Below are 60,948 nucleotides of genomic sequence, written 5' to 3'. Positions count from 1 at the left end.
TGGTATCTTGAATTTTGCTCCCATACCCTGGTCATTACCGTCCTGTTACTGACTTTGTAAGTTAACAAATGTCCTTCTTTTTGGGGTCACTGGGATTCCAAGTTCCAGGTCCACCTGGTCCAGGTGAGGGGAACCTGTGGTTTCTGACTTGTCTGAAGGATGAGAGGCAAAAAGAAGAAACAGATGACTTTCGTACTTGGATGGGATGGGGCTGGGAAAGACTTGGTTTCTGGGAATCACCCTTTTTGGGGCCTTAGCGTTTTCCCGAATACAATTGCAAATCGGGTTTATAATCTAATCCTTTGGGTGAGGGAAGGTACACAGACAGGAAGAAGCAATCATATCCTTTTTCTAAAAAATATTTGACTTAAGATAAACTTCCTTGCCTCCTTTTGGCCTTTCCTCTGAGTCAATATCAATGAGAGGATTTTTATAACGTGTACACAGGAACGAAAAACTTGTTTCTTTAAAACAAAACAACATCAAAATCTAAATGAGTTGTTTTGAGTGGGTATATTGGTTGTATAAAAGCCAAATTTGTGATAAGACTAAAGAACATCCTTTCAACACAAAAAAGAGTTTATGCACGGTAGACCCCAAAGACGGATAAAGGATTCCAATTTACATGGTTTACATGATTTGGGAACATGCAAATTTGATTCATTATACACAGTTTCAGAGTCTCACATAGGAACAAGGGAGGAAATGATTTTCACACTTGTTTTCCTAGGAATCATTTATGCCAGTGGGTCTCAGACTTCAGCATGTATCAGAATGACGAGGCGGATTTATCACCACACAAGTTGCTACCTCTACCCCTGGAGCTCCAGATTCAGTGAGTCTGTCTGGGGTGCCCCTTTGGAATTGGGAATTTCAGCACAAGCATTGGGGATGCTCCTGGTCCGGGACTTCACTTTGGGAATCACCACTCTATGCTCTGCCCCACATTCTACCTCGTAACAACTTTCCAACTGACAAATAAATGCAATTGGACTTGGCCATAACTGGTCTGCTTATGCTGCAGCAGAACATCTTCCAGCAAAATAAACACTCGTTATTGCCTAATAGGATAAACTAGGGCAGGGTCATGTTCTGAATCTTTTTGAGCATATCTAAGCTTCTTATAAAAAGGAAATGTTGGTACAAGACATTTCTAATTATTAGTCTTGGAGGCTAAAGATTTTGTTCAGGTGAGAAAAAAACATATATACATGTATGGGTCTTTACAATTTTTTGCGTTGGTGTGCCTGCTATTCAAAAGGGTCTGAAACATATTTGTTTTATATTATAGAGTGGATCTAAGGATTCCTATCTGTTCTTTCTTTCAGGTTCTGGTTTTAATTTGGTGTTGATTTTTGCTGGCTAGGGTTTCCCTCTGAATCCATGGGTTGCCATGGTGCCATTTTGGCTTTTTAAATGTTGTTGTTGTTTTTGGGCCGAAGGCCCCACTGAAATGAGTTCCTACACGCAGAACTCAGGAGTTTGGGAGCAGGTCCAGGGAAGCCAACGTTTGTGTGCCACGTGAGGGAGGTGCGGGGGGTGTAAGGGGGAGCCGAAGATACTGTAGCTCGGCTTGTGGGATTGAACAGAGTGGGCAAGGGCGAAAGGATCCATGTGGCTGCTGGGGAGCAGAGAGCTCTCTAAAAGGGATCCCACTCCAGCCCTTGGAAGACCCACCAAGAAGGTGGGGAGGTTGAAACCTTGCCGCGGTGCCAGGTTTTCATAATTATGTATTGTGACACTACAAGCTGCTCCAGTTTCTGGAGTCAAACAATACATTGGGACATTAACAGTGGCTATTGTATTTTTGTTTTTAAAGTATGAAGCTAAGACACAATCCAGCAGCAACACAGAGGACCAGAGACATACAACAACAACATACAAATCTTCCTCTCTGGATTAAATTCTGAAATGAATTCAGGATGTTAATGGTGATTAGTGTGTTCATTAAAAAAAAAAAAAAGCAAACAACTAAGGGGCGCCTGGCTAGCTCCAACAGAGGAGCCAGCAACTCTTGATCTTTGGGTCATGAGTTCGAGCCTCTCGTTGGGTGTAGAGATTACTTAAATTAAAATTTAGAAAAAAATTAAAGCAAGACACACTAATGGTAACCCCTCCCCAAGGAAAACAAAACCCCAACCACAAGGAAGTAAAGTCATGTTTCTCTCCACACCCCTCCCCCCAGCACCATTCTATTGCCTGGGTGTGGCCACCCCAAAACTGTATGGCCTGTGGCCTTGTAGCTATTCCTACAGCAGGACTGAAAAGCACAGCATGTGTTGATCTTAGAAGAGAAGAATATTAATGATTGAAATCCTAGTGGTATCTTCAACCAAGCTGTTTCCCTGTAGTTTTGTATTCTGACTATTTTTGCTCAAAGCGGTGGTGGCTAAGAGTCAGTGTTTAAAATCCTTTACACTAAATCGTGGCTGTGCATATATCAGTTTTTGCTTTGAGAAATGTAAAAATGTACATTTCCCCCGTAGATGGTTCTAGCATGAAAATCCCTTGCTGCACTTAAAAAACTGTGCCTTTGAAGATAATTGGAAAGCAGAGAAACTGGAAGAGTTTACCAGTAGGTGGGGTTGAAACCTGCAGTTTTTCTGCCCTTTTTTTCTTCTCTTCTCTTCTCTTCTCTTCTCTTCTCTTCTCTTCTCTTCTCTTCTCTTCTCCTTTTTTCTTTTCTTTCTTTCTTTCTTTCTTTCTTTCTTTCTTTCTTTCTTTCTAAAGGCATATGAAAAGGAATCTTAGATAAGTTTTTCAACTTACCTCATTGGGGAAAAAAAAGGCTTTTGGATTGCCTGGGCAGGTTCCGTGTAAAAACTATCAAGGACCCAGAGAAGGAGAGACAACTGCTCCGCATATCAAACTTGTCCTCCTGCTGCTCTGGGTGAGCTCAATGGGCCCTAGGATGTTCAAACTGAAGATACAGCCAACAAATGGATTTATTTCTGTGTCGACTGTCTTCCTTAAGAGAATTGCATTTTATTGGGCTCTCCACTGTTGTTTTGTTTTCGCTTTTTTGGTTTTTGGGGTTTTGTTTGTTTTTGTGACCAACAGCACTTCACCTCTGTTCTTAAGGCAAATTGCGTGGATAACCAAGGTGCAAGCAAATTTCTCTGGCGCTTTTGAAAGACGCCCCAAATCCACCCACTTCCTTCTCCCCCAGGGAATTCACTGGTTCAGTTTTAGCTGGACCTGGAAACCCGGGAGGTGCCTCAAGTCCGATCAAAGAAATGCCGGCTGACAATTCACGAAATGTTAATGCATCTGGCTTTGGAGACCAAATAGATTTAAAATGCCCTTTGCCAGTAAGCTGTGGACTACACTTAAGTGAATTTCGTGATGGAAGCAGCCCTCACAGGTATGGCTTGTCCCCGGCGCCTAAAGATCATGCAAAACGCCAGGGAAGACCCTTTTCAATTGGCGAGTTTACAGTTTCCAAGGGGAGGAGGACAGGGGAGGAGTAACCACGACCTTTCAGGTGTGTCTTCCAATCGCGATAGCCGGTTTTGGCTGTGAATTGAGCCCCCCCACCCCCACCCCCGCACTTCCCCCTTCCGTTAATTAAATAAACCTCGGAGCACTTTGCGGCACACGACTCGGCCCTTGGGGATCTCTTCCAGCGTTGCTCCCAGTCTTAAAATCCTCCACTCCCAGAGGCTGAACAGCTGGCGACATGAATTTCCAGCTCCTAAGGGTGAGGAGCGAGGTGTTGGGTGGAGGGCAGACCGGCAGGGAGGAGAGGCTGCGGGAGGATGCCCGCTGGGTAGGGAGCGGGGTGCAGGGTGGCTCGGGGCGCTGCCCACTCCTGGCCCCGGAAGCCCAGTCCAGCTCAGCCGGCGCCTGGCCGCAGTGGGCCTCCTGGTCGCCTGGAGGCGATCAGAGAAATGCCTTAAGGCCGCCGGGCTTAGTTGGCCTGGAGGTTTATGGTGCTCCAGAACGCCGAGCCCACAAGGCCTCCGGGAACGCTGGGCTGGAGCCTTAGAGCTCCTGCCTGCACTCGGAGCGGTTAGGCTGCGCTCCGAAGGGCCCTGGGACACTGAAGTGACAGGCACTTTGCAGCCAAGCGTGGCCTCTGGAGGGCGGCGGTCCCCTGGGGCAGGAGGGTGGGGGGGCGGCGAGAGCCAGGCTTGTCTCTAACAGGTCTCCAAGAGAGCCGCTAGGGAGGTGGCCTTGAATAGCAGGCATGATTGTGGCTTTGAGGTAGTTGGACGACCCAAAATTCACCTTCGCTTGCTGAGAATTGGGGCTGCGGTTGTCAGGTTGGAGGCTACACCCCACGACCTCTGCGCATGGCGAGCGCTCTTCAAACGACTAGACCCGGGACAGAGCTGGACCCGACCTCCCACCCCCACCCGGAGCCTGGCTCCTGCAGGCTCCCCCGGCCCCGCGTCTCTCTGTCCCTTTGTAAAAGCACATTTTGCGGGGACGCGCCACAGGCCTGGAGCCGCGCGCGCCCCGAAGTGAGCGGTGAATGGAGCTGGGGTGGACCCTGGGTCAAGCAAGAAGCCTCTGTGCGTGTGCGGCGGCCGCTTCGCACACTATCAAAACAATCTGCTATTTTTATATTATTGCTGTTATTTTGGAGTGGCTGTGAAATGATGCAGGTGGCGCCCCAGGGCGTGCACCTTAGTAGGCTCAGACAGTTGGATACTCTTGGTGCCAAGTGCCTGTCCAGTGGGGTGACGGTGCGAAGGGAGACCGGGGGACAGCGTAGGGCGCGGGAAGGGGCACCCTCCTCAATTGCAGCAGGCCTCGGCTTTTGGGCTCTGCTTAACTGGGCGGGCCGCTGCTCTGCCAGCGCTCACGCCGCTCCAAGGGGTTGGGACAGACACCTTGCGCGCAGCGCCGCGGCCCCGGGGGCGCTCGGGGGCCTCCACCTGCAGCTCCCGCGCCCCCTCCCTGGGGCGGGAGAAGAAGTCGCAGACCAACCCCAATCCAGCTCTACCTGCCCGGCCGCCTTCCTTGGTTTGCGGGGGTGGGAAGCTGGAGGCGGCGGGGGCCTCCCGCCTGTGCCTCTATGCAGACGCCTCGTCGTCTCCCGACTCGGGGGTCTTGGGCCATCGGAGCGGCCTGGGGGCTCGGGTCGGGCCTTCCGAGCGCGTGTGAGCGCAGGCTCCCTAGGGGGCGACAGAAGGGAGCAGCTGACCCCCCCCCATATCTCCGATTTTGCATGGGGTGCTGCGAGACTGGCCCCCGGGAACCCCTGGTTCTGCTTACAGTTAGGCGGCCGCGAAGCCTCGGAGGGTCCTGACGGGGCACCCTTCCCGGAGCGGGGGCTGCCCAGGGGCGCGGCCACCCTGGCCCGGGTCTTCCCGCGGCGAGGGGCGGGGGCTTTGGGGGGAGGTCAGTCCCGGGTGCGCGAGCCGTTCGCCCCCCCGCCCCCCCCCCCCCGCTTTCCTCCGGGACAAGAAAAGTAGAGCCCCAGGAAGGGCTGAGGCTTCCAGCACGCTGACCCGGGCGCGCGCGGGCCTGGGTGCCGGCCCCCGGCCGAGGATGCGCGTGTTCGAGCCGCGTCTCTACGGCGGGGAAGCCCGCGGGGGTGTTTGCGCCGCCTTCCAGCGGGGGTGCGGAAGCCGCGCTCTAGCTTGAACGCGCGCCCCTGGGGGAGGCAGCGGCGCCGGGCTCCGGGGCGCTGCCTTGGGAATGAATGGCCCTTGCCAAGCGGTTCGGAACCTCTAGGCCCCTGGGGCTCCCCTGGGGCAGACGCGGGCGGCGAGCTGTCAGGGCCCATCGGCTCCACTTGCCTCTCCCCGGGGCTGGGAGGAATCTGTCCTTTCGGGTTACTTCGGCCACAACGGCCGCGGGAAGCAAGGGCGGGCCCGGGTCTGGGATGGGGGTGGGAGGTCGGCCCGTTCCTGCCCTGCCCAGGTTCCAAACCTGCCTGGGGGGAAGTTGGCGGCGTGGACGAGACACCGTGTTCAAGTCTCCCCCCGCCCCGCCCCCAAGCGGGGTTTTGGAGTCAACCCGGGTCTGGAAGGCCCAGCGTGGAGGAGCGCCTCCGCACCACCGCGCTGGGAGCCCGGAGCGCCCCCAAGGAGGCGCGCAGCCTCCCTCTCGGGAGTCTCTGGGACCCCAACCTTCCGCGCCCTTCTATGCCCCTGGCGGATTACTGCGTTGCATAGGTGCCCCCAACCGCCACCCCTCCCCAATACCAGGAGCGTTGCTTTTGCGGTTCTTTTATCCCCAGGCCTCATCAGTGTTCTGGAAGCGAGGTGTCCGGGAATGTGTGCACTGTCCTTTCTAGGACTTCGTGCAAAGCCCCGAAAAGCCCCCAGTGTTTGCACTTCCAGGTTCTGTTCTCACATTTGGTAGGAATGACACCTCGGATCTGTCCGGTCTAAGGCAAAGAGAGAGAGAACGTTTCACTTGGAGGACGCCCGTTTTTATTTCAGTTCTTTTATTTTAGGCCCATCCGGGTCTAAAGAAATGGCAAAGCTCAAACAAACCCGAGAAGGAGCAGGAAGGTGGTGCGTGCAAATCATTCTGTGGATGGGGAGTGATCCACTCCAGGCCGGAGTCACTGTAGGGACAGGTATTAATCACTGCAGAATCGGATTCGGAAGCGGATCGAAACGGTCCCCTTCTCGGATTCTCTCAGAATGTTTAAATTCAGATCCAGGAGCCAGATGGGACGTCCCAGTAAAATTCGCCCTTGAAAATGAGCGACTTTCCCCTTGCAGTGGAAAAGGTCAATTCCAGTCATTGGGCCGATGGATTTCGTTTCTTTAGAAATTGTTTAATATTGCGCATTGCATTCGAGTTTGGGTGGCCAATAGATATTGGGGCTAGAGGCAGCGTTTACGCGGAAGTTTCGTTTTCAGCCTGTGTCTGCAGAACCAGGGTACTCCCCCCTCCCGCGGGATCCCTCTCCGGCCCCTCCCTCCTCTCCCACCTCCTCGCTTCCCCCGCGCGTGGCGCTTGGGCTGCATTCGGCCCCGCGCCTCCTCTCCAGGGTGAGCAGGCGTCTGGGCGTCGGGCCGGTCGGAGGCAGCTGCCGAGCGGGCGCGGGGCCGGGCGAGGCCAGGCGGGGCCAGGCGGGGCCGGGCTGGGCGAGGGCGCGCGGGGGACCCCCGGCCGCAGGCAGCGGCGGAGCGGCAGCTTCGGGCGACGGGGCCAGACGCGGGAGCCCCAGACTCGGCGGCTGGCGGAGGCCCGGCCGCTCCGCGGCGCGCGGGGGGCCGCCTCCCCAGGAGGCCTTCCCTCCGCCAGCCCCTCGGAGGAATGGGCCGGCGCTCGGACCCGGGCGAGGCTGGGGAGGGGAGGCGTCTGCGGAGGGATTGGGGCTCGCGCCGCAGGATCCCAGCCTTCAGAGCTGAAGTCTCCGTGAGTGGGTGGGATGGGGGCATTTTGGGAGATGCGGGGGACCCCCCGCTGTTGAGCTACCCGAACGCGGGGTCTCTTAGGTCCAGGTGACCACGTCTTTTGGAGGATGGGGGAAGGCGCGCTCGGAAAAAGCGGGGGAGGGGAGGCGCGCGGGGGGCTCCTAGGGATTTGGAGCCCGGGCCCCAGCCCCGGCGGCCTCGGGTGTCGGGGCTGGGTGACGAGGGCGCGCCGGGGCACCCCGACCTCGCGGGTGCCGGCTGTCAGCGGCGGCCGCCCACGCGCTCCGCTCCTCGCCCCCCGCAGCGCCGTGGTGCGCGCGGCGCCCCGCCGAGGTGCAGGGCGGAGCTAGGCTGGGACTGGCTGGGGGCAGCCCCGCCCGGCGCCCGGGCCTCGGTGCCGGCCCCCGGGGAGGAGTTATGATAATTTCCTTCTCATTAAGGCGCCCGGGTCCCCCGGCTATTGCCGGGACGCACAGTGCGGGCGCGGCTCCCCGGGTCCCCGGCAGCGGCTGGTCCACGCGCGGCGCCAGCATCTCCGCTCGCGGAGCCGCCGATGCGCGTCCGGTGACCGCGACAGCGAGGCCCTCGCGTGGCGGGGGCGGCGGCAGGCGCCTGGCCACCGTGACCCCCATTTTGGATTTACCGCTCGGGGGGTGGGGGGAGCCTGGATTTAACTGGCGGCTGTTTTGGGGGACGCCGGACGCCATGTTGTGGAAAATAACCGATAATGTCAAGTACGAAGAGGACTGCGAGGTGAGCGGGGCGCAGGGGCGCAGCCTGGGCCCGCCCGAGGGCAGCCGGGGAGGCGGGGGCCCCGGGTCGGGACGGAGGCGCGGGGGCCGCCTGCGGGCTCCCGCCTGCGCCCCGCGAGGGGACGGGGTCCCCCGCTCCGGACGCCCCCCGGGTCCTCGGGGCCCCTTCCTGAATCCGGCCTTCCCCTGACCCTCCACCCTCGGGAGCAGGGCCTGGGAGGAGGCCGGCAGATGCACCCGCCAAGCTTACCGGTCGGTTCCTCGCGAAGCAAAGCAGCCCTCCGCCCCCCTTTCTCGGAAGGGCGCCCCGTCTGCGAGCCTCAGACGCGGCTTTTACGCACGACGTCTCCGTCCTAAGGGGTCGGACGCGGCGACCTGCCGGCGACACCTTTGCGGCGTCCTCCGAGGCGGGCTTGTCACCTGCCCCGCTAAGTCCTAGGGGAAGCCAGAAAAAAAAAAAAAAAAAGAAAAAAGAAAAAAAGAAAACCCGAAGTTTGGCTTTTAGGAGAAGTGGGGGCTGGGGAGCGCTGGCGGGGGGGCCCCCGAGGCCAGACGGGGCCGCAAGCGCTCGGAGTGCTCCAGCCAGTCGGACAGGTTGAGCTAGAGTTTCGGAGTGGGAGGGAGGGAGGCGGCGAGCGGGAAGAGGAAGACGCGGGCGGCGGGAGGCGTGCGCCGGGGCGCGGGCGGAGCGGGGCCGGGGCCGGGGCCGGGGCCGGGGCCGGGGGCCGCGGGAGCTCCGGGGGCTGCCCTGCCGGCCGGCCGCGCGGGCACTTCCGCTAGGGGGCGACGGTGCCATGTGGCTCCCGGTTCCCTGCTACCCCTGTGACCCCCTGGAGCCCGGGGAGACCGGTCTTTTAAGAATCAAGTCGGACCGGCCTGGGGGCGAGGGACGTGCGCAGGCAAGGCTGCCCAGTAGTCGGGGTCCTCCATCCCCCCGCCCCGGGACCCCGATTGGTGGGGACACGGGCCGAGGCCGGGCAGGGCGGCCTCCCTCGCGGTCTCTCCGGGTCGGGACGCAGCCAGCAGGGAGGGCGGCCCAGGCCGCGGCGCGCGCCTTCCAAGTTGCCCGGGCGGCGCCGGGTGGCGGGCCTGCTGGGGAGCGTCGCTCGCCCGGAGGTCTTTGTCCCGAGGGCGTGGAAGGGGAGGGCCCCCGGGGCGTGGAAGATGCGCACTTCCCGCTTTGTGCGCTTTATCCGCGCTTGCAGCGGCGCCGCGGCCTTCCGTCTGGCGCCACCATGTGCGGGCTGGTGAGCGAGCGGCCTCCGCCCGGAGGTCCCCGCCTGCCGCTCTCCTCGCCGGCCCCGGACCTGGGCTCGTCCTGGCCCAAGGCCTGGGGTTCGGACTTGGCGCTCCGGGCCGCCTCGGGCATCGCAGCGCCCCGGCCTTCGCCGCCGGCCGTGGAGGACGCGTTCCCCCAGGTTCTTCGAAGTCTCTCTTTGCTTCCTCCGCCGACTCGCGGTTTGCAACGAACCCCCCACCCCGGGGCACTTTGTCCCCGGGTGCGCTGCGGCCGGAGGGCAGGTCCCGCGGGCTGGGTCCCGGCTGGTGCGGTGGGTCGTCCCCTCCCCCGCGAGGGCGCACGGCGCAGCGCAGCCCCTGCGGCCAGTTCGCTGTAGCGGGGTTTCGCACTAGCGGGGGTCTCTGCTTCTCTCTCCCAGGATCGCCACGACGCGAGCAGCAATGGGAACCCGCGCCTCCCCCACCTCTCCTCCGCCGGGCAGCACCTCTACAGCCCCGCGCCACCCCTCTCGCATACTGGAGTCGCCGAATACCAGCCCCCGCCCTACTTTCCACCGCCCTACCAGCAGCTGGCCTACTCGCAGTCGGCCGACCCCTACTCGCATCTGGGCGAAGCTTACGCCGCTGCCATCAACCCCCTGCACCAGCCGGCGCCCACCGGCAGCCAGCAGCAGGCCTGGCCGGGCCGCCAGGGCCAGGAGGGGGCTGGCCTGCCCTCGCACCACGGGCGCCCCGCCGGCCTGCTCCCCCACCTCTCCGGGCTGGAGGGTGGTGCCATGAGTGCCCGCAGGGATGCCTACCGCCGCTCGGACCTGCTGTTACCCCACGCGCACGCCCTGGATGCCGCGGGCCTGGCCGAGAACCTGGGACTCCACGACATGGCTCACCAGATGGAGGAGGTGCAGGTGAGCGGCGCCTGGGCTCTTGCCCCTCCTGCCCGGACCTGGTCGCCCCCTAGCTTCTCCTACCCCTCGCCCAGGCTCCCCGAACTCAAGGGAAACTTTGTCTTTTCTTCCCTAGAATGTTGACGACCAGCACTTGCTCCTGCACGACCAGACTGTTATTCGCAAAGGTACGTAGTGAGAGCAAACTTTCCTCCTTCCCGGGCCTCACATAACCCGGTGAAGTGAGGGCATGTGGCGGCTGGCTTGGGACATTGGTGGTGGGGAAGCGACTGACCCCGGCTGGAGAAAGGTAGGTTTTGGGGAGTAGAAAGAGATCTTTTTTTCTGAACTAAATGAGAAAGGGTGATGGTAAAAAAAAAAAAAAAAAAAAAAAAAAACAAAACAAAACAAAAAAACTCTTTAAGAACTATCATAAGAGATTAATTCGGATTTGTTACTCCAGATAATTCTCTCCAGGAATATGATCCTTTGACTTGGATGGTGTTTAATAGTGTTAGTCTTCCAGAGTGAGAACGCGGTGATTTAATTTTGGGGAAGAAAAAAACACACCCTTGCCTTAGTTGGGTGGTCGATTGGGTGACAGTTGTTGAATGAATGGATGTGATTCTGTTTCAAATATGCATATGCTGAAGATCCTTAATTCTGACCTGCTAGAAAAGGTTTTGAAACTGTTCGGCCTACCAAATAACAATACAGCGTAGAAAGGATCAGGGTGGGATAATCTGCCAGAGGTCGGGTTTATGCAGGGTAGTGGGGGAGGGGATTTAGAAAATGGGATCGCTTGGTGAGTGTCTGATGAAATTAAGTTGCAACTGACCGGATTACAGGTGCAGCTGTTTTGGAAATCAAGTAATATTAGATAAAAGGTAGTTAGGGTGGGTCGTCCGCCACTAGGAAACTAAACTGCTTGAAATCAGTTGGGAAATGGATTTTGAAGAAAAACTCAAAAGTAAACTGGATTTCCCAGGAAGCTTGTAACACAACAGGTTCGTTTGTATTTTTTAATTTACCGTGATCAGTTGCGCTGAAAGGTTTCGGCAAAGGATCTGAATGTGTCCCGTGATGTTGGTTGTTCCGTTGTTGAGTGAGGAAGAAAAAAAAAAATCCCCATTTATTTAGGATTGAAGCAGTCTTTCGAAAACAAATGTTCTAATTAAACAGATTTTAACAGTGGCTCGAAAATGAAAACCCTCCATGCTTGGGGTCGTGACTAATTAGCTCTGCAAGGTGTTAACTTGTGAATTTCAGATTCGATTATCTTTGAAGAATATGACAAAAAAAAATCTGCTTGCAATTTACATAGCCCAACGTGCAGCGTTCTTTGCTTACAGAGCTCTTGGGGCTTCGGTGAGTGGTTTGAAAAGATCCCTTTTTCCTAAACGGCAGCTCTCTGTGATTGCCACTTTTGCTCTTCATTCACAGGTCCTATTTCAATGACCAAGAACCCCCTGAGTCTCCCTTGTCAGAAGGAACTGGTGGGGGCTGTGATGAATCCCAGCGAGGTCTTCTGCTCCGTCCCTGGAAGATTGTCCCTCCTCAGCTCTACGTCTAAATACAAAGTGACAGTCGCTGAGGTCCAGAGGCGATTGTCCCCGCCTGAGTGCTTAAATGCCTCATTACTGGGAGGTGTTCTCAGAAGGTACATGGGGACACACTCCGGCCACGGTGGTTGGGTGGTGGAAGGTGAATAACATAAAAACCCCGGAGGTATTTTTAACATTTATGTAACTTTTATTCTTAACACTGAATTCTAATCGGCTTAGAGTTTTAGTACATTCCTTCTGTTTTAGAAAGTGCCAGATGTAGAAGGAAGTGCTAAAACAGCGCTCACAAATTATCATTTGCTTAGAATTTGATTCCGTGTGTAGGGTGGTGGCATCCCTATTAGGGGTAGAGGAGCTCCATGGGTTTTGTTCCCCAAGGGAGTTTTTTGGGGGGCTATTAGCTACAGTTTTTTTTAATAAGTGAAAATATATCTGCCCCAGAACAATTTGCAATGTTGTATGATGGGGGGTGGGGTGGGGTGGGGAGAAAGGTGTTGGTGATAAGATGTCTGAACTTTCCGGGCATTAATCACAGGACTCCCTGTATCACTTGATTATGATCAACATCGTGGAGATTTGATAGCAGCACTTTAGGACTGTAGGATTTTAAGAGGGTGGTTTCCTGGGAAGAGCTACAGTTCACTTTCTTTTGCCCAGAGCCAAATCTAAAAATGGAGGCCGGTCCTTGCGGGAGAAGTTGGACAAAATTGGGTTGAATCTCCCAGCCGGGAGGCGGAAAGCTGCTCATGTCACCCTCCTGACGTCCTTAGTAGAAGGTCAGTGGAGTTTTGCTTTTGTTTTACGGTGTTTTTATTTGTTTGTGCCATGTTGTTTGTGTCGTTACTGCTTTCCCCGAAGAAAGGCTTAAAAGAAAATGGCTCTGGCTCTGTCACAAATAGACGTGAAGTTGAGTTGTCCTGAGCTCATTGTCCTGAATCACAGTAATTTTATCAAATGAGTTAACATTTAAGCATCGGACTGCTTAAGTATCCTGTTCTGGGTTCTCCAGAAAAATCATTGTTAAAAAAGAAACTGGTTTCCCTAACCTAAGAACCCCTACTGTTAGGGTGTTGGGACGTTTCCTCGAAGTGAACCGATTTTTGAAAGCTGCATGGATCAGCTCGTACACCTTTAAAAAACTGGTTCTGCCTTGGTGGGAAGAGGCACCATTTCTAGCTTGGGTCGCCGGGGGATCTATCAGGATTGTGGTCAGTAAAGAGAAAAGCCCTTGTGGACGGTGGGAAGAAGCCAATTCACAAGCCCTTTGTTCATTTCCCGCATGGAGGAAAAAAAAAATTAGTGGGGCCCCTCTCCCCCGTCCTAAAATAGTAGGATGTAACATTTTGGTTTACTGAATGGGCCTGTACCCCCAATCTGGAAGGGAGCCAAGAATGCAATTACAGCCTTTAAAAATAAGTGGGGGCAGGGAGGGGGGGTGTCAGGGAAAAGTGAAATAATTTTTTTTTTTTTTTTTCAAAAACCAGTTCATTGTTGCTGGGCCCGGGGAAATGGAGTGGGACACGGAGAGGCTTACCCTGAAGCCTGGAGCAGCCCCTCGCCCAATCAGCGGGGCGCTGGGCTCTCTTCGGGCCCCCAGGGGAGCCAATGGGGGGTGGTCGCCTGGTGGCCAGGCCATCTTTTGAACACTTTCTGTCCCCGGTCTAATGGTGCTCCTGCGTGCTGAAAGAGACTTGGCAAAGTCCTCCTCTACCTTTTTACGAGTGTCTTTGGGGGTCAGGGCGAGGAGAAAGGAGCTGCCTGTTAGCTGCCTGTTGGAGCACAGCTGCCCCGCATGGAGAATGGTGGGTTCTGCGTGCGTGGCGCATAAATGTGGCTCCGCGAGGTTTTCTTTCTTTCTGGCCGGGGCTTGAGGTGCTTGAATAAGAAAGTGTGTGTCAGAACAATGGTTCTCAGATTCTGATTTAGTTGTAAGGCTGGGAGGCAAGTGGAGGGGTGGTGGGGGGGCGGGGGTGCCACTATCTGGGTTTCTGGAAAGCTCCTGCCAGCCTTGGCACCGCGGAGCCAGGACCGGGCATCTCGGGCGGGGATGAGTCCCGTTGGTTTTTCTCTCCCTCTGTCATCCATCCCCCAGTGATTTGGACAAAAGAGGGTGGGTAGTCCAGATTTGGGAGTTGGACTCTTGAACATTTCTAGTGGAGACGCAGCCCTGCCTTTCTTTGTGAAAAGAAACCTCGCAGGGACTTGCCTACTTCAGCAACGGGGCACTCTAGTTTTAAAAAGAAGGTTATCCATCAAAGACTTTGTCACTTTTTTTAAAAAAATGTTTTATTTATTTATTAATGAGACAGAGAGAGAGTGGCAGAGACATAGGCAGAGGGAGAAACAGGCTCCCTGCTGGGTGGGGTGGAGCAGGGAGCCCAATGTGGGACTCAATCCCAGGACCCCCGGATCAGAACCTGAGCCAAAGGCAAACGCTCAACCACTGAGGCACCCAGGTGCCCCTGTCAGTTTCTTAAATAAGTGACCATGTGGCTTTTGTCCAGTGTGCTCGACTTTAAAATTTTCCCTACTTCTCCACAATGATAGCTTGTGTTATTGAGAGGAAGCATGAGTGTGTCTCAAGGATCTAATTTTGAGGGTCCAAGGCTGGTTAGCATTATTCCAGGGCACTGAAAATTTTTGGTCCCCCACCCCCCCCAAACACACTGGGTGTTTTCCTCTGTGCCTTGTCCCATAGGACCAAACCCACTGAAATACCTGGGAAGTTAGTTCTATTTGCCCACTGGATTGTTTTTCTTGTGTGTGATTTCATTTTATTTACTTACTTTTTAAAAAGATTTTATTTGAGAGAAGGAGCCAGGGAGCAGGGCCAGAGAGAGGGAGAAGCAGACCCCTTGCTGAGCGGGGAGCCGGATGTGGGTTTGATCTCATTCTGGGCGGGCCTCCGAGATCATGAGCTGAGCTTGAAGGCAGGCTCCTAACCTACTGAGCCATCCAGATGTCCTGTATGTGATTTCATTTTAAAATGCCAAGTCACTAGTGGACCATCCGGCTTAGAAAAGGAGGAAGGGGAGGTTTACCGGGGTGGGGTGGCCACAGACCTCCTCTAAATCTGCTGCCACTGCTGATTATCCTAGGTGAGGCTGTTCATTTGGCTCGGGATTTTGCATATGTCTGTGAAGCAGAATTTCCTAGTAAACCAGTGGCCGAATATCTCACGAGACCTCATCTTGGAGGGCGGAATGAGATGACCTCTAGGAAGAACATGCTGTTGGCTGCACAGTGAGTATCCAGACTTGGCTTTTTTTTTTTTTTTTAAGATTTTATTTATTTATTTATGAGAGACACAGAAAGAGGCAGAGAGGGAGAAGCAGGCTCCATACAGGGACTTGAACCCGGGACCCCAGGATCACACCCTGGGCCGAAGGCGGCGCTAAACCGCTGAGCCACCCAGGCTGCCCCCAGACTTGACTTTGATGGCTGGGTGCTCTGATCTTGAACTTGATGGTGGAGGTGGGGGATGCCCTGTACAGAAATGCTTCTCAAGAAAGAAATGCTCAGTAAGCAAAGGTGTTCAGCTAAAGGAACTGGCAAGGGGGGCTTTCTTTGAATATATTGCTCAGTAATGAGTGGTTTTGGAGCTGCTCAGTTATTTGGCTAAAAATAGTTAAACTACCCTTTCAGTCACCGTGTTTCCTGATCTTACAGGAATGTGTTGAGAACAATTTTGTTTTGTCACATCCAGTCAAGATTGGGTGCCTTCTGCCTCCTAATAACAAGACCTTTTTATTGTTGTTGTTTTTTTAAATGTAACGATCCGGTTGGATTTGTGGGCAAACTGTCTCCAACCGGACTTAATGCAGCTGCAAGATTTCTCATAGAGAGCCCACAGTAAATTGGTTTTAAAATTATGGTAAACGAGGCAGAGGTAGTCCAGTTAGGAAAAGTAGCAAAAGGATGCAGAGTGAACTGGCTGGTAGAAACAGTGACTTTCAGGGAGCTGGGGCTTCTCAGGGTTCTTGAAGAAATTGGTGTCTGGGTCCCCAGGCTGTCCCCAAAATAAATGGCTATGCATTGTAACCACCTGGACCCACCTCTAGCACTAGTCCTGGTGACCTTGGCCCTTTGACTGGGGTTAATCCTGTTCTCTTTTCTAATTGCTCTGAGGATTAAAGAAGATAGTGCTTGCAAAGAGTTTAGCTCAGGGCCTAGCACATAATAGGTGCTAAGTGCAGCAGTTGCTTTGGCGTGTGCAGGCCTGGGGTTCTGATTGCCTCCTGGGTGGCAGCCTCGGGGTGATTTGGCTTTGTCCTCTTTACCTGTCAAGAGCTAGACTGAGCTCACAGATATGTGTGTTGACTGTCCTCACAGGCAGGTGTGTAAAGAATTCACAGACCTTCTCAATCAAGACCGAACCCCCAACGGGAACAACCGGCCCACCCCGGTCTTGGAGACGAACATACAGAACTGCTTGTCTCATTTCAGCCTGATTACCCACGGGTTTGGCAGCCAGGCCATCTGTGCCGCTGTGTCTGCTGTGCAGAACTACATAAAAGAAGCCCTGATAGTCATAGACAAATCCTATATGAATCCCGGAGACCAGAGTCCAGCTGATTCCAGCAAAACCCTGGAGAAAATGGAGAAGCACAGAAAATGAAGTACGGGCGTGAGGCCGAGGGCTGAAGAGTGTCGAAGGAAATGGACTCCACAGTCATTCTCCACCCGGACAGACTGGGAACCCCTTTTGCCGGGGGACAGTTTGTTACCCGCCTTCCCATTAAAAAGGCCTCCACTCGTTTCTGGATCCTTTACGTGCCCTCCTGGATTCCTTAGTGTTACTTCTCTAGCGCTGAAGTGTGTGTGTCTCCTTAAGTCTGGACAAGTTATCGGAAGGTGACAAGTACTGGTTCTTTATTCATTAAGCTTATTTTATTCTTTTGAACCCCATTCTTTTCTCTGAAAGTGGTGCTACAAGTTTTAGAACCTTTTAAATAAATTCCCTGGGCTCACGAGAAAACCCACACACGTAGCTGTTGAAATGTCACATTGATGCGATTCAGATCAACAGTAACTTTGCAGTGTTAAGGTGATGGCTGGCTTTTTGTCTCCACTAAATATTTATCTAAAAATATTTATCTGGCTTCTTCAGACACCAAATCCTACAGAGATGGTAGGAAGCAAAGATTCTCTCCACTTAGCAACTAGTTTAATAGGAGGTATTTGACACGCTTTTAAAGCCCTTGTTGAAAGGGGGCTTTTGGGTTTTACAAAACTTGTAGAAATGAAGCCTGCTGAGGATTTCGTGTTTTCTCTCTTTTTTTTTTAATTCTGAGAGTTAACTCATCAATGGAGAGACTGAAATGTCCTGTTCCTTTAAGGTACTGAAGCTTTATTTGCATAATTTATTTCACATCTTGGTATTTCGAGTAAACTTGAAAAGGGGAGGCATAAAGGGTTTTTTTTTTTTGTTCGTTGTTCTTTTGTTTTTGCTGCCCATCCCGTAGGAGGCTCTGTGTGTTGAGAAACAGTGCGTCGAGTGTACAGGTTTTATTTATGGATAATTTAATGGGGTCTGTAAATACGGGTGCACTTCTTATGACTTTTTTGACAAATGGGTTTCAATTTTAATATTGACTTTTAAAGGTGACGGGGTAATCTGAAACACTTCTTTAGGTTTTATTCCTCTGTACACAGGGTATGACAAAATTAAGAGGATCCTGAGTTGGGTCTTAACACCGCCGATGGCTATTTAAATGACAACCCTCTGGTCGTGAAGCAGTAATGTTGTGTCTCGTCCCCCCATCATGCAGGACCGGCAGACGGGGGTGGGGTGGCGTGTGCTGTACCTGTGTGGGGGTGAAATGGAGGCTTGGAAATGGCTGTAAACGGTCCCCGAGTAATTGTGTCTACGATGCCTGTATAATAAAAAAGTATTCTTCATAGAAGCTGCGAAAGTCGGGTTACAATTTTTTTTTTTTTTTAAGTCCTATGGACGGTGGGACAGTGGGGAGAACTAAATTAAGGTTTGGCTTCAGCTTAGATCGTGGGACTGCGCGGGCAAGGTGGGTGCCAGGGGGAGCCAGAAGTTTCATTTTGTCCCTTGTGAGACCGCTCCTCTGCACTGGGCCTTGCACTCCCTGGGGGACCCTCAGCTTCTTGCAGTCCCCCCCAACTCTGGCCACTGGGGCTGTCAGGACCGGTTCTTCTAAGAGAGAGGGTCCATGGTTTGGGAGTAAACCTCTCGCGTAAAGCTTTACCCTCTTGAGAAACACTACATGGCCAGCTTGCCACCGCAGCATTTTGAGAATGGAAACGGGGTGTGATGGTAGGTAGTCCTCGGGCAGACATTTCGTCAGGAGGAGTTTTGCATTCAGTCAGATGCAAGCTTTGCAAACTTCTCAGTGTTTTCAGTGCCCTGAGATCCTCCCATCTTTGGAACCTGACAAGGCGTGCGTCTGTCCGAAGCACCCTCACCGTTTTGCCGGCCTGGTGTGTCGGACCTTGGGTCTCTGCAAGTCTACTCGGGGAGCAGAAGAGTCTGGCTGGGCCGGTGTACTTGCTGGATGTTTGTGAGGATCTCAGATGTACTCCCCGGGTCCTTGGTTCCAAGTTGAAGTGGCCTGGCATATCCTCCAGGAAGTGATATGTTTATAGTTTGGCACGAGAGGCTAGGCTTCAAAGGGAAGTGGGAGCGAAAGGATTTTCCACGTTGGACGAGGGCCGTTTCTTCAACTCCAGCCTCATAATCCTTGATTTATAACTCTACCAAAAGCTCAGCAATTCCTGACTTTGTGCTGGCATTGGATGTGAAGTAATTTAAACTCTGCCAACCTAATACTTTGCTCTTGGCAGCTTGTCCTTGGCCACTGAACGTTCCTATTAAGTCGGATTTATCTGGTTGATATGTCAAGTTCACAATTGCTTCGCTTTAGAGGAGTGAAAAGAGGTCTTAGGTTGGCAGTTATTTCTCAATCAAGATGTGAGATGCTGGGTGCTAAAAGGAAGTTATGGGGGCAAAGGGCTGACGGAAAAAGGACTGTTTTCTTATCAGCATCTTAACCTGCTTTTGGACCAGATTCTGGCTTTTAGGAGCTGTGCCCAATCGCAATGCAGACAATGTTCTGGAAATGCCCCAAAGTCAACCAAGGATTGAAGTGAGTCATAAGCAGGGCTTGTGCTCAATTGTCCTTTATCCTCGTTCCCACCGAAGCCCACGGATGGCCACTGGGTCCCCAGGGTCCGGGGCACAATACTAACAGGCTTTTCTTCCCAACACTGCGTTGCTGATAGGCGAAACAGCCGAGTCGCCTTGGCAGATCCCTTAAGAGAAATTGCTACCTCGGCTTTTCCCTCCTGGCCCTGTTTGTGAGAAGGGTTCCCCATCCTTGGAGCCCCTCACTTCCCATGGTAGGTAGATGGTTGCCTCTCATGGGCCCGGGGTGGTTGCGTTGCCAGCCTTGCGATGGTGAGGATCTCCCTTCTCCTTTCCCCTTCGCCCTGTAGTTTGCACACTGGCTGACAAATTGCGCTCCCCTTTCTGAAGGTACAGGACGCCTCGAAGTCTGCCCTCTGGGAAAAGAAATGAAGACACTTCTTTTTTCTTCCCGGTCGCCCTGCAGGAAAGCCATCATTGTCTGAAGGCACGTTCCGTCCAGTGCTCCCTGTAGGAGCCTGTTGACTGGACACCTGCCCATCCAGGTACCTGGCGCCTTGGTGCCCTCCCGCCTCGCAGATGGCACATATAGAAGTGCTGTGGAAGGTCAGAGAGAGGGCGTTTTCAATAGCACTTCATGGTTGTCTTCTCTTCCATGTGTGCAGTTTTCAGTTGTGGGTTAGCAAAGGGATGGATGAGTCTGTTTCTCATTTGAGACGATTCCATAACGATGGCCATCAGTTTTTTCTTCTTGGGGGGTCTTAGCGCCGGGGTAAATTCTGAGGCCTTTAAGTTCCTGTATTTGAATGTTAAAAAACAAAACAAGATAGGGTCATGGATGGGTGAAAGGCAGAAACTCCTTGAGGCTTGGCAGCAGTGGGGATTCTGGGGCCCGTTGCCTGGTTTCCTGGGGGGCGGCGGGGAGGCATTCATTACCAGCTGTTGTGAATTCCTGCAGAGGTTCTCGGACTTCTGAGGACTTGCGAACACTTCTCCAGTCTTCCTCTCGCCCGGGGGGGTTAGGGAGGCAGAATGGGGTGGCAAGGTGGCAGCTGCAGTTGTTCCTTTGCAAGCAGGTGGAGAGCCTGGGAAGTATAGCTACTTTTGGTCACAGGAGGAAAGAAGAACAGTCTAGGGCTCCTTTAAATGTGTTTTCCAGGTGAGGGAGCTTTCTGTTATCCCTGGCACGGTAGTGATTCTTAGCAAATGTCTCCTCTAGCCACCTGAGCTCAGTGGGCGGTGAGGGTTTTTTCCTTCACTGGGAGATAAGGTTTAGCTTTTGAAATTTCGATGCTGCAATGCACAGGTGTGCTCTTCCCAGGCGTAGCTGTTGCTCCTTGACGTGATAACTGCCGACTTGCCTTCCAAGATCCCGATTACCCTGGATTTCTCTTCTGATCGACAGTCTTCATTTGCTTCTCTGAAACCCACAGGCCACCACGTAGGGAGGCTTGGTGACGCTCGCAGCCATCGAGATCTGCCCCCCTCCTGGTTCTGCTAACCCAGGCTGCCACCATGCCCAAGGCCCACTGATGCAGGGCGTTAACCGCCCCTTGAAAGTCTTTGTCTGCTGGTAACATGGAGCATAATCTTCTGAGAAACTTGACCTCGTGATTTTTAAAAATCACCATTGCGTTGGAGCTGATAGTTTCTGGAATGCTCAGTTATTTTTGGCACCGTCATAAACGCTGTGATTTCCCTGCCTCTTTGGGATAACATCTTGATGTGGGAGATGGGTGGAAGGAGAGCGTGGAAATTAGAGTCAAAAGGCCTAATTCCAGGGACCTGTTCAAGGAACAGCTTGGTGAAGAGAGTTCCAATGTCAAGTCTCCGTTGGTTTTTTTTTTTTTTTTTTTTTTTTACTTATGACGCACAAAATGTTCCTTGTTGTTTCTCAACGTTTTCCAAGGAAGGATCCTGATCGTGAGGAAGGACTCTCCCAGGTGGGTGTCAGAGTTAGATGAATCGGAGGCATCTAGCCTCCGGCACTTGCTGAGACTGGAAGGCATTTGGGACTCCACGGGTGATCTAGGTTGAAACGGTGCCTCTCCAAAAGGTATATCCATGTCTTCACCCTCTTACTTCAGAATGTGGCCTCATTTGGACATAGGATTGTTGAATCAAAGTGAGAGCCTACTGGAGTGCCCTGGACCTTAATCCCAGTATGGCTTGTATCCTCCTAAAAAGGCAGACCACTGTCACGTGAAGGGGAGTGCCCAGTGCCCACCGGGGCAGAGATTGCAGAGATGTGGCTGCAAGCCAAGGAAGGCCAAGGATGGCCGGCCACCACCAGCAGCAGAAGAGGCAAATACTCTCCCCTGCAGATTTCAGAGGAGCACGGCCCGGCTGACCCCTCGATTTTTGGACTTCCCGCCTTCCAGAACTGTGAGATGATAAACTGCCCAGTTTGGGGCCTGAGCAGGCGAACACAGCAGTGAAGGAGTTCTGACTGTTAGTCTCCCCCAACTGATCATTCTACACGTGGGTGTCCGAGCCGCTGTTTCGGTGAACTGGGTGCCTCTGGGTATCCCCACATTGATGCCTGGGAAGTAGTGGCTGTTAAACCTGGCAGGTCACCAGAGATAGTGCGAGGATTCCCAGTGCCCTGCTGCTGCCTCTGACACACTGAATCAAACTGGGGCTAGGATCTAAGAACTTGGAATTTTATTTTATTTTATTATATTTTATTTTTTAATTTTAGAGCCAGAGAGCACAAGCGAGCTGGGGGAGGGAAGAGAATCCCAAAACAGACTTCACTCTGAGCAGAGAGCCCAATGCAGGGCTCCATCCCAGGACCCTGAGGTCATGACCTGAGCTGAAACCAAGAGCTGGCCGCTTAAAGAGGTACCGCCAAGAACCTACGTTTTATCAGAAACCAGCTTTTCTTGGTGACCTTGGTGTGGGCCGAGTTGAGGAACCACTGCCATCTAGTATCTTGTAGCTCTAAAATTGAGTCCTATCCCTTCTGGAAGGGAGGGGAGGGGACATGACTTGCCCTGTGTCCCCAGGGTCTTCTTCAGGGTCTGGGTGCCTGCTCTTGGGCTTCTGCTGCACCCGGTGATCACAAAGCACTGGGGTCACTGGTAACATTGTCTGGCTTCTGCAGTTGGCTGCGTCTACAAGGGCAGGGACTGTGTCCGTGTCCATCTCAACCACATAACTAACTAACTAGCTCAATGCCCAGGACAGGGCATTTGCTCAAAAGGCATCTGTGTTGAATCCAGGGGACCAAGCTGGGCAAAAGTGGGGTGTCTGCGGTGGTCCCTGCAAACAGTCCTCTTCTGGGGCCTCTTCGTTGTTCTAGGCCACGTGGGTATCCAGAGCTGACCTGCCACAAAGGAGGTCATCCTCTGCTCTCCTGAGAACAGCAGCACACATTGGGGAAAGTTCCTCTTCAGGAAGATGTGTACCTGGGTTAAGTAGGCAACCCCTCCTCCTCCCCACTTCCCTTTTTCAGGGTCTGAAATCCATCTTGCTATGTTGAGGGTTTTGACATCATCATTCTTGGATACTGGCAGGTGTTTCTTCTTGCTCCCCCTCCCAGCCAGGCTGGGGTTGACGAGAGGTGACTTTGACCTGGTCTGGGTTTAAATAGATATTCGTGGAGGAGGGGGACGACTAGATTGGTGGGGCTACTTGGAGGCAGGGAGGCCAGTCAGTCCGGAGGCTGGGATGTGGGATGAAACGGAGACTGGGTGGTGGAGGGGAGGGAGGGAGCTTGGGTGCCCATGTGCTTTACTGGTGGAGCTGACAAGACTCCAAGCCGGATTGCACGAGGGCACTTCATCCCTTTTCAAGCAGCTGTAACTATAAACCAGACACTATACAGAGTAGCTTTGGCAGTCCTCCTGGATCCTGGGGACGACAGAGGGAGGGTCTGAGGATTTAGGTCTGTTGAACAGCCAGCCAGTCTCCCTGGCCAGGACAGGGTGGAGATGGGTCAAGACAGAGAAGACAAGAGCCTCAAGCTACTGGGTCATTCTTCTGGTCCCCAAGACCCACCCTTTTCTCCTCTTCCTTAGGAGATGTGGGACTGATGGCCCAGACTTGGGGCTCGGATTCATCAGAACTTGCCTCATTGGTTTCATGAACCAGGAGCAGGAATCCTGCTTGGGCCTGAGGGTCTGGGAAGGAGGTGACTTTCCCCCAGATGACGTTTGCAATGTCTATAAGACATTCTTGGTTGTCACAGCTTGGGGAGGGAAGTTGTTACTCGTGCTTAGAGAGTCGGTCGGTGCTAAACACCCAGCAAGGCACAAGACTGCTTCCCACAACGCAGAATGATCTGGTCCAAGATGTCTGGAGTCCAAAGCTTTTTTTTTTTAGTTTTATTTTTTATTATTTATGATAGTCACACAGAGAGAGAGAGGCAGAGACACAGGCAGAGGGAGAAGCAGGCTCCATGCACCGGGAGCCCGATGTGGGACTCGATCCCGGATCTCCAGGATCGTGCCCTGGGCCAAAGGCAGGCGCTAAACCGCTGCGCCACCCAGGGATCCCTGGAGTCCAAAGCTTGAGAAATAACTGTTCTAAACAAAATTAAACAAAAAAAAAAAAACACACACAAGAAAATAGGCATTACTTTCATAAAAAAGCTGACCTAGTGTTTACAGAAACGAATACGTGTTAAATGAATGTTTAAAGCCACTTTGTTGGGGCAGGTGAGAGAAGGGAGGAGGCCGCCGCTCCCTCTTTCTGCACCCCCACCCCCAGAGATGGGCTCCCCCTTTCCTCCTATTTTTTCTCTATGGCAGGAAATTCTGATTTTCGGGGGTGTTTCACCTCTGACATCCGTTAATATTCTTTGCCCACAAGACAGGAAAAAAAACTCGGTGGTGGGAGGCACCAACCATTTAAGAAAATCTTGAGAAAGAATTTTCTCAACTGTTTCCTTTTCATTGTTTTCTCTGTCCATTGTTGCTAAGTAGTTCAAGCTGACAACAGCACGGATTGAAGTGCCACAAGTGATGGTGTTGTCGACAAAAGTAATGCGACAAAAGTAATGTGCATCGCTGCTACCGCTCACACACACTTGGAATGTCTTTGGGAGGACAAGACCGAGCCAATGAGGGGTGCCTCTGGGTGGGGGCCAGGGTGGCAGGGACACAGATCTTCCACTCTGTGTCGTTTTGTCCAGTTGGAGTGTTAACAAGTGAAACCGGCTCTCAAATCTAGAAAAACACTAGGTTTAGTAAAAACACTAGAAAGCCAAAAAAATTCTTCTGTGAAACAAAGAACCCACAGAGGAAGAGAAAACACCTGCGTTATGGTATTTAATTCCCTGGTGACCAGATTGTAGCCCATTTTACAGAGGCTCAGACACAGGTAAGCAGCTGTTGAGAAACTCACCCAGCAAGGAAGTGTTGGAAGAGCCAGGCTGGCCGCCTCGGGGGTGGGGGTGGGAGTGGGGGGGGGGCGAAGACCTAGAGCCATTGTGCCCCAAATGCTAAGAACTTACTTTATTGAGCACTTGTTATGTGCGAGCTGCTGTTTTAGACACTTTACATGTTAAATTTACTCTTCCCAACTGTAGGAGGTAGATATAGCACCCATTCTACAGATGGGGAACTGGAGGCACAGAGCTGTGGGCTCCCTACTCAAGGTCTCACAGCTGGTGATGTGATAGCCCCAACCAGAGCTGTGGCCCCAGAGTGCCATTCTTGGAAAGCAGTGGCCTGTCCTGGAGGCGGGCAGGCTGAGGGACCTATTCCTGGGAGGGACTCCCTGGGCCTTGTCTTTAAGGGAGGGGCTAGATCCAGGATAGAAATACTCTAGTGTGAAATGTTCTACATCATGCAAAATGCATGGCTCAGTGCCTGGCACACGTAAGTGTTCAACAAAAGTTGGGTGTCCTTTTTTGAACGAGGTGGAACAGAACCACCTCTATTCAAAGAGAACACAAGGACAGAGGAGAGGAGGTGAGCAGGAAAGGAAGCACCAAGAGGCAGACAGGGGAGAGGAAAGGCCAGTAGCCCCTTCCCCTTTTGCAGAGCAAAGCAGTGTGGGGACCTGGCGGCAAGCTCAGGGGTTCCTTATCCCTCTATCTAGCATGGGGCTGCCTCTGTCTTCAGGGCTCCCTTTGCCATCACTGCTGCCCTTCCTGAGGCTTCAGCTCTCCCTCTACCTTCTGCAGCCTCACTTGCTCACCTCTTAGCTCCAGTTTCATCTTGGGGAGCACCTCCTTCCAGAGCCTTCCTAATCTTTGACTTACTTAGGTGCCCCCTCAGCTCCCATCATGCTTCTCGTCACATGGGGTGGTAACCAGCTTGTATGCAGCACCTCCTCCCAGATCTTGCCATTGAAGTCACTGTGGTCTGTTCATAGCTGAACCCCGGTATGCAGCTGGAAATCTGGCTTTTGGTAGATGTTCAATAAATGTCCATAGGCTGAATGAACAAATTCATTTGTACCAAAAGATAGGGTTTGCTGAAGCGAACCTCTATCATGACAAGGCATTCTCTCATCCATCCATCCATCCATCCATCCATCCATCACCACCCACCTATCATCCATCCATCCATCCATCCATCCATCCATCCATCCATCCATCCATCCATGTATATGCCCATCTATCCACCCAACGAGCTGCCTATCCACGTATCCATCCGTCTATGCGTCCATTCATCTACTATGCTAGTCCCTTGGTAGGCTACAACCATCCTGACCCTGTCCTGGGCAGCCCATAATCTGTTAGGGGAACGAAACATCAGTCCATCACATGCACGTGTATATACCAACTTGGTGTGCTCTTGGCGCACGTAGGAAAAGAATGGGGAGCCAGTAAAATGTTGCTGCCCCAGTAATTTTTGCAATAGAAAAGCTTTAAAGGGTGAAATTCCCTGCATTCTGCAGCAGCTGGGGAAACAGTTCATTTTTGGCCTGGGGCAGTGTTTCTGGCACCCATGAAACTGTGACTACTCAGCTTAAAGTTATATGCTTCAGTGACAAGCTCCCTGCTCTCAGAAGGCAGTGGAAGGAGAAGACCTGCAAATAAACAAGATCATGTCAGGGTGGTGGGCATCTATTATTATTTTGTGTAAACTAGGGCCCGGGGGAAGAAATGCACATGGCACAAGTGGTATATAGAGATGAGAGTCCTCCCATTCCTGTCTCCCAGCCACCCAGTTCCCCGGCTGGAGACAAATCTCATTACCAATTAGGTGTGCATAAAGAGATATTTTAAGCATGAACACACAATTACATGTATTTCTTTTTAAGCCCAAATTTTGTACACACAGTCTGGCACCTCACTCTTTTCACTTAATTTATCATGTTGATGGCTCCTTAACAGTTCTACTGGTATAGAGCTGCCTTTTTTTTTTTTTTTTTTTTTTGCAAGGTGTCCTTTTGTGTGTGAAGGACTGATTATCCGTCCTTTCCTGGTGGGGCTTAGGATGTTTCCAGTCTCCTGCTGGCATAAACAAGGCTGCAGCGAGCATGCTTGCTCACAAGTCATTTCATACAGCTATTTATGTGTGGACTCCTGGCCGTGGGATTGCCTCTTCAGTTCTTGTAGATCCCTCCACATTGCCCTCCTTAAGGCGTTCCCGTCTATGCCATGGGAACAGGTCTGTTGGGAGGCAGTGGGGCAAAACTTTACTTGGGATGGTCAGGAGTCCTGAACTGAGGAGGTGACATTTGGGCTGATGGGTGAGAAAAAGCCAGCTATGCAGAGGCAAACCAGAGCTCTCCTGGCCAAAGGGACCAGCGTGGCTATAGGGTATGAGGCCAGAGGAAGAGAGAGAGAGCCGGATCCGTGGGTTTTACACGCTTAGGAAGGAACTGAGTTTCTACTTGGGAAGCCATTGGAGGTTTACAAGCAGGAAGAGATATGACTGGATTTACGCCAAAAACAAACAAAATCACTGTAGGGTGCCTAGGTGGATCGGTTGGTTAAGTGATTAAGCATCTGCCTTTGACTCAGGTCATGATCCTGGGGTCCTGGGAGAGTCTGCTTTTCCCTCTCCCTCTGCCTCCTGCTCCCCTTGCTCTCTCTCTGTCTCTCAAATAAATAAATAAAATAAAATAAAATAAAATAAAATAAAATAAAATAAAATAAAATAGATCACTAATTGCAGAATGAAGCACGGTGGGTAGGAGTGGAGCCAGGGGCCCAGCTAGGAGACCACACAAGCGCAGAGGCAAGAGTCAGTGGTGGCTTGCCAGCTGGTAGGAGCCGGGACAGACGTTCTGAAAGTAATGCTGACAGAACTTGCTGATGAGTTGGAGGAGCTTGGGCCTGGGGGAGTTGGGGGAGGGGGTAGGCGCGGAGAATTGGGAGGGACCATGTGGAACTTCCGGGGTTGGGCCTCAGCGGAATTGGCTAAGATGGGGAAGACTCAGCATATACCAGCTTCGTGCCCAGGAGACCCTTAAGTCCAATCACGGGGAAGGAAAACACCATGGAAACTGTGCTCAGCTTCTTAGCAGGGATCCAAGTGGTTAAAGCAGGGGGCCTATGGCTAGCCCTTCCATGGGAATGGCCAGCGTCGGTGCTCCGAAGCAGATGTTCCGGCCACCAGGATGGGCTCCATATTGGTTCTGAAGCCTGACACCTCCAGATTTCCTGACACAGTGGAACAAGGAATCTGAGGAATCAGCCCACCCGCCGGAAGGGCTGGTGTTGTCTAGCTTGGAATTAAAAATTACTCAGTTTTATGTGATCAGCAGAGGTGGGGTAGGGTGAGTCCAAGGGCAGGGCTCATTAGAACTTTATTGACTGTCAACACTGGATGGAACTGTAGAGGTCATTGGCTAAACCACTGATTGGGGGAAAAAAATTGTTTGAATGGTAAATTACTTTTATGCCCTTTCAATGGTTACTTAAAAGAATTAAAATCACAACAATATTGTTTTATTGAGCCCTGCTTTTGTGCCAAGGTCTAGGCCAGATGTTTTACATTCATGATTTCTTTTTTTCTTCCAATTGAAAAAAAATTGAGTATAGTTGACACATAATGTTATAGTAGTTCACGTGCATTATTTTATTTCAATTTTCCAAATAATCATCTGGGGAGATACTATCATTCTCTGTGCAGTGAGTCAGGCTGAGGGTGCTGGCCCGAAGTCCCCTGGCTGAGATGGGGTCCCAGCTGCCTCCCCCTGACTCCTGGAGATGGAATTGGAACTTCCAAGGGCACTTTTTTCCCCAACCTTCTGTTTACAGCTGACAAAAGCAAGACCCAACGAGGAAGAGTTATTGTGTGGTCAGGAGATGAGCGAAGAGAAAGTTGAGAATATTAGAAGTAAAATTCTTGGCCCGAGAGGGTGTGCATGTCTCTTTGGCTTTGATGGGTCTACTGGCCATATTGGCCATGAGAGGAAATGACCCAAGAAACATTGTTACCAGTGCAATTTAAGGGCTGGATCTCCTGTTATGTGTCTAAACTGAAATATTACGTTCTCAATTTTTGCTGGTCTGATAGAAAAGCATCCCATTATTGCAATAAATACATTTTATTTTATTTAATTTTTTTAATTTTTTTAATTTTTTTATGTATTTATGATAGTCACAGATCGAGAGAGAGAGAGAGGCAGAGACACAGGCAGAGGGAGAAGCAGGCTCCATGCCCCGGGAGCCCGACGTGTGACTTGATCCCGGGTCTCCAGGATCACGCCTTGGGCCAAAGGCAGGCGCCAAACCGCTGCGCCACCCAGGGATCCCAATAAATACATTTTAAAGAAATACCAGATATTGGTGGGCTACACTCACCTCCTCCCCAGTAATCTGTAATGTTGGGGCTTTAGGTTCTGGATTCCCTCTATTTTATTTTTAGAACAGATTCACTCACTTATTCCTTCCACATGTCTTTGAACTCGATGGAGTTTCCATTATGTGCCAGACACTGTTCTGGGTGCTAGGGACACACCAGAAAGAAATCTGCCCTCTCGTGGTATATTCTGGGGTGGGGACTCAGACCCTGAATGCAGTAGATACATAAAATACATGGAACGTTCAATGGTGAAAAGTGTTTTGGAGAAAAATTAAAAAGGGACAGCCATTTCTGTGGCTGGAGAAGCATTGCATGGAGAAGGTGAGGGAGGAGGCTGTGGAGGGAAATCATGGTCTAGGTTGAGGACACAGCAAGTGCCAAGGCCCAGAGAGGGGATCGTGCCTGGCCTAGTGAAGGAACAGTGGGATACACTGGGGACGGAGGATCTCGTGCCTTCTGTAAGAACTGTGCCTTTTGCTCCAGACAAGTTGGAGCCATTGATGGTTTACCCAGAGGACTGCTTTGGCTGCTCTGTTCTAAATAGACTGTAGGGGTCAAGGTCAGAAACTTACACCATTTGGAGGCTACAGCCGTCATCAAACAAGAGGTGGTGACTTAGTGTAACAGGTTGGATAGTGTTCTCTGAAATTCATGTCCACCTGGAAGCTCAAAATGTGACTTTGTTTGGACATAGAGTCCTTGTAGAGGTACTTTCATCTTTGGGGTGGGCCCTAAATCCAATGGCTGATGTCCTTATGAAAAAGAGAAGACTCAGGAAGAGACACACACGGAAGATGATGTGAACATGGAGAGGAGACTTTGCAGCGATGCTGACACAGGCCAAGGGGCTCCAAAGCCACCAGAAGCCAGGTGAAGCAAATTAAGGATTGGCCCCTAGAACCTTCAGCAGGAACCCGGCCTTGGTGACATTTCAACGTCACACTTCTAGTCTTCAGAACCCTAAAAGGACAAGTGTCTGTGGTTTTTAGCCAAGTCTGTGGCAATTTGTTAGAGCGGCCCAGGAACTGAAAGGCAGGTATGCTGGAAGATCCGTCAGAGATGGGATATAGTTTGAAGACAGAACTGAGGGGATTTGCTGATTTCCGGGATGTGATGTAGCACAGAGCAGGAGTCCAGGCTGGGCCAAGGTCTTTGTTCTTTGTAACTGGAAGGATGACAGGGAGGCAGGAGAGCTGTGGGAGGGGCCAGTTGAGGAAAGAAGACACCAGGTCCCTCTTGGGGTACACCAAACATCAGATGGGTCCCATACACCCAAGTGGGGGCCAACCCCTCCCCCATGCACACGCACACACACACCCTTTATTTTGGTCTGTTGTTTTGGGGGGTTTTTGTTTAAGGATATTTCTTGAAGATCTTTCCATGTCAATACATAAAGAAACACCTTACTTTTTTGTAGCTGTATAGTATTCCAGCGTGTGGATGGACCATTCCTTTATCCAGAATTGAGCATGTTTTCAAATGATCAGTTGAATAAAACTACTTACAGCAATATGTACTCCCAAGGCAGGTATTTGTTGCTTTTCATGGCAGTTATTTTTATTTTAATTTTTAAAAAATATTTTATTTATTCATGAGAGAGCAAGCGAGAGAGAGTGCATGAGTGAGAGGGGTAGAGGGAGAGATAGAATCTTGAGCAGACTCCACGCTGAGTGCAGAGCCCAACTTAGGACTTGATCCCAGGACCCTAAGACCGTGACCTGAGCTGAAACTAACAGTCAGACACCCAACTGACTGAGCCACTCAGGTGGCCCCTGACCCTGGAATTTTGAAATCCTTTTAGTAAGTCTCTATGGATCATCTCTCATTATTTGATGTTAAGACAGCCAATTGAGCTTTCCTTTTTTTTTCTTTTTTTTTTTTTAAAGGAAGCTCTATGCCCAGTGTGGGGCTTGAGATCATGACCCCAAGATCAGGAGTCACATGCTCCACCAACTGAGCCTGCCAGGTGCGCCTGGGCCCCTCGTTTGTAAGGTATTCACTGAGTACCTACTATGTGCCAGCTCATTTACAGCAGCTGGTGAGGAATCACACAGGCCTAGTGCCTGCCATAGAGGCGATGGTCTAGCAATGAGGACTGTCACCAGTCACTGCATGTCCCCTGAGCTGATGCCTCTCACCCCACAGGACTCTCATGATGACTCCACTCTGCATTAGGCATCATCTTCTTCCCATTTTACAGATGGGATCACCAAACCATGGGTGGGTCAGCCCCACCTTCCACTGGAATGCTGTCCCTGAAGTCCCTGCTGAGTGGCATCTGGTGGAACCTCTGAACTGTGTGGACCCGCCCTTCAGCCCCCACTTGGAAAAAGCTGGAAAAATCAGGGAGTGACCTCTTGCGTTTCAGGATTGGGACAGACACATTTGCATAAGAAATGAAAATCTGATCTGAGCCCCTGCCCCACCCAGTGATTTTCAATTCTCAAGCTGGGTACTCCTGCTTTCTAGTAACACCCATACCCCCACCCAGTTTCCCTTTATTTCTAAGGATTTTCCAGTCTTTAAAAGCTTCAAAAAGCAGCAATGTTACCAAAAAAAAGCAAGAAAAATTAGGGTAACTTCTAAAAGTTTACATTGAACAAAAAGGCTTTTTTTTTTTAAAGCTTTATTTATTTTAATAGAGAGAGAGAGAGAGAGAGAGAGAGAGAAGCCTGAACAGGAGGGAGTAGCAGGAGGGGGAGGAGCAGAAGGGGAGGGAGAAACAATCTCAGGTAGATTCTGCGCTGGGGCTCCATCCCACCACCCTGAGACCAGGACCTGAGCCTGTGCCACTCAGGTGCCCCCCTGGGCTTTTTTCCTTTTTAACAACTAAGAAAGGGTCTGGAGCCAGGGTCAGCTTGGGTTCAATTCCCACGTGTGGCTGGGCGGCTTTGGGTGGGTAAATGAAACTTTGCCAGCCTCGGTTTCCCAGCTGCTCCCGTGGAGAGTTAGCTGCTGAGGGTTCCTGAGGCCGTGCACACCCACTGCCATGAGTGGGGCTTGCCTGCTGTTTGGGTTCTGTGTATGGGTTTTATTTTAAGGCCACTGGCAGGGGGCCCCTCGTGGGACCGAGGGTCCAGCTGTGTGTGCCCCTTGGTGACAGTGGAGGTGCCTTCACCCGGAGAGGTCCAGACTAGGATTTGAGGCCAGTGGTGAATGTGTAGCCTCATGGGTGGGGGCGGGGGGTGTCCAGCTCTGCGATCCTCCCTGGAGAAGACGTCTTGGACCTTGCCAGGTGCGCTTGACCTGTCATTCCTTTGCCCTGGCTGAAGTAGTCGTACTAGCAGGACACTGTCATGATTGATTATGGCTCATTTTGGTGATGGGAGAGTCCAAGGGGTCAGGGGTCACATTTTATCCATGTCTGTGCTCCTCTGATCCAGCCCAGTAGCCAGTGGGCTGTTTCAGAGTGACTGAATAGTAGTGTTCAAGGTCAAATTGCCTGAGTTTGAGTCCCGGCTCCACCACTTGGGCCAGCTGTGTGTCCCTGGACAAGTTGCTTAACCTCTCTGCTTCCATTTCCTCAATGGGGGTGGTAGTAATGAGAAGTTGTAAAGATCATACATGTCAAGCACCTTTCACTGTGCCTGGCACACAGTAGACACCCATTTCCACCATGGATTCATTCAGAGCACGCTCAGTCCACGCCATCTACGCTCCAGATCCCTGCCCTCTCGGGTCTTCTATTCCAGCGGGGCAGCACACAAGGCAACAAGCAAGGGAAGTAGATAGCATGTTAGACAAGAATAAATGCTATGGAGGAAAACAAAAAGGGCAAGAGGGGCCAGGGCGAGGAGAGCTGAGCAAGAGCTTGCTGTTTTGCTGGAAAATAACATCTAATAAACATTTGTTCAGGGCATGACAGTGAGGAAATGAATCTGGGCTGGCCATACCTGTGTCTCAACCAAATGGCACAGAACAGGTGAGTGAGTGGGGAATGAAAGGAATGTTCTCCCCAAATGACTTAATGAAGGTGCTTCCCCCACACCCGCCCCCGCAGGGACGGCAGAGAAAGCTCATGGGGTGGGAGCTGCAAGCATCCACCACTTAGGGCTGCCACAGGAGGACGGAGGACGTGATCGGGGATCCAGGTGCGGCCGGGAAGTCTGTGCTGAAGGCTGCATTTGGCTCTTGGGGAGGGCACCGGGCTCCCAGGGGCCGAGCCTCCACGGTACTGCTGCAAGCAATGCCCGATGATTAGCGTACCCTCGCCCACGGAGTAGGGGAAGATAGGTTGAAAATGGGCCATCGGATGGATAGAAAAGGTACTGCTCGTCTTGGTCCCACTAGGCCTGCCATATGTGCAAAGCAGCTACTGAGTACCAGGGGCCGTTGGATGCTTAGCACTTCATTCGTTCACTCGGTAGATTTTTGGTTTCTGTCATGAATCAGGCGTTATACTAGGCAAAGCCCTATGATCTAGGAACCAACAAACAATAAACAAGAAAGTGGTCAAGTACAGTAAAAGCACAGCCCTTCTGAGTTCCATAATGGTTGGGGCAGGGGTTGGGGAGTGTAGACCAGGTGGTCTGTGTTGTCTGCAAGAGGTGCCATTCGAGCTGACAATTGAAGGATGACAAAGATCTGCTATGGGAAGGGTGTGGGAAGAGCATTCCTGGCAGGGGGAATGGCAGGTGCTGAGATGGGAGCAAACCCAGCCTTGGGAGAAGTTGATAGAAGGCCAAGGGTGGCTTGACTGGCCACCCAGGAAAGCCAGTGGTGGGGACCACACTGGACAGCAGGCAGGGCTTGATCAGGCAATGCCTTGCAGGCTGAGGTGGAGGATTTGGGCTTAATTCTGGGAGCACCGGGAAGCTTCTGGATGGTTTTAGGGTTGTGTTTTCAGATCACCGTGGGTAGAAGATGGATAGGAAGAGGATTGGGAGACCAGTGAGGTGCCCATCTGGTGGTTCAGTGAGAGGAGCAAGGATGGGGGTGGTGGTGGTGGTGGTGGTGGTGGTGGTGGGGTTGCTAAGTTGAATGGTGGCCTCCAGAAGAAATGTCCATGTCCTAAGACCTGGATCTCATGATTGTGACCTTACTTGGGAAAAGAGTCTTTGTAGATGTAATTAAGTTGGGGATCTGTAGCTGAGCTCACCCGGGATAACCAGATGGGCTCTAAATCCAAGCACAAGTGTCCTTATAAGAGACAGAAGAGAAGATGCAAACACATGAAGAGCAGGAGGCCGTGTGGCCATGGAGACGGAGATCAGGGTAATGTAGCCCCAAGCCAAGAGCATCTGGAGCCCCAGAGCTGGAAGAGGCAGGAATAACCTTCCTTGACACCATCAGGGCGAGCATGGCCCTGCCCACACCCTGGTTTCAGACTTCTGGCTTCCAGTGCGGTCTTCCAGTGGGAATTTATTTGGGCGGAGCCAGAAGCTAGTTGAGTGGGAAGTTTGTAGGAGTAATAGAAGAGCATGTACAGTGCCTCAAAGTACCTTCTCACAAGGGGGGAAGTAGCTTCACAGTGGCGACACCAGCTGACACCACCTTGACTGTGACCACACTTGGCCTGATGGATGGCACACACCTCCCGATGGGGTAGGATAGGAAGGAGAGGCCTAGGGCAACTGCTTGAAGGAGGGGGGTGGCATAGCCACATCTCAGCCACAACTACTCCCTCTGAGGAGTTGGTGGGAACTGGTGGCTCGGGCCACCTGCCGATATCTGGGGCCACAGGCCAGGTCTCCAGGTCAAGGCCACCAGGTGCAGCTCGCACACCCGGACTTCATTGTTGACAACGGGGCACACAGAGGAGTTGCCTTGAAGCTTGTGATCGATGCCTGGGACACTTGGTGTACGTGCTCCAACGGCGCTTCCTGGCAGCCCTGCCAGTGGGCCAGAGGAGACCTCCATGGGCCAGAGAAGGATGGCCCGTCCCAGCGTCACAGGGCCAGGGAAAGGCAGATCTAGGCACCTCCCCAGGTCTGGATCCGACTAAAACCTGTGCTGTTCCAACAAGCAGGTACTGGGCCTTCTGGAAGGAGGGATTCTCCGCTTTTCTTCCTGCAGCTGCATTCGGACCAGTGGGACAGGCTGGCATTACCTGAAGCTGGGACTGGATCCTGGGGGCCTCTTCCCCTGGGAATTGGAGATGGGACTGCAGAGGAGGGACCCGATAGTTGGATGACTTAATGAAAAAGAATCATAATTAAAAATGAGAATACAGGGCAGCCTGGGTGACTCAGTGGTTTAGCGCCACCGTCAGTCCAGGGCATGATCCTGGAGACCTGGGATCGAGTCTCCCTCTGCCTCTCTCTCTGTATGTCTCTCATGAATAAATAAATAAAATATTTAAAAAAAAAGAAAATACAGTAATAATAGAAAGGAATCTTCTTCGGGATGCCTGGGTGGCTCACTGGTTGAGCATCTGCCTTCAGCCCAGGGCCTTATCCTGGAGTCCCAGGATCGAGTCCCACATCAGGCTCCCTGCATGGAGCCTGCTTCTCCTTCTGCCTGTGTCTCTGCCTCTCTCTCTCTCTCTCTCTGTCTCTCATGAATAAATAAAATCTTTTAAAAAAAGAAAGAAAGGGATCTTCTTCACTGGATGTTCGTTTTCTGCCAGGAACTCTGCTAAGCAGCTTGTATACGTTTTGCCAGTGTTGGTGAGATTTCAATCACTCCCATCTCCGCTTAAGCATTTATTTTACTTGTTTTTTAAAAAATATATTTTATTTCTTTATTTTAGAGACAGAGAGAGAGAGAGAGAGAGAGAGAGAGAATGAGCAGGGGGAGAGGGAGAGGGAGAGGGAGAGACTTTTCCCCACTGAGCGGGGAGCCTGATGTGGGACTTGATCCCAGAACCCCGGGATCATGACCTGAGCTGAAGGCAGATGCTTCACCGACTGAGTCACCCAGGCCTTCCTACCCTTAAGCATTTAAATGATATTCAGTTCCCACCAGAAGTGATGTTTCCTCCATGTGAGAGGGGTGCTAAAGGTCGCACATGGTTGTCCTGGCCATATTAGTAATGTCCATAAGATGCTGGCTTGTGGCTTAAGTATGCTTCTCTATCTATTTATCTATCTATCTATCTATCTATCTATCTATCTATCTATCTATCTATCATCTATCTATCTATCTATCTATCTATCATCTATCATCTACAAAAGACATATATATATAGAGTCATATATTGATATGATGGATGGATATGTATATATATGTTAGATCTCCTGCCTGAGTCATTGGGCCACAGGAGGAGGAGGATGCTGGTAATCATGCTGGTTTGCTTTGGCCTCAGTGTGTGCCAGCCACAGAGCTACGCCCTTTGCACACGTTTTATTTAATACCTACCCCCCATCCTCAAACCTAAGAGACAGAACTCTCACCACCACCCGCACTAGCTCCTGAGCACAGAGGTATTTCCTGGACAATCCACTGCTATGCCTAGAACAGAACCTGGCATGTCCTGGGTGCCCAGCACATATTTGGAAGAATGAGTTATACTCAGTATTTGTCAAATCAAGCCGTGTTTCTTCTCCCTGCAGGCACACACGGCCAGGGAGGTGAATGCCGCATCTGGGTCCGTCAGACACCGCGGAGCTCGTTGCCCCTGTGAGCCGGGCAAGAGGGAGGGGAGCCTGGCAGAGGCTCCTGTGTGGCCCCTGATGGCGGAGGCAGTGGGCACAGTGGGTGCCAGCTTCCAGGGTTAGGAGTGTTGACATTTAGCCACTGCCTACAGTTCCCTGGACACATAGAGACCTGGGCTGGGAGGAGGCGTGGGAGGCAGGAGAGGACCTTGGCTGGGGCAGGGGTCATTTGTTTGGAAAGTCTAGCTCCTTGTGGAACTGCATGCATGGCGAGGCTCCCAGGCCCAGGGATGAGTCAGACTGCAAGGGATTTACTAACTGGAGGGAGGAAGGATACCACACTGGAGTGTTATTTTTAATTTTAAAAATTTCTAGGTTAAGAAAATGAGCATGTTAAAAAAAAATCCCAACAGGACAAAAGGGATATATTTTCTGAAAAGTTGGCTTTCCTCACCGACTCCCACCCCTCTCTTTGGAGGCTACGACTGTTGACCTGTTAACACTTTCCTTCCAGAAAGTCTGTGCAAATGTAAGCATGTGGTATAGACCCTTTATGCCTTCTACATCCGTTATGCCTTTACACTTTACACACGTCTTTGCACTTTGTCTTTTTTCTTTACTTTAAATAATAACACTTAGAGATCTCTGGGGTCTGTTTTCATGACCACTTACGGTTCTGCTATGTATGCATGCATCACAGGTTCCTGTTTTTTTTTTTTTTAAGATTTTATTTATTTATTCATGAGAGACACAGAGAGACAGAGAGAGAGGCAGAGACACAGGCAGAGGGAGAAGCAGGCTCCACACAGGAAGCCCGACGTGGGACTCGATCCCGGGTCTCCAGGATCATGCCCTGGGCTGAAGGCGGCTCTAAACCGCTGAGCCACCCGGGCTGCCCTCCTGAACGTTTAGCACTGGTCTTTGGTTGTCTTTGCCAATAGAAACTACAGAACAAAGAACCTGCCTGAATACTCATCTTTCTGAACATGTGGAAGAAAATATGTACATTGTATATTCCTACATTTTATATAGAAGTAGAATTTCTGGAAGAAAGGGCATGGTCATTTTAAAGCTATAATAATTGTTGCCAAAGTAGCCTGCTAAGAGTTTGTATCTGTGTTTACTGCCACGAATCTCATGATTCTCTCTCTCAATCCTTATAACAATGTGCATTTTGATATTTATATATGTAATAGATAAAAATGACATCTCCTTATTTATACTGACATTTCTTTAGTTATGAGGTTGAGACTTTTCTCCCCGCATATTTGTTTTTATTTTTACGTAAGCTGCCTGTTCATGGTCTTTGCTCTTTTTTCTGTTCAGCTGTCTTCTTAAGATTGATTCGTAAGAGCCTTTTATTTTATTTTATTTTTTTAAATTTTTATTTATTTTATGATAGTCACACAGAGAAAGAGAGATAAAGAGGCAGAGACATAGGCAGAGGGAGAAGCAGGCTCCATGCACCGGGAGCCCGACGTGGGATTCGATCCCTGGTCTCCAGAATCGCGCCCCAGGCCAAAGGCAGGCGCCAAACCGCTGCGCCACCCAGGGATCCCAAGAGCCTTTTATATATTAAAGAGCTTAATGCTTTGTCTGTGAAACCACTTCAGATTGTACAAAGTCTGTTTCAGGGGTCTGAATATAGTGGTAGAGGGGAGTCCAGAATATTAGGGGAGCAGAGCCAAGAGTCCTCTGGTGGTGCTTTGTGAGTTTGCATCAGTCAGGAGAGGCATTTGGGGGGGGGGGATGTGGTATGGGGATGAGTCTCCATGGGGAGATGAAGGAAGAGGATATTTCAGGAGAGTGGTTTACATAAGCAGGGTGTTGTGGAGGGAGCCTGTGTGTGTGTTGGTGGCAGATGATGCTAAAGAGGGCCAATCGTGGCGTTGGCACACTTTCCTGTAGGCTGCAGGGAGATATAGAAAGGGCTTTCAGGGGATCCCTGGGTGGCGCAGCGGTTTGGCGCCTGCCTTTGGCCCAGGGCGCGATCCTGGAGACCCGGGATAGAATCCCACGTCGGGCTCCTGGTGCATGGAGCCTGCTTCTGCCTCTGTCTGTGTCTCTGCCTCTCTCTCTCGCTCTCTCTCTCTCTCTCTCTCTGTGACTATCATAAATAAATAAAAATTAAAAAAAAAAAAAAAAAAAGAAAGGGCTTTCAGCAAATGACCAGATGATCAGATTCATGTTTTAAGGACACCACTCTGGCTTCTCTGTAGCCCGGATTATGGTAGGAGAACAAGTTCAGAGAAGGAGAAGCAGTTAGGACACTATTGCAGAATCGGGAAGAGGTGACAGTGGCCCAGGCTGGGGAGATGTGGACATTCTGGAAAATCCCTGTTTGGGAGGTAGGATGGGCAGAGCTGGTGACTAAGTATTCCTCTCCGCACAGTGGGAGTTCGGAAGAGGTGATGTCAGCAGGATGTGAAGAGGTGAGAGTAGGGCTCAGGTGTGGACAGGTGGGCAGAGGCTATTCTCAGGTTCTATCCACAGCCAGTGGATATTCCAAAGATTCCTGACCCCACCGGGCACCTGGGTGGTTCAGTTAGCTGGGTGTCCGACTCTTGATTTCGGCTCAGGTCATGATCTCAGGGTCGTGAGATGGAGCCCTGCGTCCGGCTCTGCATTGAGCGTGGAGCCTGTCTGGGATTCTCTCTCTCTCCCTCTCTCTCTGCCCCCCTCCTCCCCAAAAAGATTCCTGACCCTGGATTAGACATTATTTGGGGTGTCTGTCCAGCCCACACTCCCTTCTTTGAGACCTGCCTTCCTCTCGACAGATGTGAGCTCTTACTGCCAGGTGACCCTGCCTCCGCATGGTTACCTGGATCTGGTATGGACACCTGACCCAGAGGACACCAATCAGAGCCTCTTTCCCTGGAATTTGGCATTTGAACTAGGGCTCCCCTGACTTGCCCAGTGGACTCCCCGGGGCCATGTCTGTGCGTGTATGACCATAGCAGGGGACACAGCCCCTCAGAGAGGGTAAGATGAAGTTCTTCCTTTAGGGAGAGGGAAGCAGGGACCACCAGCTCAGCAAGGCAGATCAAACCCTCATGGTTTTCACTCTCCCTGCCCAGAGCTTGCAAGGAGGCAGCAGAGGAGTGAAGAAGCAGCATCCACAGCACAGGGAGCAAGTGAGGAGAGATGTCCAAGCGATTGCTAGCAGGAAAGCCAGTGGAGGAATGGCAACTCGCTTATCATTCCGGAGAACTCTGTGAAGTTCTAGTCTGTGGGGGTGGGGAGAGTGAGCCCATTCATTCCAGAAACGGGGATCTCAGGGATTCCCTGGGGTGAGAAGGTAAACAGGCGGGTTGGTTGAAAGACTTCACAAGGAGCATCTTTCCACCACTTAGTGAAGCTCCATACCTACCTCTTCCCTTCCCAGGAAAAGACCAGAGCTCCCCTCTGAAGGCTGGAGCCGCAGGAACCCGGATCTGGAGAGCCCACCCCGGCAGGGCTGCAGATCCTGTGCTAAACACAGGGGGTTTGCAGGAAGGTTTGCTGACTGAGCAGTGAAATGCTCTGCGTCTTCTCAACCCAGCTTCCAGAATGCCAGCAGCCAGGAGCCAAGTCTGGAGGATTCTTCTCAGGCAGGGTTGCCAGGTAAAATGCAGGATTCCTGGTTCCATTTGAGTTTCACAGAAGCAACAGATGTCTGTCTAATACAAATGTGCCCCCCAAATATTGCACATTTGGTATCGGTGAGATTTGGCAGCGCTCTTTAGGAGAAGCTAGGAGGCCAAGTCGTAGGGGTGCCATTGCCAGTGAAGTGACTTGGGACCTTGGACCCCTACTGGGAGACTCCCAGTGGATGAGACCTGGGAGGAAGTCAAGTGTCACTTGTAAGTGTGAATAAATAGCCCAGATCCCTTGACATTCGAGGGAATGTTCTCAAATGAAAGATGGTGATAAAACCAATAGAAAGCAGAACTCTGCAGAGAGCAGAGGAGAGCTTCGGGGCAGCAGAGACAGGGAGGCAGTCCTCAAGGGTGACCCTTGCTGGCCTCCTGGTCTTCGGTTCTTATGGAGCCCCTGACCCTCCCGTCCCTGGTTTCTGTGATATAGTCCTCTCTCCCCCGAAGATCCCCTGGGTGCTTAGCTGCTGTGAATGTGTTTCCTTCCCTTCCGACCAAAGGATTTTTCTGTCCCAAGAGAAGAGAACTCCTGGCCAGGATACCCCGATCCTGGGCCCTCATCCTGCTGACCCCAGGGCAGTGCTGAGGAAGAGCCTCGTCTGGGCTGGCAGTTGACCCCAGGTCTCTGCCAAGTGCCCCTGGCAGCTGCAGCCTCCCCGTGCCCCCGGGAGCCAGGGCCACGTCCAGAAGTCTCCATCTGAGGCTGGCCTGGGTCCCAACTGTCCTCTCGGCGGGCAGGGGACGGAGCCAGTTGGCTGTGCTCTGCAGTGGGAGCCGTGAGCCCCGTTAGCAATGCCCTCCTTCACTTGGCTGAACCGGGCAGGGGTCCTGCTCCCTCGCTGCTCCTCCCACGTCCAGAAGGTCTGGGAGTGGCGACGGTCTTGATTAACACGACCATCTTCGAATTAATAGGACCATCTTTAAATATCTGTAAAGCCGTCGTGAACGTTCATGCAATCCGGTTGCCGCAGATTCATGAATCCTTTCTCCTCTCCCTGCTGGGTTTAGTTCTTTGCTTTTTGTAATTAGCATGAACGTATGTTCTAGGTTTCCGTTGCTAAAATCGATGATTTCATTACCTGGTCAGAAAAGCACGAGGTCATTTTGGTCCCGCAAACATCTGAAATGAGGATTTGAAGAAGGGGTGGCCAGCTAATCGTCAACGTGTTGGCGCTTGTCATTAACACCGGGGCGTTTCTGAGAGTGAAACCGAACACTTGCACTAATTACGCTGGGACAGGAGGTGTAAACAGGGACTGTCCCTACTGATAGATGACGTGCTCATTGCTTTCTGAATTATTTTAGAGGTGAGAACAAGGGAGGAAATCGGATTCGCACCCTGAGTGACAGGCTTGTTTTGTTTGTCGTCTTTCGCTTGCTCTGCAGTGGTAGTTCTCGATCTTGGCCCCTCTAGGGTAGAGGTTGGTAAACGACAAAAATCCAGCTGCTGCCTGTTTTTGCAAATAAAGTTTTATCGGGACGCAGCACACCCGTGTGGTCTGGGGCTGCTTCCGTGCTGCCTGGGCAGGGCTGGCGTCTGACTGCAGGGGAGACCCGTGGCTTTATGCCTCAAGCATTTAGTGCCTGGCCCTTGGCTGACCCCTGACACGGGGACCTTAAATCTGAGTGTCCCTTTCCCAGGAGACTGTGATGTAGTCCCCGGGGGCCGGAGCCTGAGCCCCGGAGTATTACAGGTGCCTCCCGGGAGTCCGCTGTGCAGGCCGCACCGGGGACGAGCGGAGGCCCGAGCTGAGCCTCGAGGGAGGCGCAGCCTGTCTGCAGCAGAGGAAGGAAATCCCAGGCTTCTGGAACAGCAGGCCGCACAGGGCTGCCCGAGCGTGGAGAGCTCGGGGAGGCTCTGGGAAAACAAATGCTCTCCTGCAGAGGCCTCGGCGGCTCCACCTTCCAAGGCAACCCCCTGCTTCCCCTAAGGGCCAGCTCTTCCCATCCCTGGTGGGGAGGAGGGAGCCGGCCCCTTGCTGGGTGCTGCAGGGGAGAGGTCAGGCCCAGGCGGGCCTCTGGGGCGGATGCCAGAGGGGCAGGTGGGGAACGGTTGGACGTCTCAGAGCCCATCGGCCTGGGGTCCAGGTCCTCGCCCAGCGCTTACTACCGTCTTCAGCTGGGCCTTGGGAAACACACTTTGAATCCAATTAGTGTGCAGGACGGTTAATGGGGTGTGTTCTCAGAAGCCACACTGTGAGGGTAGGCGGGCAGCTGGACTGGGCCCAGGGGGGTCTGAGCACCCTCCAGAGATGTCCCCAAGCAAGGGAAAGACTGTGTCTCTGAGGCCAAGGGCAATTACCTCGCTCGGGAGACGCTCGGCCGTGAGCTGCTATGTTCCCACCCAGCTTTGGTCTTGGAGCATCTACGGCAGCTGTGTGACCTTGAGCCCCCGTGTGACCTTGAGCACGCTGTGTAACCTCTCTGAACTTCCTCCTACAAAATGGAGCCAGTGGGCTGCTGGGAGGATTGAGATATTGTATCCAAAGCACCTGGCCTCCTCCGGCCCAGGGAGGCGCCCAGGCAATGCTTGTTTAATTGAAAGGATGGGCAAGTGTTGCTTTGTTACCTGAATGAGTCTGAAACCTCCCTTTCTGGTGGAAAGATCCCAGGGGTGTAAGTCGGAGACAATGGTCTGTCCTGCTGCTGACGGGTGAGTGACCACAGGCAGCTGCTCCATTAGGTCTCCTTCTTATCTTGAAAGTAGGGATAAAAGCCTCCTTGGGGTATTGGGGAGCAAATGAGGTCAGGAGGTGGAAAGGTGAAAGCTTTCAAAGCGAAAAGATGTCAAGAAGCCTCCATGGGGTGGGGGAGAGTGGGGGGACTGGTGGGAGCGCGCCTGGGTGGCTCAGTGGTTGAGCGTCTGCCTTTGGCTCAGGGCGTGATCTGGGGTCCGGGATCGAGTCCTGCATTGGGCTTCTTGCAGGGAGCCTGCTTCTCCCTCTGCCTATGTCTCTGTCTCTGTGTCTCATGAATAAATAAGTAAAAATTAAAACGAGGAAAGCCTCCCCTGGGGAGTGGGAGTGGCAGCAGGTGGCCGAGGGGGAGGGGCCCCTGCAGGCAGTCCTGTACCCGCGTGTGACCACATGTAGACATGCACATATGTGCACGCACGTATTTCCTTTCACAGACATTTGCACGTACCCCGCCCCCCCGCCCCGTCACACATCTGGGTACCTGCAGACGTGTGCAAATGCGCTCAGGCAAGGCACACACTTTGACACACACCCCCTCACACAAGCACAGGTCTCCCTGTGCTCACACCCACTCACACACTCACATCAGAGTAGAGACCAGGAGCAGAGTCACCCGGGGCCCCGCTTGTGCCTAGCCGGTGACCCCATTGAGGCCTGAGGAGCAGGGTTGCCAAGGAGCAGCGCAGGGTGGGGACCACGCGTGTGACGTCTGTCTGCAGGATCCCCCAGGGCCGAGGGGTCCAAGTCAGCGGGCTCCTTCGGAGACTGCACTGGTCAGGGAGCCGGCAGACCCCCGCTTGGCTTCCCACGTAGTGACTTGTCACAGGAAGCTGAGATGTGCCCAAGAGTTAAGGGTGTTTAGTGCTGATCGGGGGCATCACAGTCCACATGCCTCAGCTGTGAGTAATGCTCAGGCTCGGAGATGGGGTTTGTCGTGCTGTATGTCCAGCCGCCCTTCCTCGCCCCGGCCCCGTGTGTCCCCTGCTGCTCGTGGCCGTGGTGGAGCTGACGGCTGTGGAAGCCCGGCCGGGTGTAAGGGGGTGGTGTGGGGCCGGCCTGGTGGACCACAGACACCCCCCACCCCCGCCGTGTCCAGGTCCACAGTGATTGTCACATGACCTGTCCCAGCCTGGTCAGAATCCTTCCTTGTCATTCTGTACACAGGCACAGGGAGCTCAGCTCCCCCTTCCTCTGGGGAGTTAGAGCTCTCTCTGGTCATGCTCCCTGCCCCCACTCCCCCCACTACATGGAAGAAATGTCTCCAGTGGGAGAGCTGATACCTAGAGCAGCTGGCCACAGAAAAGAAATCCTTTTGATCGCAAGACATTCGGTTCATTATTTTATGTAAAACTAAAAAGGAAAAAAAAAGCCTGCCGGTTAAGCTGTGACATACTTCTGGGTGTAAGTCACATTCTGATTTCAGGGATATTAGTATGTGAAAAAATATGTACCCGAGAATCTGCGAAATGGTATGTGGATGGAAGGATGGGTGGATGGATAGAGAGACAGACACAGCAAGAAGGTGTGTGTGAGCCAGAGCAAGAGTCTACGTGAGGGCAGGTGTGTGTCTAAGAGGTAGGAGGATTCCTGAAGCATCTTTGAGCACCTGGATCCAGCCATTCCTGAATTTGACATCATTGATATAAGAGTCAATATTTTGTTTTCTAACCACACACCAATCAGATTTCTGATATTCTCAATGGAAAGAGAGTGGATGGCCCTTGTGCTTTGGATTATATTTATTGCCTAGACACAGGTAACAGAAAAGGTTTTTCTTTGTTGTGATCTGTTCATGGCTAAAGACCTGTAATTTGCTTCACTTTAAGAACCTAGAGTGGCTGGTGTAGACTGAGCCTGATCTGGCACAACAGACACTTGTGGAATTCAGTTGAGGTTACTGTTGAAGCTCCTTAGTTGCAAGTGTCAGAAATCTGGTTCAAAGCAGCTTTGGAAAAAAGTAGAATGTATTGACTTGTGTACGTGGAAAGTCCAAGTATATGCAAACTTCAGGTACAGATGGATCTAGGGGCTCACATGACTTTCTCAGTACTTTGTCTCAACCCTTCTGAGCTCTACTCTCATTTATTCATTCATTCATTCATTCATTCATTCATTCATTCATTCATCTCTACACCCATCGTGGGCCTGGAGCTCACCACCCCAAGATCAAGAGTGGGTTGCTCTTCCAACTGAGCCAGCCAGGTGCCCCACTACCTTCTATGTTGGCTTTCCTGTCACACTGGGTGTCCTTGTGAGGTGACTCCTAGTCAGATGCAGACCTTCCAAGTTAAGAAAGAGATTTTCTTTACCCCCAAAATTCTGAGTATGGAGGATTGAGCTTCAGTAGGCCCACTAGGCAGGTGCCTGTGGGGAGTCCCTGGACTGGCCTGGAACATGCCCATTGGCCACTTGGGGTCATGTGACCTGGATTGGGTGGGGCATCAACTGCAGAGGCTGATGTGGGCTGAATGTGATGGAGAGGTGGCTCCCCAAAGGAAAATCGGGGTGTTACCAGAAGGGTGGAGGTTGAGTACCTAGTAGTTGTCCCCCATAATTCTACCTGTATCTCTGGGTTAGCATCATCCCAGGGAAGGATCCCTGGGCCCAGCGACTTGGTCCTCAGGGTTCCACCTCTCCCCGGAGAAGTGGGAGCTTCCCATGGGGCTGCCGTGCAGAGGCCTCCCAGAATTTGGTAGGTGCTGGGGCACATCTTTCCTTGTGCAGAAATGAAACAAAGGACGCTGGGGAGGGCGGTCCCTTGAGGGGCTGGAAGCCTCCCTGCCACAAGGAACAGGAGCGCTTTCACGATGTGAAATCATGATGTGATTTCCCTCCTTTGGGCCTGCAAAAAAATGTGGTCTTAATGCAGCATGTTTGACGACGTGGGCAGGATTAAAGGACAGCCCTAATTGACCGAGGGGTGGGTTTGCACCTGTTTACTCTCCAGAATAATTCCATGCGGCAGGCGTGATTAGTCACGTCATTCGGGTGTCATCTGTGGGGGAGAAGTATGATGTCCACACAGTTTGTGGCCAGGAGGCATGAGGCTTAACAGGCACAGCCCCTCAGTCCACAGCAGGATAGGACAAGTGTCTCTGAGCTGCGGCTCCCCCAGGCGGAGGGCTGCCCTGCTCATGCCAGGCCGAAGCGGCTGCTTGCTTCAGAGGCATGTGGGGCCACAGAGCCCAAGTCCATCATCGCCTTGCAGCTGGGTGATCTTAGGTGCATGAATCACCCTCCCTGGCACTCACTTTATTCATCTGTAAAATGGAGCTGTTGTGGGATCCTGTGAGCTGATGTGCACAAAGTGTGTGGCATGGTCTCTAGCACATGGTAGGTGCTCAGTAAAGAGGCAGCAGCTGGGATGCCTGGTGGCCCAGTGGTTGAGCATCTGCCTTTGGCCCAGGTTGTGATCCCAGGGTCCTGGGAACGAGTCCCACATCAGCTCCCTGCATGGAGCCTGCTTCTCCCTCTGCCTGTGTCTCTGCTTTTCTCTGTGTCTTGCTCATGAATAAATAAATAAAAATCTTAAAAAAAAAAAGAGGCAGCAGCTACTATTGCCTGTTGTTGTTGTTGTTGTTATTATTAGGTCATTCTATTCTCTGCACTGTCGTCAGAGGAAATTTTCAAAATACCTGTCCTCCCTGCTTATAACCACAAAGGCCTTATTTCCTCAGAGCTGGGTTTCTCAGCCTCACCACGATTGACCCTGGGGAATGATAGTTCTCTGTCGCGGGGCATCCTGTGCACCGCAGGACGCTTGGCGAGCTGGCCTGTGCCTGCTGATGCCAGGACCACCCCGCCCGCCCCCGCCAACTTGGGACAACCTCAAATGTTTGCAGACGGTGCCGATGGGCCCCTGGAAGGGTTGCCTCCTCCACATACCCCCCTTTTATTTTTTTATTTATTTTTATTTTTTTTATTTACAGCACTTTTATTGAGACATCACATAACTACTGACCAGGACTGTTTACAAATGTAACGCTTGGCCTTTGAGACAATTAAAAACTTTTAAGTACAAAATTTTACATCATGATTTGTTTAACCTAAGAAGTATTATGATGGTGAGTCCCGGCCTCCCCCGCCCATTCACCCCCAGCTCAGCCTTCAGACCTCAGCTCCCTTCTGGCTTTCTCGGGGTGTCCTCCTGATGTGTGCAAATGGGCAGAATCCCCCAGGGTCTCAGCTGTCACTGAAGCGGCCCCTCCTGCAGCCCTTGCCTGGGTTGTGATCCATCTTACATTCATGTGTGTGGTTCTTTCAAAAAGTCGACTCCCTGCCCCCACAGTGGAGTGTAAACTCCCCAAGAGCAGAAGGAAACTTCTGGGTCCCAGCCGCCTATGCCGGGTGGTCCTGCTGAATATATGCTGCAGAATGAGTCAGTTCTGAGCTCTGCAGCTTCGTCCCATAGGCTACTGGCTGGGCCGTGCCCTGGACCCCGCTGCAGAGAAGGACCCTGGGCTGGATGGCACCTGCAGAATGGCCATGCTTTTGTCTTTTTTTTTTTTTTAAGATTTTATTTATTTATGCATGAGAGACATAGAGAGGCAGAGACAGAGCCAGAGGCAGAGGGAGAAGCAGGCTCCATGCAGAGAGCTGATGCAGGACTCCATCCCAGGACCCCGGAATGACGCCCTGAGCAGAAGACAGATGCTCAACCACTGACCCACCCAGCTGCCCCGTCTTGTTTACTTTCTATGGTTTTTATTGGGGTATAATTTACATAAAATGAGATGTGCTGACCTTAAGGATACAGCTTGATGAATTTTTACAAAGATAAGCCTTTGTGTAGCTAACACCCAGATCAAGATACACTGCCAGCACCCCAGAAGCCTCCTCCATCTCCCTCCTATTCAATATCCCAACCGAAGGTGAGAGCTGATCGTATCTCTGTCATCAAAGACGAACTTTGCAGGTTATGAATGTCGTATTAGAGTTCTCCAGAGAAACAGAACCGATAGGATATTGAAGATTATTTTAAGGAGTTACGGTTAGGGAGGCTGGCGTGTCCAAACTCTGGAGAGTGGGCTGGTAGGCTGGAGACCCAGGGCAGAGCTGATGTTGTAGTTCAGGTCTGAAGGTTGTCTGCTGGCAGGATTTTCTTGCTCTGGGAGGTCAGTCGTTATTCTGTTGAGGCCTTCAACTGATTAGACAAGGGCCACCCACATTATAAAAGGCAGGCTGCTTTACTCGAATCCAGTGATTTAATTAAGTGTTCATATAATCCAAACACACTGTCAGAGAAACATCCAGAAGAATGTTTGATCCTATATCTGGGCAGCTTGGCTCAGCCAAGTTGACGCATAGAGTTGACCATCACAGATGTCATAGAGATGGAATCACAGAATACGTCCTCTTTTGCGTCTGGCTTCTTTTGCTCAACAAATGTCTGTGAGATTCATCCGTGTGGTCCAGTAACTATAGTCGATTCTTGGGGATCCCTGGGTGGCGCAGCGGTTTAGCGCCTGCCTTTGGCCCAGGGAGCGATCCTGGAGACCCGGGATCGAATCCCACATTGGGCTCCCGGTGCATGGAGCCTGCTTCTCTCTCTGCCTCTCTCTCTCTCTCTCTCTCTCTCTCTCTCTCTCTCTCTGACTATCATAAATAAATAAATTTAAAAAATTAAAAAAAACTATAGTCGATTCTTTTTCTCTGTTGTATAATATTCTATAATATTAGTATTATAATATTATAATAATATTTTAAATAATTTTTAAAAAATTATTTAATTGCTGATGGACATTTGGTTATTTCCAGTCTGGGGCTGTTATCTATAACACTGCCGTGAATGCTTTTGTATATACTGCTTGGAGGAAGTAATGCTCATTTTTGGAACTGTGGAATTGCTGGGTTACATAGCACGCACATGCACTGGGTGGATACTGACCACCAGGTTTCCATCCTGGCCATATCCGGGTCTGTTCCCACCAGCAGCGTACAGGTGCTCTGGCTCCTTAGCCTCCCCTGCACGGACATTGTCAATCCTTTTGATTTCTGCCATTCTGATAGGTGTGGTTTGGTATCTTGTGGTTTTCATTGAGCCTCTATTTAAAAATATTCTGTTAGACTCAAACCAGACTCCCCTACAGCTGGAGCAGTTTCCTTTATGAAGACAATCCTGTGCATCAATTTTCAGAGAGAGAGAAGGAACCTAGTATTTACTCTGCATCTAGTCTGTCAGGCACTGTGCTGGGAGTTTTACAGATTCCATGTCCTGTCCTCTCAAGACATCTCTTGAAGACATGCACAACCCTGGGAATAGGATAGGGACAGGCGACACTTCCAATCCCCAAAGACCCAACCATGCAAATGAGACGTCAGGTTCTCACTCCCTGGGGAACTGATTCAGCAATTGCTTCTGTGACAGGCACGGTGTGAATGTGACAGATGTTCCTGCAGAGAGAGAGCTGCTTTTGATGGGAGCCACTCAGGAATCAGCTGGGCCTCGGGTACACACGTGTCATTTCCCGAGAGTCTCTGCGCCAGGACCACGGGTTGCAGGAGTGGGGAGCAGGGGCTTTGCCTGCAGTTGGCCTCAAGGACCTGCCTCTCAGCAGATGGATGCGCATCAGCCCGTGGACGCTGGGCCTCTCGGATGGCTGGGTTTCACAGACCCGGAACATTTTCTCACCAATTTTTGGTCAAGGCTGTAGAGGTGAAGGTTATTTTGCATTTTTAAAGGAGTCTACAATCATTCTCACTTTTTAAAAAACAAGATTTTTATTTATTTATTCATGAGAGAGGCAGAGACACCCGCAGAGGAAGAAGCAGGCTCCCCGCAGGAAGCCCTATGCAGGACTCGATCCAGGACCCTGGGATCACGCCCTGAGCCAAAGGCAGATGCCCAACCACTGAGCCCTTCATCGCCACTTCTTGAAGGTGCTCTTCATTGCCACTTCTTGAAGAGAGGACATTTGAATGTTAGAAAGTAGGTAGATGAGCAGAATAAAAGTGAATCCTCAGGTTTCAAAACATGTTACCTATAAAAAAAGTCAACATCTCGCCCTTATTTTTCTCATCTTGCTGAGGAATAGTGTGAAGATTCAGAAATAGTGCATCTATTAGTGATTCACTAATAATCACCAATAGTGAATCTAATAGTGATCCAGGAATAGTGTGAAATTCAGGGCAGACTGATTTTGCAACCTGCCTGGGTGACAGAGAGGTACACACTTTGGTGCCCAGCTTGGGTTTGTGTCCCAAACCTGGTACTCAGGGTTGTGTGACTTTGGCAGAGTCACCACTTTCTAGGGCCCAGTTTCTGGAAACACCCCACACGGTGCCCAGCCCACAATAGGGCTCCCATCAGTGTTTGTTGAATGAATTTCTATGATATCTTTAGATCCACGATCCCTTAACCACAAACGCAAAACACAAAACATTATGAAAACAGGAAATGCTTTTCTTATGTTTGGTGCAATTCATTTGGCAGCAAAACCATTTGCACAGGCAGAGGGAGAAGCAGGCTCCACCGGGAGCCCAATGTGGGACTCGATCCCGGGACTCCAGGATCAGACCCTGAGCCCTGAGCCAAAGGCAGACAGACACTCAACTGCTGAGCCACCCGGGCGTCCCTCCACTTTGTGATATATATTACCTGGGCCTGTATTTGTTTAACAACTGCCTTCTTGGCTCTGTGTCACCGCTTGATGGCAGGGCCATGTCTGTCTTACCACGGAGTCTCTTCAGTGCTGGACACAGTGAGTGATCAATACATATTTTTTTGGATAAATGAATGAATGAACAAATGAATGAGTCACAGAGCTTGAATTTGAATCCTCACTTCCTTGATCCAGGGGTCCAGGGGCTCAGGCTGCTAACCATGACGCATCTGGCAGTGTCTTCAGATCCAAGTGAGAAGACCTGAGTCAGTCTTATTCTAAGGTGTTCTAGAACATACTGCGGTGGCTTTCCATTGTCTTCCCCCTCTGCGAATATTCCACAGGTGATGACTCCCCTGGAGAGGCCACGCTTCTAGTCCCAGCAGCTGCAGGGTCTTCTGCTCAGTTGGAGGTGGTGCCACCTGCCTGGTGGAGGCAAGGCTCTAGGAGCTTCCCGGCAGCCGGAGCTCTGGGCATGCTTCTGAGCTCTTCCTAGCATTTCTCCAGGGGAGGCCGTGTCCCTCCTGGGCTCCTGGGCAGTGCTGTCACATGAAGTAGGGGCTGAGGTGGCTACATTTTACTAGGCCTTCCATGAACCTCTCTGCCATCCTTCTGGGAAACTGAGCTAGGCGATTCTGGAGGAGTTGGCACTTAGGTCAGGCTGTCCGGGAGCCTAGTTGTGGTCAGGTGACTGAGCTGCACCTGTCACCTGGGCTGGAGGGTTGGTCCGGCACATGACCACGCTAAGCCAATGGGAGCCCTTCCCTGGGATTTCTGGCATCTCTGCTAGTGATGTCAGATGATCGTGAGGCTGGACCCAGCGTGGCCACGATTTCAGCCTCCAGGGGCGGCCAGTCTGCAAGAATAAAGCTGTCCCGCCAGAGAAGCAAAGATGATTGAATCAAAGGCCTTTAGAATAGCAGTGACCCCATTTACTGGATACCTCGTATGTGCCGGGCCCCCTGCACACAGTTTTCCTAGAGCATCGTCCACCAGCATCAGGACAGGACAAGTAACTGGGGATGACGAGCCCCTCCGAGGTTCAGGCGCTTGCCTAAGATTTCCAAATGGTGAAGCCAAGGGTCTGACACAGTGGGCTCGGCCCCCCAAGCCTGAGGCCTCTGCACTGGCCCGTGGGTTGCCCGTGGGTTGCGTGCCTGCTTCCCTCTTGGGGAGCTCCATGCCTTCGGGAGCAGAGGGCGTGCAGGCCATCACAGTGGGCGAGGGTGGGCGCACGCCTGGCTGAGGTGGAGCGAGCAGAGGACCGGGTGCCAAGGGCTCGGATGCCTCCCTTCCCCCTCCGCCCGCCCCCAGGGCAGATGCAGGGAGCCCACAATGGAAGCTACTCTCAGGGATACCCCTCAAACAAAGACGGGCCTTCACCAAAGAGAAAGTCCCCTTGCTCCACAGCAAACCAAGCGCACCAGTTAAACAAACAGCTCAAAACACACCGATTCCAAGGTAGCGGAGGGCAAAAGCCTTCCATCTCTCGCGTGGGCAGGGAGGCTGGGGCAGAGGGAGAGGCCGGAGCCTGCAATCCCGGCAATTGGGGCCCAGTGTGGAGGGGGCGGCTGGGTAGAGGAGCTGCTCGGGCCCCTGAGCAGGGCGGGCCTGGGGGGCTCCCCTGCAGATGGGAAGGCCCCTCCGCGCCAGGTTTGCAGCAAGAGCAGGATGTGGAGGAAGCCCGGCTCACCACATCCCCTTGGCGCGCGAGGACAAGCCGCGCACCGGCTTTTCAACGCCACTCTTGTTCCCCGTCAATGGGTCCCATTGTGGGCGCGAATTCCCCGGCTCCAGGACTTGGTTTTGTGCCCTGGACCTGGGCTCCCCTACCTGCTTCCCCAGCGTCCGGAAGCCTCCCCATGTCCTGGGCCCAGGTGCTCGGCCCAGGGTTTCCTCTTGTCCCCATGGGTGGAGGGACGGAGACCTGGACCAAGTGCCCTGGCTGCCTCCTTTGGGGCTCGGAGCCTGGAGGCCCCGGCGCTGCTCATCCCTCCCTGCTTCCTGCTGGCTGTTCCCCCTCCAGCCCAGGGCACAGACGGGCACTTCCCCCTGGGGGCCGAATCTGGCCCACCAGCTGCTCTTCCAAATAAAGTTTTATTGGCACACAGCCACGCCTGGCCGTCCACATGTTGTTTATGGCTGCGCAAGGGACTTGTTCTACAAAGCCTAATGTTTTTACTGCCTGGTCCTTTAAAGAAAAACTGCCCACTCGTGGTCTGGGTCCAAAGGGAGCTCTAGGGACATAATGCTGGCCGTCTTTCAGTCTCTAACTCAACTGACGGATTCAATTGTTTGACAAGTAGCTCCTGAGCATGTCCTATGCACCGAGCTCCGGCCTGGCTGCCAAGGCTACAGAAGAGGTTAAGGCCCACCCGCTGCCCAACCTCCAGGGAAGCAGGGAGACTGCCCCTGTGCCAGCACTGTGACACAGTTGGGACGGTGCTGAGTGTCTAAAGGAAAGGGCAGTGTGCTCTGTGGACCCCGCTCAGGGGTCAAGGCCATTTCCCTGGGAGGAGCAACATGTCCCCTGAGACCTTGACAGTTCAGGGAAGCGGGGGGGGGTTAACCAGGTCAGTGGGCTGGTGGGGAGAGGATGGGGAGGCTCTGGGCAGAGGGACATGCCAGGCCAGAGCATGGTTCCCTCCAGGAAAGGAATGAGGTCCCCGGGGGAGACACATGAGAGATGGGCGGCCTGGGAAGGGACAGCTGCCCATGAGCTATCGGCCCCCATGATGGGGAGGCGTGAGACGGGACAGTGTCCCTCCTTTTATAAGACACCAAGGGTTCCCTTCCTTGTCCTTGTACAAACCTCAGTCTAAATTCAGAGCAACGAGCAGATTCTTCTAAGGTGGTGGTGTCCGATTTGGTAGCCAGTACCCACATGTGGCAATTTAGATTTCAGTTTAAGCGAATTAAAATAAAATTTTAACTGTTCAGATCCTTGATCGCAGATCCGTAGCGTGCTTGAGAGCCCCATGCGGCGGGTGTAGAGGGCAGTGCAGACGTAGAGCATCTCCGTCACCGCAGAGGTCCCCGGACGCCACTGGCCTAAGGGCAGAAGTCGCCATGTGAGGACTGATTTTTCAACTGGAAAAATAGTCTGGGCTTTGGGATTTGGGCTCTTCCATTCATAAGCTGTGCCATTTGGGGCAAGTTTATTTCTCTGAGTCTCGATTTCACCATCAACGCAACAGGCCCAGAATAGTGCTTGGCATGCTTTAGGTATTCCCTCTAAATGGCAACTATAATAATTTTGACTTTGCAAGATAGTGGAAAATATTTAAAAACCTTCACAGTAGCCCCAGAACTCCTATGAGGAAGGAAACTGTGTGCAAACAAAGCACTAGGTTGCTGTAGGGGGAGGCTCTGCAGGGAGAGTTTGCTGGGTCTGCATGGGACGGAGTAGGGACCTGCGTGTGGTAGCAGGGGGGAGGCTGAGAATGAGCACCAAGCTGGGAACCGCGTGTGGTGCACCGATCGGTGACGACCCCAGTGGCTGGTGTGACTGAAGGTCTTTCCAGACTAAGGATGTGTAAAGATGGATGAGAAGCTCTTTGCATGCTGAGCTGTAGGCCCATGTCCTGAGCACATGTCTTCCCCTTCCCTCTGTTCCCCATGAATGTCTCAGGAGACTGGAGAAGAGGGTGGTATGTGGAAGTTGAGGAAGGGCCACTTCTCAAATCTGGCTTATGTGGTGTGCAAGAGAGAAGGGCCACAGAGGTGGCCTCCATGTTAATTCAGTGAAGAAGAGCTGAGTCGGAGGGTCAGATGCATTGAAATTCATGGAAATCTTGGGGAGAGCTTTGGGATGGCAGGATCTTTGGGGAGGGCGATCACAAGAGTGGAAGGGGGGGGTCATTTCAAAGGCTCAGTGGCCTCAGGGGACACCTGGGTCACATTGTACTCTGCAGTCTCAGGAGGGTCCTAACCTCCCTTGTCTCTGTGCAAAGCCCTGTGTTCTGGGTACGTGAGCATGGTGCCGAGAAAAGCCATTGGCCAGAACTGGAGGTTAGTTCATTCATTCCTCTCATTCAGTCATTCATTCACATGTCTGGCAGGCCTTTTTCGGTTACATGCATCCAAAAACTCAATCCAAACTAATTTAAGTAAAAGAGAAAAAAGGATAAATGATTTATGTGTGATTTTGCCAGGTGGCAGCAAATCAAGCCTGTCTTTAGGGAAAGCTAGATCCGGGGCTCTAAGAATAGAAAGAGGAACGACTTCTCTCTCCCTTTCATTTGTTCCCCCAGGACGACATGAACTCCCTGATTCCGGAATGAGAGGACCATGGAGAACTCGACCAAAGCCCAGTGACAATCTCCTTGTGAGTCGTTGGTTCTACTGGGTCATGTGCTCATCTCTGAACCCATAGAGCAGAAAGGTCTGATGGGCCTGGGTGTTCCCCCGGTCTCCGAGCGCTGAGCGAGAAAAATGTAAGAAACAAAGTAAATCAAGGGAGCCGAGGGCTCCAGAGAGAGCTGAGCCGACTCTGGGCGTGCAGCAAGAGATGTCTGCCGTGGCTAATTCACTCGACACCCTGGGGCTGGCTCTGGGGTGCAGGAGATCGCAGGCTTCGCCCTCACAGAGCTTACCTTCTAGCGGGAGGTCTGACCCTGTCCCCATGGCCCTTTGCCTGCCCTCCCTCCTGGCCTGAGTCCAGCCCAGGGAGAAGAGTGAAATTAACTGTCCCTCGTTATTGTGACACTTCCTGGGAGCAACAAAGGGCCTTTCACAGCGAGAAAACGAAGCAAGTACATGCGAGATGACCTGGAAGTCACAGAATTTAGTTGTTGAGGTGCCAGATGGAAAATACCCAACAGGTCATGTTCAGAGTTTGGAGCTAAAATAGGCTTGCTCTTAAAAAAAAAAATCCATATATGGCTAGCATTTCAGGTATACCTTTTGGAGTGAAGGACACTGAGCTGGATTCTCAGAAACTGAAAGCCCATAGACGGTTCTGGAAAAGTCAGTAACAAAGGGAGCCACGTTCTCCTCCAGGTTTCACCCTCGCTTGGGCTAGATGCGCTGTGGGATCAATGGTGGGTGGTGGGTGGTGGGTGGTGGGCGGGGGAAGAGACTGAGGCTCCAGGAATTGGACCCCAGGCCTCCTTCCAGAGCACTTTCAGTGGAGGGTTCCAGGCGGACAGAGCAGCAGGTGACAAGGCATGGAGGGAGAGGACACGGACATGCTGGGGGAGTAGCATGAAGTAGTGGAAGACTGGAGCAGAGCGAGATAGGGTGGGAGCTGCAGATGGGGTACGGGCTGGGTCAGACCTGGAAGGAGATGGGGGACCAAGGAGACGGGCAAGAGACGTTTTCTCCCACGTTCCTGGGGACAGGAGTCTGGGATCAGGGTGTCCTCAGGGCTGGGGTCCCTCTGATGCTCTAGGGAAGGATGCTTCCCCGCGCTTTCCAGCTTGACATTCCTTGGCTGCTGCTGCATCGCTCGGGCCTCTGTCCTCGCCTTCACAGGGCCTTCTCCGTGCTCTATCTTGTTGTCAGCACCAGTCACCAGGTTTATGGTCCCCTTGCTGCTCCAGTGAGAGCTCATCTTAGCTAACTACAGCAGCAAAGACCCTGTTTGCAAGAAAGGTCATGTTAGGGGTTCTGAGTAGATCTGGATTTGGGGGGACGCTAATCATTCTCCATGGTGGCCTGGTGTGATCTGACCTTGGTGCGGAGAACCGGGCAGCGCGAGAAGTAGATTGGGAGGGGGGTGGCTGAGGTCAGGAGAGAGAGGGAGCAGATGCGCCTGAGGGTGGGGATGGTGGGGATGGAGGGATGGGGATGGCGCTCTAGAAGCTCCAAAGCAGCAGCAGCAGGACCGGGTGATGGACATCATGTGGGGCAGAGAGAAAGGTTTTTTTTTTTAAATTTATTTTTATTTTTATTTTTTTAAAAGATTTTATTTATTTATTCATGAGAATCATATAAAGAGAGAGAGGCAGAGACACAGGCAGAGGGAGAAGCAGGCTCCCTGCAGGGAGCCCGATGTGGGACTCGATCCCGGGACTCCAGGATCACGCCCTGGGCGGAAGGAAGGCGCTAAACCACTGAGCCACCCAGGGATCCCTTTTTTAAAAAAAATTTATTTATTTATTTATTTATTTGACACAGAGAGAGAGAGAACAAGCAGGGCGAACAGCAGGCAGAAGGAGAGGGTCCAGCAGGCTCCCCACTGAGCAGGAAGCCTGATGCAGGACTCAATCCCAGGACCCTGGGATCATGACCTGAGCTGAAGGCAGATGCTTCACCGACTGAGCCACCCGGGTGCTGGAGGAAGGGGGGTATCAAGAACATGCCCCGGGATCCCTGGGTGGCGCAGCGGTTTAGCGCCTGCCTTTGGCCCAGGGCGCGATCCTGGAGACCCGGGATCGAATCCCACGTCGGGCTCCCGGTGCATGGAGCCTGCTTCTCCCTCTGCCTGTGTCTCTGCCTCTCTCTCTCTCTCTGTGTGTGTGTGACTATCATAAATAAATAAAAATTAAAAAAAAAAAAGAACATGCCCCAAGCTTTGGGGGCTTGTCAGCCGAGTCATCCGTCAGCCCAACGTCATGAGGCTTAGGGTAGGATTAAAATAGACACGCAGAAAGGAAACCAGAAAAAACATTTACGAGAAAGAGAAGGAGGCTCGGGCGCACATGCCCACGAGATCTGCGCACAAGTTGCAGGGTTTCTCCAGGGGCAGCAAAGCCTGGCTCAGCGCGTGGGCACCACCTGGAAGCGGCCGGTGGCCCAGAATAAATAAAATAAGTAAATAAATAACCCTCCCAGTGAGCTCATTCTTCAATTAGGTCCCTCCCCCTTGCTCACGCTGGGAGGGAAAATTGCTGGTGACGCCACCTAACCTAATGCAGCATCCTGTGGCCCCGGGGCGGGCCAGGGGCCCTGGGCGGTGAGCTCGCCTCCCCCTTTCCCCACTGTCTGGGGCACACGGCCTGGCACGCGGGCAGGGGAGGAGTTGAGTCTGGATCTCCGACCAGCAGTGCTGGGAAAGGTCCCTTGCATTTCCCCCCATTGCCTCTGGAACCAGGCTTTAGGTTTGGCCGAAGAGTCTGTATCAGTTTCCGAAGCTGCTGTAACAAATGAACACCGAACATAACATAAAAAAAAAAAAAAAGAAAAAAAGAAAAAACAAAAAACAAATGAACACCATGGGGGTAGCCTCAAGTGGGCGATACTTATTTTCTCTGGAAGCCGGAGGTCTGAAGTCAGGGTCACTGGGCTGGAAACAAGGTGTCCACAGGGCCGTGCTCCCTCCCGAGGCTCTGGGGGAGGACCCTTCCTTGCTTCCTCCAGCCTCTGGGGCTGCTAGTGTTCCTTGACTGTCCACGCCTCCAAAGTTCAAGGACGGGGAGTTCAAAATTCCCTCTGCTTCCCTCTAACGGGGCTACGATACATGGATTGCATTTAGGTCCCACTGAGTAACCCAGGATAATCTCCCCATCCCAAGAGCTCTAACTTGATCACATCTGCAAAGACCCTTTTCCCTTATCAGCTCACCTTACAGGTTCCCGGGATTAGGACCTGATACCTTTGGAGGGGCTACTATTCACCAAGCACAGACTCCTTTACCTACAGTTGGCGTGGATAAGTCACTTCCCTGTCTGTGTCTCGGTTTCCTTATATGTAAATAGCTGAGACTTTACTTTTCATAGAAGAACTTCTGACCTTTAGCTGGCCACAAGGTCATTAGGATACAGACTTAATTTCCTAGGCTCTTCTGCAGCTCGCTGAGACCGTGTGCCTGAGTTCTAGCCAGTGGGATGTCAGCCAGTGGTGTGTATAGTTTCTGGGCAGTGTCTTCCTCCTCCTCTTTTCTTGTTGGCCATTGGAAGTTGGATGTGATGGCTGGAGGCCTGGGATAGCTGTCTTGGACCACGAGGTGAATTTGGGAGTGGAGGCCACTATCTTGGAGGTCCTTAGGAAGACTGAAGAACGTCGACAAGAGGGCCTGGCGTAGAAAGCTGCTCCGAGGATATTTCTTCCTCCTCCTCAGCCCCTCCCCAGCCTTGTCCTCCTCCTTGTCCTGCTGATGCCATTTTGGTCCTGAGGTTCCTGAACTCACAGGTGTCCTCGGTCACGGAGTTCTGAGTGCTGAGATCTTTGAGTGGCGTGTCCATATACGCCCACAGTTTGTTTTCTTTTTTTTTTTAGTCATTCTCAATTATTAATAAAAATCATGAGTGAGTAAGCAAGTCACCGCGCTGGGCACCTGACGTACCCTGTTTCCAAATTTACAGCAATTTTATAGCAATTATTTTGGGAAATTATCATTATGGAAAAGATCATGTTATCTTTGTGAAAGTCCTACCTGCTGTCCCCGGTGCTATGGGCGAAGAAGCCTCACAGTTCCACCACTGCTGGGGATAGGATCAGGAGTCAACCCGCCCCTCTGCTCTTCTGTGGTGGTTTATGGAGCGACTGGCCCTGGGTTAATAACTGTAAGGGAGGCTACGATTAAAAGGGTCAGTCCCACTCCGAGGAACTCCTAATGTGGAGGGTATGCTGGCATAGGGGCCGCGTGGGGTCAGCCCCTGCAATGGTTCCTTGGAGAAGGTCAGATGTGAACTGAGTCATGAAGAGGCTGGGTGTGTACCGACAGAGACCACGGGTGAGCCTTAGGGTAGTGGGAGTCGGGTGTGTTGGGGAATCAGGAAGCGGAGGGTTTGTCCTGGGCACGGGGGAGGGTTATAAGTGCGGCAAAATAAAGTTTCCTCCTTTCAATCAGAGATCTATGTTTCTTTCTTTCGCCTCCAAGAAATGAGTTTTAAATACCAACAACACAGCATTAATTTATTGAGAGAAAATCTAGAATATATGGAAAACCACAGAGCCTACCTCTCCACCTCAGTGTTCAATGCTGGCAGTTTATTAGCATCTGTGGCTCACCCTTACGAGCCCTTCCCAATGCCAGGCACCTGCTCGCTGTGTCCTCATGTGGTGGGAGGGAAGAGGGAGCCCTTTGGGGCATCTTTTATAAGGGCTCTAATTCCATCCACAAGGGCTCCACCTTGTGACATAAGCGCTTCCCCATGACCCCACCTGCTAAGCTGTCACATTGATGGATAGGATTTGAACATGAATTTTGGGTTCTATCAACCCATAACAGGTTCTACTCAAGGACCCCTCATGCTACCATTTTATTGTGACAGCCCCATACCAGAAGCTGCTAGTCTGTTCTCCATTTCTATGACTCTGTCATTTCAACATTTGTCATATAAATGGAATTACAGGGCAGCCCGGGTGGCTCAGTGGTTTAGCGCCACCTTAGCCCAGGGTGTGATCCTGGAGTCCTGGGATCGAGTCCCACACTGGGCTCCCCACATGGAGCCTGCTTCTCCCTCTGCCTGGGTCTCTGCTTCTGTCTCTCCTCTCTGTGTATTCTCATGAATAAATAAATAAAATCTTTAAAAAAATAAATGGAATAACGTGGTATATCACTTTTAAGAGTTTATTTTTTTTCTGCTCAGTAGAATGCCCTTGAATACTCTCCATACCATTTTGCATCCTATGACATGAGGATTTTATACAAATTGATGGACAGATCATAAGTATTCAATAAGCCCTCTCCTGTTACTTAGCTGATTTCTACTTAAAAATTATTTAGAGCTATGCTATGGTCAGTAGCCTTGAAGCCTAGTATGTACTGCTCTAAAGATTTATTTCTGAAGACAGGTACTTGCATTGGACCTGTCGAGCAATGCATGTTTAAGAAGCATCTTGCTTAATTGCCCAGCAGCAATGTCCCAATTTTTACTCCTCCACCTGATGTAGAAGACTGTTCGGGTCCCTACGCCCTGGCTCTCTGAAGGATAAAGCTCCTGTTCCTTTCAGCTCATCCAAGGCCTGGGGTTGTAGGTGTGAACAGGAGAGGACAAGTGAGCACAGAGAAGCAGCCGGAGTATGAGCAAGGGGCCTGTGGTCAAAGGGAGAGGGGATGGGGCTCGGGCTCTGTGTCCCAGTTTGATACATTCTGTGTCCACTCTACTGAGAGGACACGGGAAGGGGGGACCCTTCTCGTCCTTGAGCCCACCCAGCGTCTTGCTGCTGGTTTTACGTCTGAACACAATCAGCAGCACGCAGGGCTCGCAGACACGGGCTCTTGAGGGGCCATGTGGGTTAGAGAAACGGTGATGCAAGGAAAACAACCTCTCTCCTTTTTCCCCGACGCCATCGACTCTATGCTTTAGGGATCTTCCTCCCTCCCGACGCTTTAACAGACCTAAGTATACAGGAAATACTCCCTTTATCTTTTATTTGGCATCAACCAGACATGCTCTGGCCTTGGGGCCTTTGCTGCCTCCACCTGGCATGCTCTTGCCCCTGAAATTCTGGGTTCACTCCTCACCTCCCGCAGGACTCCCCATGTCACCTTCTCAGGGAGACGTGCGTGAGCCTCCCCTCTCCCTCCTGCCATTTTCTCTGCTTGACTTTCCATTAGCATTTATCACCACCCACAGACTCCACATGTTATGGACTTATACATGTTTTGTCTGTTTTTCTCCACATTTCTGCTGTCTTGTTCCATGCTGTATCCTTGCTGCTGAGACACTGCTTAACTCATGGTTGTTGTTGTTTTATAAGATTTTATTTATTTATTTTAGAGAGAGAGAGAGAGAATGTGAGTACGTCCGGCGGTGGGGTAGGGGCTGAAGGAGAGGGAGAAGCGGACTCCTCGCTGAGCAGGGAGCTCGATGCAGGGCTCCATCCCAGGACCCTGGGATCATGACCTGAGCCCAAGGCAGGTGCTTAACCGACTGAGCCACCCAGGCACCCTGCCTGACTCTTGGTAAGCACTCAAAACGTCTTGTTGAATGAATGAGTGAATGAGCAGAAGACAAAACAAAAGGATGAGTGAAAAGAAGAAAGAGAAAAAGTCA

The 60,948-nt window shown here is 51.9% G+C and overlaps 1 protein-coding gene across 2 annotated transcripts; it reads left to right on the top strand.

Moving 5' to 3' along the window:
- Positions 1 to 7,773: 7,773 nt before the first annotated feature.
- On the top strand, positions 7,774 to 17,674 carry TFAP2C (transcription factor AP-2 gamma). Of its 2 annotated transcripts, none has more exons than XM_055307334.1 (7): positions 7,774 to 8,081; positions 9,739 to 10,224; positions 10,340 to 10,391; positions 11,647 to 11,863; positions 12,426 to 12,544; positions 14,867 to 15,011; positions 16,101 to 17,674. In XM_055307334.1, exons 1-7 carry the CDS (start codon positions 8,034 to 8,036, stop codon positions 16,384 to 16,386), a joined length of 1,353 nt encoding a protein of 450 aa, XP_055163309.1. In that variant the 5' UTR covers positions 7,774 to 8,033; the 3' UTR covers positions 16,387 to 17,674. The 2 variants fall into 2 exon arrangements, with proteins under 2 accessions (XP_055163309.1, XP_055163299.1); XM_055307324.1 differs by lacking the exon at positions 7,774 to 8,081 and adding an exon at positions 8,833 to 9,498.
- Positions 17,675 to 60,948: the final 43,274 nt, after the last annotated feature.

Source organism: Nyctereutes procyonoides, unplaced genomic scaffold (genome assembly GCF_905146905.1).
Source record: "Nyctereutes procyonoides isolate TBG_1078 unplaced genomic scaffold, NYPRO_anot_genome, whole genome shotgun sequence".
Classification (NCBI taxonomy): Eukaryota; Metazoa; Chordata; class Mammalia; order Carnivora; family Canidae; genus Nyctereutes; species Nyctereutes procyonoides.
Note: the sequence above shows the minus strand (reverse complement) of the source record. Positions and strands in the feature narration are given on the sequence as shown.

Excerpts from the sequence above, each read along its gene's own strand:
- TFAP2C (XM_055307324.1), top strand. The coding sequence starts at position 8,875 with ATGTGGCTCCCGGTTCCCTGCTACCCCTGTGACCCCCTGGAGCCCGGG. Across the intron at positions 12,545-14,866 it reads CCTGACGTCCTTAGTAGAAG|GTGAGGCTGTTCATTTGGCT; the intron begins GTCAGTGGAGTT and ends TGATTATCCTAG. Across the intron at positions 15,012-16,100 it reads AACATGCTGTTGGCTGCACA|GCAGGTGTGTAAAGAATTCA; the intron begins GTGAGTATCCAG and ends CTGTCCTCACAG.